The following is a 70,958-nucleotide window of genomic DNA, read 5'->3' on the forward strand; positions in this document are numbered from 1 at the left end:
TAATCTTATCACGAGCTGAATCCGTTTCCGTGGACAATAATTGTTTATCAACATTTTAGCTTCTTTTCTTTTTCTCCTCCGAAAAATTATTTACTTAGAGGCTTTTAAAATGGCGCCGAGCAGGCTGGTTTCTCCGGTAATAATGAACACTTTTTGATAATTCTCACAAGAATTCAAAACAAAAGAGATTGCTTATCATATGTTTTGGTTTCACAATAGGCCAGCAGAAGCTTTTTAATTAGTTTCATTTCTACAAGAATTTTACTCCTTCATTAACTTTGCTTATCTGGAAGTTAAATGGTGATGAATCTGCTGAACGGTCTTGTTACAATGTTTACTCACTGAAAGTTTTGCCAAGCCTTAAACTTCAAAATAAAAGGGGAACTCAGCCTCTTTACTTAAAGCTGCATATTCAGGCAATAGAGTTTTATTAACTGCAGGCAGATAAATTTTGAAATGGCTTCAAAACCAAATATTAACTTGAAGTTGTAAATTTTTTTCTTATTACTATTCAAAATACCAGCTTCAATTTTGTAAAAGGCTTTCTTATCCAGCTGTGTTACAAGATGGCGATTTTATAGCTTCTGCGTTTGATATATGACACACTCAATCAGCTCTATTCTCCTGAAGACTTCTCCTTATTAACTGTTAAAAGTCTATAAATAGTATCCCATTTAAAACCGAGGGGAGCAGAGACTTTGTTTGTTTGTGCGTTTTTTATAATGGCTCCCAAATCGAAGCAGTCTAAGTGTTTCCTTAATAATACATCTCAAGAAATTGTTACAAAATCGCTGCCCTTGTCTCCCACGCCCTCTACTGGAGATCTCTTAACGCAAGAATTTCTTTTTGAAACCCTTAAAGAGTTCAGACAGGAAATTAAACAACTTTTATCGGACTTATATGATAAACTGGATGCCAAGATTGCTCAAACAAGGGAAGATATGATCGGAGTTATGACTGTTATGACAGACTATGTTTCTGAAATGGAGGACAAATTGGAACTTTTGGAAAAAGCTAATTCTAATTTGACATCTAAAATTCAAACGTTACAACAGGAAGTTGAAAATGCTCAAAAACAACTTGTTATGATAAATTACAATAAGACTGCGTTTGCAATAAGAGTCAGAGGATTGCGTGAAAAGGAACAGGAGAATTTGAAACAGACCTTTTTTGAGGCTTTCAGACGTTCGGTGGGAAGTCCGGGATTTAACTTTGATTGGCAGATTCAAAAAATTTATCGCCAGAACTCGTGTGTAGCAAAACAACGACAGCTTCAGAGGGACATAATTATATATTTCACCACAAGAGAATCCAGAAATGCGATAATACAGAAGTTCTACAATAACAGGCTGCGAATCGATGGACAGGACTTGATTGTTTTTAAAGAAATACCATCTCAAATATTAAGAGCAAGGAGAGACTACACTTTCTTAACTGAAAAACTCAGAGATTCTCAGATACAATATAAATGGGAAGTGCCATCTGGTATCACAGTCACATTTGAGAACCAAAAATATCGTCTCAATTCTATTTGCGAAGCCCGAGATTTTTACTACAAAACTCTGAAGGCGGGACTTCCTGATTCACCCGGACTTGGAGAAAGACAAGGAGAAGGAGAAGATGAGCAGCGGGACACGTGGCTACAAGGCGGATGGTGTTGCTTTCCCCTTCCGGAAGGGCAGAAGTGTAAAGAATAAAGATCCAGCTATGCCTTTAAAATACTTCTTAAATTTTTAATCTGAATAAAATTTCAGGACTCCTGTCTGGTATAAAATGACAAAGCTGTATACCGATGAAGAGATATTGAGACTGAAAGAAGCGGTGCTGAATTTGGACATATATTGTATGGGACTTATATAAGACTTGTTTGAATCTTAATTTAAACTGCGCATGATCTATTCTTTGGGGCGAGGAGAGCGGAGATCGTAGTTTTCTTGGATTGTGGTTTGGGATGAATGGAGTCGGGTGGCGTGGGGTAGATGGAAGGGTAGTGAAAGTTCAATTAGATTACCTTGATCCAGAATGTAAGCTGATTTTTGTATAAATTGTTATTTGAATACAAGGTTAAGAAAGATTATCTGGAGAGTCTACACGAGGGTGGGGTAAATATGAGAGGAGCAATGGATGAGGATAAAATATATATGCGGACACGGGTAAAGGCAGGATGGGAGGTATAAAATTTATATGCGGAAGCAGGTAAAGACATTGTTTAAAATCTTAAAAATAATGAGAAGCTGAGATTAATGTTAGAGAGTATATTGACTTCTCTTTCTTGGGGGGGGGGGTTTCCCCCCTTTTTTTTCTTTTTATTATTCTTTTCTTTTTTGTTCTTTATTTTTTTTATTTTTTAGTATTTTGTAACTTCTAATCTATTTGGTTTCAATATACTCCAGACTGTGCTTGATAAAGAACGATGCCGGGAATGGGATCTGGGAAGTCGGAAGGGGGTCAGGGAGGGGGGTTCAGGGGGTGGGTGGGGGGGAGGGTGGAAGTATAGACTCAATTTTCAGAACAATGAATGCACTTGGATACTGTTGCTTTTTTTTTCTTTTTTTTCTTTTCTTCTTTCTTTTCCTTTTATTTTTATTTTGTTTTAGTACAAAACAAATAGACCAATGAATACTAGAAATACACCGAAGCGAGGTGTAGAGGGAAAGAAGAGGGGGGAATTAAGAGGGAGTGAGAAGGGAATGTAAGGAGGGTGAGATGGTGGGAAGGGGAGAAAGGAATGGCTGAGGGGGAGGGGAAGTAGAAGAGGGGATTGTTGGAAGGGAGAAATGAAAGTTGGAGGGGTAGAAGGAAGGGTGTATGTAGGATAGAAGTGTTATGAGTTGTTTATTGCTTCTTTTTTTTAACTGCACAGTATTTAAGTGATTGTATAAAGGAAAATGAAAATGTAATAAAAGATTAATCTTGGGGAAAAAAATCGGAATTTTTTTTTCTTAAATTAAAAAAAAATCAGATTTTTAAAAATTTAAACCGGAATTTTTGTATTTAAATCAGATTTTTTTTTTGTTTTTATCAAATTTATTTTTAAAAAATGCTGTTGGTGTAAAAATAAAAAAAAAAATGAAGAAGAAACAACATTACAAAATTTGTGGGATACAACAAAAGAATACATTCGAGGACTGACAATAGCATATTTGGCAAGAAAAAACAAGAAACAGAAACAAGAACAAGAACTATTAGAGGAAGAACTTAAAAAAATGGAGGCAGATCTGCAAAAAAATCCAGTAAAAAAATCAAAATAAAGGAAAAGAAGGATTTGATAAAACATAAACTTAATTTGATGACAAAAGGAGAAATGGTTCAGAAAATTAAAAAAGTTAAACATTTTTTTTTGAAAATGCAAAGAAGCCGGGGAGATGGTTAGCCCACAAACTGAAAAAAAGAAAAAGAGAAGAGAATAATACATCCATCGCAAGATGAAAAGGGAAACATACAACACCAAAGGGAAGAAAAAACATATAATACAAAGTTTCTTTGAAAGATTACACAGTCACGAAAACAATACTTAAATAAGATGGATTTTTTAAAAATTGGGGAGATGAAGGGGAATGTTCAATGGAAAAATGACAATGATGGAATTATTGGAGACAGTGAAGAGACACAAAAATAACAAGACTCCGGGCCCAGATGGAAAATACCTGTTGAACTCCACAGGAACACACAGGAACCCATAGAAACAATCATGCTGGATTTGTACAATGAAGCCCTTACAGAGGCTAAATTACCGAAACATGGATGGAAGCATACATAACTCTTATACCCAAAGAAGATCCAGACCACTAACAAATAAAAAATTACAGACCCATTTCATTATTGAATACAGACTACAAAATATTTACATCCATAATTGCAGAATTATTACAAAATCAACCAGAACTTGGGTACTCCCCAGTTATGGGAATCATCTCTACAAACCCATCAATTTTGATGGCACCACTGGAGTCGGAGCGGATGCAGCTTACGCCGGCTACTCTACCCCCTGGGGATACTTTGACTTCAACCGATTCCACTGTCATTTTTCACCAAGAGACTGGCAACGACTCGTCAACAACCACATTGGAATCAGACCCAAAGCTCTCAAATTCAAGCTCTTCAACGTGCAAGTTAAGGAGGTCACGACGGTCGACAGCAACAAGACCATCGCCAATAACCTTACCAATAGCAATAGCAATAGCAGTAGACTTATATACCGCTTCATAGGGCTTTCAGCCCTCTCTAAGCGGTTTACAGAGAGTCAGCATATTGCCCCCAACAATCTGGGTCCTCATTTTACCCACCTCGGAAGGATGGAAGGCTGAGTCAACCCTGAGCCGGTGAGATTTGAACCGCTGAACTGCTGATCTAGCAGTAGCCTGCAGTGCTGCATTTAACCACTGTGCCACCTCGGCTCGGTCCAGGTCTTTGCGGACCAGAACTATGAACTCTCTTATATCTTAGGTGGAGCGACTCAAGGCACTTTTCCACCTTTTCCCAATGATGTATTTATGTTGCCTCAGTACGGTTATTGTACTTTACAAGGCACTCAGGAAAAGTTTACAGACAGAAGTGTTTTTTACTGTTTAGAGTATTTTCCCAGTAAGATGTTGAGAACAGGTAACAACTTTGAATTTCAGTACAAGTTTGAAGAAGTTCCTTTCCATTCTGGTTGGGCTCAAAGTCAGGCTCTAGATAGATTAATGAATCCTCTCATTGATCAATATTTATTGAGTGATTATGGAACTCAAAGTAATAGCGGAGATATTATTTATGAAAGACCAACCCCAGTGAGTTTAAATATTTATGCCAAAAATTGGTCAGCCGCTCCTTACAATAGGATACAGAGATGGGATACAACAGGGACAAATAATAAAAGTGGTCAAAGTGGTTATTCTGTTTCTAACAAATGGGAACTACAAAGTAGATACACGTTAGATTTTCCAGGTTTTGTACAATCTACTACTAGACCAGAAGCACCAGCAGGAGATAGTCTTGTAAACTCAGTTCTTACTTTTGATAAAACCACCTCTAATACTAAAGCGCCAGCTAATACTACAGTTAATAGAACTATTGAAGATGAAATTCAAGGTACAAAACATTATGGCAATTCTCCTGGGAGTATCATTTGTAACAATACCATGACTTCCACTGCATCACCTACAACTGGATATGTTTATTCTCAAGGATTACTTCCAGGTATGGTCTGGGCAGACAGAGATATTTATTTACAGGGTCCAATCTGGGCTAAAATCCCAGAGACGGATGGACATTTCCATCCTAGTCCTCTAATGGGAGGTTTTGGCTTAAAAAATCCTCCACCTTTGATTCTTATTAAAAATACACAGGTTCCAGCAGATCCACCATCGGAATTTAGTCCTATACCTCAAAAAAGCTTTATTACAGAATACAGCACAGGTCAAGTAACAGTAGAAATGCTATGGGAAGTTAGAAAAGAATGTTCCAAAAGATGGAATCCAGAGTTACAATATACCTCTAACTTTGGACAGTCTGATCCTAAACAAGATGGCATTCCTTTTGGTATTAACAAAGATGGTGTGTATAGCGAGCCTAGAGCTATTGGATCTAGGTGGATTTCAAAGCACTTGTAAATACAAACTTTCAATAAAAATTGTCAAATTTTGTACAAATTCCCGTCTTCTGACATCATTGGGGAGGGGCTACACCGGGGAGGGGTTGCTGCCTCCGGCGGTGATTGCTTACATACCGTCCTCCAAAATACAGGTTTGGCTATTAGCCTTCCTCCTATCATACACCACCCAACACCCACCTGCGCCTGGGGGCCAAAGGTCAGCCGGGTAAAAGGAAGCACTTTAGTCAGTGGGATACCGGGGGAGAGGAGAGAATGCCTGAGCATTCTCTCCTCCCTTGTGGCACCCCACTGATTAAAGCGCCGGGGCTCCAAAAGCCTCTTTCTTGAAAGTGCCTTTTGCCCGCTGTCAAGAAAGAGGCTTTTGGGCACTCCGGCACGATGTCCGCCATTAGAGGCGGGAAGCGTCCCGCCTCTAATGGCGGACACAGAGCCGGGGCGTTTGGATGTCCAAAAGCCCTGGCGCTGTGTCCACCATAGAGGAAAAACTTCCTTAGACCAACGGAAGACTTTAAAAGCAGAGAGGACCTATGGAAAGCTTCAAAGAATCAATGCTGGATGGAACCAAAGTCGCCCTGTCGCCCCGGCGCTAGAGGCAAAAGCCGCACTGCTGCTATGTCCAAAAGCCGTGCCGCTATATCCAACATAAAAAAAAGTTCCAGCCCGCGCGCCAGCAGAGGTGGGTAAAACACACACACACACACAAATTACTTACAATTCGTTACAAATTACATTAATTTTGAATTCTTCCCCCTCCCTCCGACCCACATACCTTTTCCAGCTGTTTCACAGAGGATTTCAACTCTGCTGTTGCCTGCCATGATGAAAATGTAAAAATGTAAAAGGAAAAAGGAAAAAGCTGCTGAGGTCAGGCTGGGCTAGCTGCTGCCAGAGTCTCTAATGGATGACTCTGCTTAACTGTTTAAAAAAGCCTGTAAAAAAGTCTTCTACAGGAGGAGGCGAGAGAACCCTGTGCCTCATCTACATAAGGAATTTTTCGGCTTTTAACCCTTGCTTAACTCTGCTCGAGTGATCATAAAATGTCAGACTAAATGAGGCACATTGTTCTCCTGCCTCCTCCTGTGGAGGGCACTTTTTAGAGGCTTTTTTAAACAGTTAAGCACTAAGCAGAGTCATCCACTGTGACTCTGGCAGCAACTACCTCAGCCTTTTTCCTTTTATATATATTTTTTCTTTTCATGATGACAGTGGTGAGGCTCTGCCTCCCCTGACTGCACGTCACTGACTGAAACATGTAAAGAATGGTTGCAGAATTTGGTTAAGGTTAGTCTAGGGAAAAGGAGGACTAGGGGTGACATGATAGCCATCTTCCAGTGCTTGAGGGGCTGCCCCAAAGAAGAGGGGGTCCACTTATTTTGAAAGCACCAGAAGACAGGACGAGAAACAACAGTGCAAAGAAGAGCAACTAGGATGACTCCAAGATTACTTTTGGGGAGGGGGAGAAAAGCCCACTTGAAATCCCCAATACGGAAAGGTCCCCACATTACAAAAAAGATGTTGAGTTTTTGGAAAAAGTGCAAAGAAGAGCAACTAGGATGACTAAAAGCCTGGAGACAGAAAAATGAAGAACAGCCGAAAAAGCTAACGGAATCCTTTTAACATCCATCAGCGTCTTGGATGAGAAGCAAATCTTCTTCTAAGGAAAACCTGAAAGTCCAGTTGCCTCTTGAAAAAAGCACCTTTGGGATGAAGAGCAACTAAGTTGGGTAAAGGCCTGGAGAACAAAACATCTGGAGAACGGTTGCAGGATTTGGGCTTGGCTAGTCGAGATAAAAGAAGGACCAGAGAGGACGTAATAGCTGGATTCCAGTATCGGAGGGAGGGCCGAGGTGGCGTAGTGGTTAGGGTGCAGTACTGCAGGCCACTTCAGCTGACTGTTATCTGCAGTTCAGCGGTTCAAATCTCACCGGCTCAAGGTTGACTCAGCCTTCCATCCTTCCGAGGTGGCTGAAATGAGGACCCGGATTGTTGGGGGCGATATGCTGACTCTGTAAACCGCTTAGAGAGGGCTGAAAGACCTATGAAGCGGTATATAAGTCTAACTGCTATTGCTATTGCTATTGCCTTCCCCATGGAAGAGGTGGGGGGAGGGTTTCCACCTATTCTCCAAAGCACCAGAAGGCAGGACAAGAAACAATGGATGGAAATTTATCAAGGAGAGAAACAGTGAGGACAATTAACCAGTGGAACACCTTGCCACCAGAGGTTGTGGGTGCCCCATTCTTATAACAGGAAGTTTTTAAAGAAGAGATTCTGAAGCTAATTGTCTGGGATGGAAATGGGGTCCTCTGCTTGAGCAGGGGGTTCGATTAGAAGTCCCTTCCAGCTCTATTCTGATTGATTGATTGAGTGATTGATTGAGTGATTGAGAAGAAGGACACAACATGGACATGACTTCCCACTTCCTCCCCCCTCCTCCTCCTGGAAGGAGCTCCTTGACTTTGGGGCTTCAGCCAAGCTCCCCCTGCACTCTGCCCACAAGAGGATTTCAGCGAAGGAGGAAGGAAAACAAAGTGGTTTCTCTCCAGCTCCTCCCATCCTCCCCCTCCCCCACAGCACAGAGAGCAAAATCTGATCCTCCAGCAGGATCCGAGTTGGAATCTTACTTGAAAAAATCAGAGTTTGGAGGGGGGATCGAGAGTCATAATGGTGTGGGTGCTTTGGAAGAAGGTGTCGCTTCTCCCCCCCCCCCAATTCCCTTACCTTGTTTGGCTGCTTGCACAGAATTCAGCAGTCTTCCAAAAACTAGCAAGCCCTCTCCCCACATTTCCTGGAATATCCCCCCACTTCCATGTCAGATCTGTAGCTAAATTCCTTGCTTTTCTGTCCTGTGGAAACCGCCCAACATTGAGGGACTCTGGTGTCCTATCCACCCCTGAGCATATCTGAGAGTGGAGGGAACACTTGCTCTTGTGTAAAAACACCGAGTAGCTCAGTCCAAGGCACACCTGCTTTCCACCAGATACCCAGGAACAGCCCTGCCCTCACCCCACTCCACTCCGCTGGCCCAGCAAGTGCCAACTCCGGGGTCACGGCGCTTCTGGGGGTCCTACCTGGTTGGAATCAGGAATCCATGGTGGCAGGTGGATCTCCTGCTCTCCGCGGCCGCTCCCCTGTTCAATCTCTCCGTCCTTTGAACTGCTGACGGGGTTTATGATGGGAGCAGAGGGCAGAGATTGTAAAACCCTTGCAAGCCATCAATAAATGTGACTGCATCTCACAGCAGCCAAAAAAGCTAACATAATCCTCAGTTGTGTAAACAGAGACATTGGCTCAAAATCACATAAAGCCTTAATACAGCTTTGTAAACCCTTAGTAAGGTTGAACCTGGAATACAGCACCCAGTTTTGGTCACCACGTTACAAAAAAGATGTTGAGACTTTGGAAAAGTGCAGAGAAGAGCAACTAAGGTGATTAAAGGCCTGGAGGACTGAAACATATAAAGAATGGTTGCAGAATTTGGTTAAGGTTAGTCTAGGGAAAAGGAGGACTAGGGGTGACATGATAGCCATCTTACAGTGCTTGAGGGGCTGCCCCAAAGAAGAGGGGGTCCACTTATTTTGAAAGCACCAGAAGACAGGACAAGAAACAACAGATGTAAACTAACTAAGGAGAGAAGCAACCTGGAATGAAGGGGAAACTTCCTATCAGTGAGAAATTTGTAATTTAATAAACTTACATGCCACCCAATCCCGTAGGACTCCAGGCGGCTTACAAATACGAGAATAAAACAAAAAATAAAAAAAATAGGGAAAAGACAAGGACAGGTTTAAAAGGAACACAACATACACTCAACTTAGATGGGGGCTGCACCTTATACATGGGTCAACAGCCCCAGGCCTGCCGGAACAGCCAGGTTTTGGTGGCTTTTTGGAACGCCGAAAGAGTAGGAAGGGTCCGGATCTCTGCGGGTAGATCGTTCCACAGGGCCGGAGCAGCTACAGAGAAGGCCCTCCCCTGAGGTGCCGCCAGCCGGCATTGTCCGGTCGACCCCACCCGGAGGAGGCCCAGCCTGTGAGTCCTTATGGGCCGTTGGGAGGTATATGGCAGGAGGCGGTCTCGCAGATATCCAGGTCCTAGGCCATGTAGGGCTTTAAAGGTAATAACCAGCACCTTGAAGCGCGTCCGGAGACCAATAGGGAGCCAGTGCAGCTCGCGGAGGATAGGTGTAACATGGGTGTATCTAGGTACACCCAATATCGCTCGCGCGGCTGCATTCTGGACCAACTGTAGTCTCCGAACACTCTTCAGGGGCAGCCTCATGTAGAGCACGTTACAGTAGTCGAGCCTTGAGGTGACGAGGGCATGAGTGACCATTCGAAGTGCCTCCCGGTCCAGGGAGGGCCGCAACTGGTGCACCAGGCGAACCTGGGCAAAAGCCCCCCTGGTCACAGCCAGCAAATGGTGTTCTAATGTCAGCTGCGAATCCAGGAGGAGACCCAAGTTACGGACCCTCTCTGAGGGGTGTAGACTTTCACCCCCCAGGCTGATGGATGGCAAATCTGGACCATCCTTGGGGGGCAACATCAGTAGCCACTCGGTCTTGTGCCAGCTTGTTTACTCCCATCCAGACTCTAACAGCCTCCAGGCACTGGCACATCACTTCCACCGCTTCGCTGAGTTGGCACAGGGCAGACAGATACAACTGGGTATCGTCCGAATATTGATGGTATTTAATCCCGTGCCGGCGAATGATCTTCCCCAGCAGCTTCATGTAGATGTTAAATAGGAGGGGGAACAGGGCTGAGCCTGGCGGCATCCCGTATTTAAGGGGCCTAGGGGTCGACCTCTGTCCTCCAACCAACACCGGCTGCAACCTGTCTGAGAGGTAAGAGGAGAACCACCGTAAAACGGTGCCTCCCACTCACCTCCCCCAGTTGTCGCAGAAGGATACCATGGTCGATGGTATCGAAGGCCGCTGAGAGGTCAAGAAGCATCAGGATAGAGGAATGTTCTCTATCCCTGGCCCACCAGAGATCATCGGTCAGCGCGACCAAAGTAGTTTTGGTGGAGCAACCAGGCCTGAAACCCGACTGAAAGGAATCTAGATAATCTGCTTCATCCAAGGTCCGTCGGAGTTGAAAGGCCACCACCTTCTCAAGAAACCTTCCCGACAAAGGGGAGGTTGGAGACTGGATGGTAGTTTTTAAGAATAGCTGGATCCAGAGAAGGTTTCTTAAGGAGGGGTCTTACCACCGCATCATTTAAAGGCTGCAGGAAAGATCCCTCCTGTAGAGAGGTGTTAACAATCCTCTGGAGCCAGCCTCATGTAACCTCCCAACTGGCCGAAACCAGTCAGGAGGGACACGGGTCCAGTAAGCAGGTGGAGGCACTCACCGCTCCCATGGCCTTGTCCACTTCCTCAGGAGTGACAAGCTGGAACTTGTTCCAAGAAATCCGATCAAGGCCCACCCTCGGCATCTCGGCTGGTACTGTCCAAGTGAAGTCCAGGTCCATCCAAATCTGAGCGATTTTGTCTGACAGAAACTGAATAAATTCCTCAGCTCTTCCCTGCAGGGGTTCCTCTGCATCCCTCCCTTTCAGGAGGGAGCGAGTTATCCTAAACAGGGCGGCCGGGCAAGATTCTGTGGACGCAATAAGAGCAGAAAAATGAGCACATTTTGCCACCCGTATCGCCACTAAGTAAGTCCTAATAAAGGCTCTTAGCTGTGTTCGGTCAGATTCGGAGTTACTGGCCCTCCAGCATCGCTCTAGGCATCTCTTCTGGCGCTTCATCTCCCGGAGTTACTCAGTAAACCAAGGGGCCCTCCTGGATCCACTGCCACGGAGAGGCCGCAAAGGCGCAATCCGGTCAAGTGCCCCAGTCGCCGCTATATTCCAAGCAGTGGCCAAGGATTCTGTCGGATTGTGGGCAAGGGAGTTGGGTATCTCTCCAAGCTCCGTCTGAAATCCCAATGGGTCCATCAGGCACCTGGGGTGGAACCATTTAATCGTCTCCACCTCCCTGCAGTGGAGGAGTAGTTCCTGAAAATCCAGCCTCAGTAGGAAGTGATCTGACCATGACAGGGGCGAGATCTCAATGCCCTTCAATTCCAGATCACGTCTCCACTGCCCCGAGAGAAACACAAGGTCAAGTGTGTGTCCCGCTGTATGAGTCAGACCCTGAATTACTTGTGTCAAGTCCATGGTTGTCATGGAAGCCATGAACTCCTGCGCCCCATCAGACCGTTCGCCAAGAGATGGCAGGTTGAAATCCCCCAATACTATCAGTTTGGGGAATTCAACCGCCAGTCCGGCTACTGACTCTTGGATCGCAGGCAGGGCTGTTGTAACACAGCTGGGAGGTAGGCATGTTAGAAACAAGCCCTCTTGACCCCCTAGGTCCAGCTTCACCAGAAGGGACTTGCACCCGACAATCTCCAGGGCAGGGATCCCATGAGGAACTAATGATTTTTGGATGATAGCAGCCACTCCCCCACCCCTTTCTTGCTGTCGTGGTTGGTGGAGCACCTGAAACCCTTCTGGGCACATTTCTGTGAGGGGGACTCCTCCCTCATGGCCCAGCCAGGTTTCAGTAATATATGCCAGGTCTGCCCCCTCGTCTAATATTAAGTCCCGGACAAGGGGAGCTTTATGAATCACAGACCTGGCATTTAGCAACAGCAACCTGAGACCAGGGCCCTGACATCTCTTGCCACTTGGTCCTTGAGATGAGCTATCAGGGCTGGAACGAGGGATCGCTGTGACGTAGCAAACCCTCCTTCCCTGGTAATGGCCAGCCCTGAAGCTCCCATCGTACCTGCCCCTCCCAAATGTAACCGGGATGCTCCAGCCTGTCCCAACCCGCATAGACCCCTCCTCCCCTCCCATGGCCCCCGCTCTCCTCGGCAGGCCATTCACCCCATGCACTCCGGGATGAGAGGCGGCTCCGGGCCCCCATCCACTTCTGCTTCTGCACTCAGTGGAGGGGGCTCCAGGCCGCACTCTCGATCCCCTCATATATACCAAGCAGTTATTCTCAACATGTACACACCACAATAACCTTAAAAACATATAGGTACAATAAAAACAGGGTATAAAAGTTACAATTAATAAAAAGTGGGATCATTCACTAGCATACATACACAAACACTCCACATACAAAGACAATAAGCGCAGATCTTAGTAGATTGTGCAGATAATTCTTAAAAGTCCAGAATGGTTGAGAACCAGCAGTGGGCTATAAGTGGTATGCAGGAGAATGTCTGTCTTTCCCCTCTCCTGTATGCCTGAAAGAGGTCCAAAAGTCCAGGGGTGGCTGAAGCAGGTCGGAGAAAAGGGGGGAGGATGCATCAGTTGATAAAACGTTAAGGCCCCATCCGTGTTTCTGCCATCCTCTGTAACTCCTTCCACAGAACACATGCACCACAAATAAATACACCACGGGGCAAACTGTGGGTATTCCCAACATGTCAAAAGGCCTCCTCGCACACTGTGAGTGCCCCCATTCGACCACAGTCCATGGCGCCGTCACAAGATGAATTAGATGGGTTAGATGGGTGCTATCCGAGTTGGTAGTCCAGGGGCCGTGGTGGGTGGCAATGATGAAAACAAATGGGGCTAAGGTGGGGAGTCCAAGAGCCCCAAGATTGCAGTTGGAGGAGGTCAGGTATTCAAAGACCGAGATAGCAGGAGACCAGATGCTAAGCAGGGGAAACAAGAGGAGACTCCGCAGCAGTGAGGGCAGGCGGAGGGAAAGGCTCGCCAAAAAAACCACCAATCACGTAGAAAGCAGTGGAGAGAGGAGGCAGCATTGGCAAAGAGGCCAAGCCAGCTGGAGAGGGGAAAGGGGGCATCCAGGGAGGGCAATTAACCAGTGGAACAGCTTGCCACCAGAGGCTGTGGGCACTCCATCACTGGAGATTTTGAAGAACAGCTGGACAAGCATTTGTCTGAAATGGAATAGGGTCTTCTACTTGAGCAGGGGTTGGACTAGATTTCCTCCAAGGTACCTTCTAACTCTATGATTCTGTAATTCTGTAAGGGTCTCCTACTCAAGCAGGGGGTTGGATTAGATGACCTTCAAGGTCCCTTGCAGCTCTATTCAGATTTATTGATTGTAGAAGAAATGGCGTAAGGTCTCCTGCTTTGGTGGGAGGTTGGACTAGATGACCTACAAGGTCCCTTCCAATTCTGTTAATCTGTTAAGTTCCCTCAGTTCTGAAGAAAAAGCCCAACCACGGAAGAACTTAGAACTGAAGAAGTGGACTCCGCTTAGGCCAAAGAGGAAATTGGCACAGATGGTGGAATCCTGGATGTATCCGGATTCTGGCGGCTATTAATAAGGGGGCTGTTTTTACTCCCATCCCAAAAATTTTAGGCAGCTGCCTTTCAACTCTGGCTGTTGGACGTGGAAGGGCGGGAGCCCTGCAAATTGTCTTGCAAAGATCACAGGAAATGAGGCGCTTATTGTGGCTCCTTTCAACCCTTTTCCTCAATCACGTGGTTTCCAGGCAGCGCAGGCGCCCCGAGCACTTTCGCTTTAGTAATAGCACTTAGACTTATATATTGCTTCACAGTGCTTCATAGCCCTCTCCAAGCAGTTTTACAGAGTTGGCCTATTGTCCCCAACAATCTGGGTCCTCGTTTTACAGACTTCAGAAGGATGGAAGGCTGAGTCAACCTTGAGCCTGGTGAGATTCGAACTGCCGGACTGGGGGCAGTAGTCAGTCCGCAGAAGTAGCCTAAGCTGCAGTATTGCATTCTAACCACCATGCCGTGGCGGCTCTTTGCCACTGCTTAGCGGCAGGATATTTAATTTCGTAGCTAGAATGGCAAAATGTCCAATAGGACGCACAGTTGCAATTGATTGGAGAGTGCTGACTCGGGCATGAGGCGACCTACATTGTGATTGGTTGCTGCAAGTACGAAGGGGGCCTTTCCCTGTTTTCCCGCCTTTTTCTTCTGTGTCTTCATTTTACCTCAGGATGTTCCTGGGTTCCTGACTCTCTCATGTTCTTTCTTTCGGGGTGACAACAAGGTAAGCTTGAATGTTAAATGAGTGTGTGTGTGTGTGTGTGTGTGTGTGTGTGTGCGCGCGCGCACGCGCACGTGCGTGTGCATGTGTGTTTATGTGTACAGATCAGTGATGGCTAACCTTTTTCTACTCATGTGCTGAAATCAGTCTTCGCTTACTGTCAGCACTCCTTCATTGGATAATCAGGAAAGAAAACCACAAGACTCCATTGATAGAAATCAAGTGTACTTTTATTAATTATATTAATTATAAATGAACAGAAGCGTAGCAAAGCGAAGACTGATTATATAGGTGCGAAAGCAAATGATATATAGAATAACCCATTCCCCACCCCTTGGCATCCCAGTCACAGTCCAATCATAATTCTCCCAAGTGTCAGGTGCGAGATAACTTCAAAAGGCATCACCAAGATGGAATGTCGGTGCCGTTGGCCTTGGCGGGAAACCTCCTCTGCATGCGCAGTAAGACGGGCAGTAGAAACTCCAGAATCTTCCTCCAGCACAATTAGTAGTGCCCTCCCAAATACCATGCCCCCCCTCCCCGTTTCAATGGCAGCCGAAGCAGCAGCAAAGCAGAGGCTGACATCCGGCCCTCCTCCGGAAAAAGGCGGTCAGATCTGGAAAATGGCAAAACACACACAGACGAACAGCAAAAAAATGGAAAAAGAAAAACAGGGGGCGGGAGCGAGAAAAAGTCAGGAAGGAGGAACAACTAGGGCTTGTCAGGATAAGCAGAATAGAACTGGTGGAGCAGCTGGGGGGCCCGGAGATGGGACTTATCCACCCACTCGGCATGAGACGGGGGGAAATGCTTCTAAGCCACCAGGTACTGAATACGATTCCACCATTTGCGAGAGTCCAAAATTTCTCGAACCTCAAAATACTGTTCACCATCAATCAATAGGGGGGCAGGTGGTGGATCCACCGGCAGACGTAAAGATGAAAAACGAACAGGTTTAATGAGATTAACGTGGAAAACAGGATACACACGGTTGAGGTGCTTGGGCAGCTGCAAGCAAACCGAAACAGGATTGATGACTTTGATGATGGGAAACGGGCCTACGTATTTAGGCCCCAACTTCTTGGATTTCTGTGTAGTTTGAAGGAACTTTGTGGATAGATAAACCTGATCACCCACCTTGTACTCATAAGGTTGGGCACGTTTCCTATCAGCCTGTTTCTTATGCGCGCGATGCGCAGCGTCCAAAATATGAAGTGCCAAAGGCCAAATATGCCGCAACCGCTCACTCCACTCAGAGATGGATGAAACCTGCGGCTGCTCAAGAGGAACTTCGGGAATAGGAACAAAGTCTTGGCCAAACACAACTCGGAAAGGGGTGAATCCAGTGCTGCTATGTACAGAATTATTATAAGCCACCTCTGCATGCGGCAACAAGTCCACCCAATCATCTTGCTGGTAGTTGATGAAACAATGTAAATATTGCTCCAGAACAGAATTAGTCCTCTCGCAAGCCCCATTAGTCTGAGGGTGGTGGGCGGAGCTTAAGCCTTGGGCGGAGCCAATGCGCTTAAGAAATTCTTTCCAGAAGACCGAAGTGAATTGCATGCCCCTATCAGAAATGATGTGATCAGGCACTCCGTGCAAACGGTAAATGTGAGAAATGAATAGTTTAGTGAGGGATTTCGCAGAAGGAATCCTTGGGCAAGGTATAAAATGAACTTGCTTGGAGAACAAGTCAGTAACCACTCATATGACTGTGTGCCCCTGGCTCTCAGGAAGTTCGACAATGAAGTCCATAGAAATCTCCTTCCACGGGGCGACAGGGCGAGCTACAGTCTGGAGCAAACCTTGTGGTTTCCCCGGCAGGCATTTAGTGGCAGCATAAACAGGACATCTGGCGACATAAAGCTCAATGTCCTTCTTCAAAGAGGGCCACCAAAACTGCGGTTTCACAAGATGCAGCGTCTTCACAAATCCAAAGTGCCCCGCCAATTTGGAATCATGAGCCCGTTGGAGGACAACTAGATGAAGAGAGGCAGGGATGTAAAGCTTCACCCCAATCCATGGCAAATCATCCCTCATGGTGCATTCACCTTGATGCTGCTGGAACCAATCATCCTGAGGAAGGGCTTTCTTGAGGTCGGAAAGGAAATCTTGAGACACGTTCACTTTAGAGCGTGTCTGTTGTCTAGTAACCACAGGAGCAGCGAGGCTTGATGTGGGAACAACGGGCTGGACAATGCTGAGCTTAGAGCAGTTGTATTGAGGGAGTCTAGACAAAGCATCAGCCATGAAGTTCTTCCCCCCTGGAATGTACTTCAGTGTGAAATTAAAACGATTGAAATGTTGGGCCCAGCGCATCTGCTTAGGGGAGAGCCACCTGGGAGTCCTCAAAGCCTCCAAGTTCTTATGGTCAGTCCACACCTCAAACGGGTGCTTAGCGCCCTTCAGGAAGTGGCGCCATGTGGCCAAAGCCCAACGTACAGCAAATGCTTCTTTCTCCCAGATCACCCAATGTCTCTCTGTGTCTGTGAGTTTACGAGAGGTGTAGGCACAAGGTTGTAAATTACCTTGGTCGTTAGTCTGAAGCAAGACGGCCCCACCTGCCACGTCGCTGGCATCAACTTGAACGACAAAGGGCTTGTCCATCTCCGGATGCTTCAGAACCAGCTCCTCAGCAAAGAGTCGTTTCAACTTTTCAAAAGCAGCTTGACACTCCATGGTCCAATTCAACGGCTTGCTAGGCTTGGGTTTCGGCCCACCTTTGGACTTCAACAAATTAGTGATGGGAAGTGCAATTTTGGCAAAAGAAGGGATGAACTGACGATAGAAATTGGCAAAACCCAAAAATTTCTGTAATTGTCTACGTGTACGGGGCGCCTCCCACTCAGTGACCGCCTTGACTTTAGCGGGGCCCATCTCCACACCTGCGGGGGAGATACGATACCCAAGGTAGTCTATCTTCTCCTGGTGAAATTCACATTTGGACAACTTGGCATAAAGCTCCGCGACTCTGAGTTTCTTTAGGACAGTGCAGACCAACTTGACATGTTCGTCATGTCTTTGCATGTAAATAAGGATATCATCCAAATATACAATAACGCCTTTGTAGAGGTGGTCATGCAAAAACTCATTAATTAATTGCATGAAAACTGCAGGCGCCCCATGCAGGCCAAAGGGCATTACACGGAACTGGAAGCAACGTAGGGGGCAGTTGAAAGCAGTCTTCCACTCGTCCCCCTCCTTAATCCGGACCCTATAGTATGCCTCCCGTAAGTCCAGTTTAGTAAAAATGCGGCCTTTCCCCAGTTGGGGCCAGCATGTCCTTCATCAGAGGCAAAGGGTAGAGATTGTGGGAAGAGATTGAATTAAGGTTCTTAAAGTTCACATAGAACCAAAGAGAGCCATCTTTCTTCTCTCTGAATAGTACAGGGGCAGCCACCTTGGGTCTGGCTGGTTCAATGAAACCCCTTTGCAAGTTCTTGTCAATAAACTTCCTCATTTCCTCCATCTCCCTGGGCGACATAGAATATATTTGGGGTTTTGGAAGCGGTACCCCAGGCAAAATTTCGATGGAGCAATCAGTGGGTCTGTGGGGCGGAAACTTATCTGAAGATTTTTCACTAAAAACACCCCTTAGGTCCCAATACTCTTTCAGACTCTTTTCTTCCCCCTCAATTCTCTCCTGGACCCTGGAGGCCAAAGCAGGGCTGGAGCTAGCAGGCTCAGAGGCGTCAGCCTCCCCACCTGGGGCTGTGCTGGTCCGAATATGCAGCCATCCCTCCCTCCAGTTAATGCGAGGGTTCCATTTACGAAGCCAGGGGAGTCCCAAAATAAGGGGTCTGTCCATCCCAGGTGCCACAATAAAAGAGATTAATTCTAAATGAGTGCCCATTTTCATTTCTAGAGGTTCAGTGTAAAAATGGGCTGCCCCCCCCCCTTGCAATGGATCCATCGATTTGGCAAAAAACAATAGGGGTTTTCAAAGTCCTCAATTTCAAGCCGTTTTTCAACCATTGCTGGATTTATCATACATCTAGAGCAGCCTGAGTCGAGGAGAGCAGAAAGCCGCTCCATCTCACCAGCAGGTGGCACCCTTAATTCAATTGGGATCAACATGGGGCCTTTATTTGAACTCACCCAACGAGGCGAGGCGTCGTCATCGGAGTCATCAGAGGAACTGGTGGTCATGTCCGCTTCCTCCTCCAACTCCGGCTGGAAATGCTGGGGGGTATTTTCAGCAGAGAACGCAGCCTCCTTCTTCTTCCCTGGGGCCTTGCTTGTCTTCCCTTCCCTCTTGGCAGGGGGTGGGGCAGTCGGGGGAATTTTAACGTGGCAATCCATGGCACGATGGCCTCCTTTCCCACAATGGAAGCATGTGAAAGGCTTGGTCTTGCTGGCGGAGCTTCCCTTCCCTTCACCCCTGATGCAGAATGGGGCCCTTTGAGCTGGGGGGGAGATCTCTCTGCTTTTTCCTCTTTCACACGTTGAAGTCTAATGAAATCTAGCTCAACGTCTGCTGCATTTTCATACCAAGCAACAACTCGCTTGGGAAGGTGTCTGTTAACACATTGTTGGTAAATGTCCTCATTTAATCCCAATGCAAACTGATCCAGAAGAGCCTCTTCTGACCACCCCCTCATATACGATGAAAGCTGTTGAAACTCCTGAACATATTCAGCCACTGGTCTATTTCCCTGCTTTAGGGCCATAAAATTCACCTTCCCTCGTTTCTCAATCAACAGATCATCAAATCTCCTCTTTAGTGCAGTAATAAAGTCATCAAAATTCCTCAGGAGAGGGGAGTTACATTGGTGTAAGCTCACCATCCAATCGGCCGCTTTTTCTTCCAAAGAAAGTAAAACCATTCGCACCTTCATCTCATCTGATTCTAAATCGGGCCCATAAATTTCCATGTAGTTCCAAATCTGAATAACGAAAAGACCTAACCTCCTGGCATCACCGTTATATTTTACTGGTAAGAGAGGGACTTTTGCCATTCTGCGTCTTCTGGGGGGGGGGGGCTACTCTGGCAGCAGCCCTGGCTGGGGGGGGGAGGCTGTTTCTGGGTTTGTTTGCTCCCATCCCCCCTTGGCCTCTTCACCCTCCCTAAATTTATGCATGGAGTACCTTTGTTCAAATTCTTCCGTTTGCTCCCTTTCCATCGCTCTCCCTCGGGTCTTCCGCTCGGTCATAGCTTCTTCCCAGTCTGCTGGTTTTTTCTTTTGTCTCCTTCTGGTAACTCCGGCATCCACATTCTCAGAATCCTCTTTTTGCCCCACTCCCAAAGTCCATCGGGGCCGAACCACAGGTTCCTCTACCCTTAGGCAGCTAGCCTTTCAGGTAAAGATGGTTCTGCAATTTCCCTTTCAGTCTCCTCATCATCGCTCACTTGCAATGACATTTTCTCCGTTCCTTCTTGTGAGTACACCCCCCCATGGTAGGTTGAAAACTCCTGGTGGGGTGTGAGTGAGTCTTCGCTTACTGTCAGCACTCCTCCATTGGATAATCAGGAAAGAAAACCACGAAACTCCATTGATAGAAATCAAGTGTACTTTTACTGATTATAAATGATCAGAAGCGTAGCAAAGCGAAGACTGATTATTTAGGCGCGAAAGCAAACGATATATAGAATAACCCATTCCCCACCTCTTGGCATCCCAGTTACAGTCCAATCATAATTCTCCCAAGTGTCAGGTGCGAGATAACTTCGAAAGGCATCACCAAGATGGAATGTCAGTGCCGTTGGCCTTGGCGGGAAACGTCCTCCGCATGCGCAGTAAGACAGGCAGCAGAAACTCCAGAATCTTCCTCCAGCACAGGTAGTAGTCCCCTCCCAAATACCATGCCCCCCTCTCCGTTTCAATGGCAGCCGAAGCAGCAGCAAAGCAGAGGCTGACATCAGTCTTTCCATATTCAGCTGGCTGAAACTTCAGCTGAATGCTCTCATGTCTCAGTTCACTGACCAGGAAAGGGAGAGATTTTGAGGTCATCTCAGAGTTCTTGCTGACCAGCTCTCCATCTTCATAAAGGTATACTGAGGCTCCTGGGTTGTCTGCATCTGGCAGTGAGGTCACAACAAAGCAGGCCTTCTTCTTGGATTGGTTGACGCTGAAAAAGTCTCAGATGGATTTGGCAGCTTGGCAAGCATTGTGGGTCCTCTCCTAATCCTCAAACCAAGCCAGGCCTTTTTTAACCCCGGAGGGGATCTTGTTGACTTAAGTGATCCTGGCAAGAATTGTTCCTGAAGCCAACTTTGAAAGCTCAACTGAAATGGCTCCTCTTCATGTAAAGAAGTGAATATGAAAGAAACCACGTATGCTTTCTGGCCATCAAGTACGATTTCCTCCAACTTGTTTTGAGATGAGATAACTTGTCCAAATATGATTTGGCAAAATTAATTTCTCTTTTCTTGGTGTCTAGAAATTCATGGAGTCTTTAGCTGTTGAAGGGTGACTGTTTGACAGACAGTAACAGATCCATCAGAGTCCCTTCCTCTTGCCCTCCTCCCCAGATGGCAGGCAACACTCTGGCCAGCTGTTTCTGGAAAGTCTCCCTGTGTTGCTTGCACAGATCTTTGAACTGCATGATCTTCCTCTGGATCTCAGGGAAGGTCTCAGCAATGGGATCAATGGCTAAATCATTGCTTTGCATCTCAATGTCATTGAGTTCCTCCAAGATCTTTTCAGCATCAAAGATCAACTTTAGGCTGATCTCACGGACCATCTTAGCTGCTCTGGAGTCCAGCTTGCTCAGTGGGTAGAGCCAGACCCGCACTGGCACAGCCTTCTCTCCATCTTTCCCTAACATTTTTGGTAGAGTTGTGTAAACCTGCATGGCATCTTGGAAAGTCACTGGATTTTTGCCCAAAGAAAAGTCTCCATGGAACTTGCAATTGAAATTGAGAACATTCTCTTTCTCCTCCTCATTTAGCTTCATATCTGCTTCTCCCATGATTGATATTTCCTTCTTGATTGTAAGCTGGAGACTTTCTTCTATATCTTTCACCGTCTCCATTGAAGAAACTTCTCGGTCAAAGACAAAGAAAGCCTGGGCTCCATAGAGGATGGCGGTGACCACATGGGTGGCTGTGCCATGCTCAAAGATGGCTGGGTAAGAGACATTCTGGATTCCCAGGTGGCTCATTGTCAGCTGTTCATACTTGGTGGTGGTTTTGTACTGAAGGGTGACTCTGGCCTGTTGCTTGGACTTCTTGGTGTCATGAAGATACTTGGCTGACCCTCCCACTTCAACCAGCCCTCCCAGGAAACTGGCCTTGAGGGAGGCTGAGATGTCCAGGGCGGAGGCCTTATCCTCTATGCTGTCAGATGCAATGATTTCAGATTCTGTCTTGGGCTGAGGCTTGATGGTCAGGTCCTTCTGAAGAGAACTGTAGTCCCAAAGGTGACTCCTGCATGGGGCACAATAAAATAGGAGGATGAATTGAAACTAGACCTCCAAAAGATCAGTTACTGGATTGAGAAGGTCGAGAGATACTATATAAATTCTATAAAGTATGGAATAAAATGTATAAGTGGCTAGAAATCAGAAGCCAAAACAGAAAATAGTGAATATAAATATATAGGTATAGGTATAGGTATAGATATAGTTGAGAATTTATAATTGTTTGGTCAGAGGTCTTCTAGTCCAACCTCCTGTTGAACAGAAGATCTTCAAGGGACTTTGATGATGCTGTCAGAAATTGCACTAACTTTCATGACAGAAGTTGAGATGGTGCCACCATGGAGCAATTGAACCTCTCTCCCTCTTGTAGGCATCTCAGTTACTTCATTGTCTTTGGCCCAGCCTCTCCTTCCAGCATTAAACATGGATTTCACACCAGAACACTGAGAAGGTCTCAGACTTCCATTTTCTTTGGACATTCTTTGGTTTGAGAAGCTCCACACAATCTCCACACAATCAATACATTTTTAATGTAACTTTATTAGTAAATGGTGGGAATGCAGTGAACATAATATGTCACATTTTGTGATAAGGAAACTTTATTAGTATATGGTGGGTATCCAGTGAACATAATATATCACTTAAAGCCTGGACATCTTTGTTGTAATGTGGCGACCAAAACTGGATGCAGGAATCCAGGTGTGTTCCTACATTTTGTTTCTTTCTGATTTTAGGAACAAGAATCAGAGGGCTGGAAGGGACCTCAAGAAGTCTAGTCCAACCTTATGCTTCTACATTATTTGGTTCTATCTTTTCATCTGAATAGGGATGAAGGAATGGTGAAGATCTAATTGTCTTCTCTGTTGGCCTTGCTGGGATGGCTGAGTCTTCAGAGGATGTCTTGACTCTTGATTGGCATTGAACAGCTGTTTTTTTCTTCTTCACTTCCTCTTTGCAGTGAACGGCAAATTAAAAATATAAAAAAAGCAATCGACTGTGTCTTTTGATACATCGTCTCTCTCGCTTTCTTCCTGCTTCATTTGATAGATGGTCCCTTCTTCCCTCAGCCCAGGTGTTTCCTCCATTTTCAAACCATGAGGAGGGGTCCCAATGAGAATTGCCTGCTTGTTCCCTCCTTGAGCCTCCTCCCATCAATTTCCTTCCTGGATGGTACCCATCCTGCCCCAATGGCATTGCCCAGATTGCTCCTCTCTTTACAAGACAAATGTAGATAGATTACTTTATCACATTTTTGATAGTGTAACTTTATTAGGTGGGTATGCAGAGAACATAATATATCACATTTTTTTGTTGGGGAACTTTATTAGTAAATGCTGGGTATGCAATGAACATAATATATTATATTTTTTTATATGGAAACTTTATTGATGGTGGATATGCAATAATCACTTAAGGCCTCAACATGTTTTTTTTTTTAATGTGGCGATCAAAACTGGATGCAGGAATCCAGAAGTATTCTTACATTTGGTTTCTTTCTGATTTCAGGAAGATAGAATCATAGGGCTGGAAGGGACCTCAAGAGGTAATCTAGTCCAACCCTGTGCTTCTACATTCTTGGTTCTATCTTCTATTCTGAACAGGGAGGAAGGGAAGGTGAAGTTTTAATTGTCTTCTCTGCTGGCCTTGCTGAGATGGCTGAGTCTTCAGAGGATGTCTTGACTCTTGATTGGCATCAAAGAGCTGGGCCTCCTTCTTCACTTCCTCTTTCCACAGTGAACGACAAATTAAAAATATATAAAAAAAGCAATCGACTCTGTGAGTTTTGATGCATTCTTCCTCTGTTTTTCTTTCTGCTTCGTGTGACTTGTGGGCCCTTCTCCCCTCAGCTCAGGAGTTTCCTCTCTATTTTCAGACCACGGGGAGGGTTCCCAACGAGAATGGTTCGCTTGCTCCATCCTCCTCGTGCCCCCTCATCAATTTTCTTCTCAGAGTGCCCGCCTTGCCCCAGTGACATCACCCCGGTGGCTCCTCAACCATTGGCCGCAACTCAGCCATGGAGAGGCATCTCAAACACCTCTTTGCCCTGCAAGGTGACCACAATCCTGCAGAGGCCAAGAGAATTGCACAACGTTCAACTCAACATCACCACCAAATCGTAAGTTGGGAGCCTGGGAGGGTTCAGCTGAAATGCACCAAATTTATCAATTTTGACTCTGATTTTTAAAATCTATGCTTTTATTTGGGAGGTTTCTATGGTTTTATTCCATTGTTGCGAATGACCCAGGGCCATGTAGGTGAGATGGAGGGTGCAGAAATGTAACAAATAAGTCATGAATCAAATGGGGGAAGTCTCAGCCTCCCGTTGGTTCAAGATGGGGGTGAAAACTCAGAAGTGGGAAGGAAGCGGAGAGAGCCTCGGTATCCACCTTGGGGTTCATCAAGACTTGTGTGAAGGCTGCTCTTTCCTGAAAGACAAAGTGTGAGGGATGGAAGCTTAACGAAGAGCAATCCAAGATAGAAATAAGGAGAAATTTCCTAACAGGGAGGGCAACGAACCAGTGTGCCACCAGAAGTTGTGGGTTCTCCACCACTGGTGAAGATTTGAAGAAGAGATTGGACAGCCATTTCTTTTAGGCTTTCCTGTCTGAGCAGGGGGTTAGACTAGAAGATCTCCGAGATCCCTTCTGCCTCTGTTATTCTATAATCCCAGATCAATGAATCAGTGGAAGGACTTGCTTCCAGAAGTTGCGGGTGCTTCCATCACTGGAGATTTTCAAGAAGAGATTGGACAACCTTTTGTCCAGAATGGTATAGGGTCTCCTGCTTGAGCAGGGGGCTGGATTAGAAGACCTCCAAGGTCCCTTCCAACTCGGTTGTTTTTTAATTCTGTAATTCTCCCTCTATGCACGGGGATCCTTCAGAGGAAACTGAGCCACGGAGGAGAAGACGTGTCTCCTCTACTAAACACCAGCCTCTCTTCGTTTGTAAGACAGCAATGCTTTGAATTTTCAGACCGATCTCCTGAAATGGTCCAGGACAGCCATTTATCTGAAATGGCTTCAGCAGGGGGTTAGACTAGAAGACCTCCAGGGTTCCTTCCAACTCTGTTATATCTTTATTCCCATTGGGTTTTATTTTCATGCTACGTAACCATGAAGTTCTTATCTTGTTCACCATCACTAGAATTGGGTGTGTCAGTCACTTTTTTCTCTTTTGGGTTTTCCTGGAAACTTCTAAAGAAGCCGTAGCGATTAGAAGCAGGAAACGCTTATAGAATTTCAGAATGACAGAGTTGGAAGGGACCTTGGAGGTCTTCTAGTCCAACCCTCTTCTCAAGGAGGAGACCCTATACCATTTCAGACAAGTGGCTGTCGAGTCTTTTCTTTAAAAACCTCCAGTGATGAAGCACCTACAACCCCACCGTATTATTCATCCTCATCCTCCTCTCCACAACCCCCCATCCCTTCTAGCACTGCTGATATTACCTAGTTGGATCATGAAATGTCTGCAAGAAAACCACCAAGCTCAGAGAGCACCAAGAACCTCCTTCTCCTCCTTTTCCTCCTCCTCCTCTCCACAACCCCCCATCCCTTCTAGCACTGATGACGTTCCCTAGTTGGGTCATGAAACATCTGCAAGAAAACCACTCAGCTCAGAGAGCACCAAGGACCCATAATCCCTCCTCCTCCTCCTCCTCCTCCTCTTCTTCCTCCTCTTCCTTGTAGCAGATGATATTACCTAGTTGGGTCATGAAACATATGCAAGAAAACCACCAAGCTCAGAGACCACCAAGGACCCCACAGTCCTCCCCCTCCTTCTCCTCCTTCTCCTCCTTCTCCTCCTCCCCCTCCTCTTCCTCCCTTCTAGCACTGATGACGTTCCCTAGTTGGGTCATGAAACCTCTGCAAGAAAATCACCCAGCTCAGAGAGCACCAAAGACCCCACAGTCCCTCCTCCTCTTCTTCCTCCTTCTCCCACACCTCCAATTCTTCCTACTACTCCTTCTCCTTCTCTCCCCCACAAATCCCACTCCCTTCTAGCACTGTTGACGTTCCCTAGTTGGGTCATGAAACGCCTGCAAGAAAACCACCCAGCTCAGGGAGCCTGCAAAAACCCTTCATTTCAACCCTGAGCTCCATGGATTCTCCCTTATAGGTTGCACTTAAATTGTCCAATGTTTTCTGGATGGGTTTCGCATGCCACGCTGGCTCCTTCTTGGTCTTCTTTTCCCAGGAGAAGCCATGAAGGCCCTCTGGATGGTCCAGGGCTCCTGTCTGATCGGACTCTTCACGGGACCTTTGCAGGTAGGAAGGGAGCAGCAATGGGACTTTCCACCTCTTTAAATGCAGAGGGGTTGACGGAACAGGCGGGCTCCACACCTCCCTCCCCTGCTCTCTTCTTGACACAAAAGTTTTGCCACTTTGCCACTTTGTGACAAAACCCACTTCCTGTTGTTAAGATTGCGGCTGGGTCTAAAAAACGTAGAGATGTAGAAGGAGAAAATCTCCTTAAAAGCTGCCACAAAGAAAGGGGGGGGGGTGTCACCCTATTCCCCAGAGCCCCAGAAGGCAGGACAAGAAACAACAGATGGAAACTAATCAAGGGGAGAAGCGAACTAGAATTAAGGAGAAACTTCCTAATAGGGAGGACAGTTAACCAGTGGAACAGATTGCCACCAGAAATTGTGGGTGCTCCATCACTGGAAGTTCTTAAGAAGAGATTGGACAGCCAATCTCTTGAGGAGGGGAAAGAGGAGGAGGAGGAGGAGGAGGAGGAGGAGGAGGAGGAAGGGGAGGAGGAAGGAGGAGGGGCAGGGGAAGAGGAGGAGGGGCAGGGGAAGAGGGGGAGGGGCAGGGTTAGGTGGAGGAGGAGGAGAGAAGGGAGGAGGAGAGGCAGTGGGAAGAGAAGGAGGGGAGGGGAGGAGGGAGAAGGAGGTGGGGGAGGGGGAAGGGGAAGGGGAGCAGGAGGAGGTGAGAAGGGAGGAAGAGGAGGGGAAAGAGGAGGAGGAAGGGGAGAAGGAAGGAGAAGGTGGGGAGGGGGAGGAAGATAAGAGGAGGAGGAGGGGGAAAGGAGGAGGAGGAGGAGGAGGGGAAAGAGGAGGAGGGGAAAGAGGAGAAGGAGGAGGAACATCTTGCCTTCATACTACCATTTCCTCCCTCCCATCTTTGACAGGCCTCTTTCTCCACTCAGTTCATTCACTACATAACAGATTCATTTTTATTTTTTTCTTTCCATCTTAAATTTTAAAGACGTTCACTTAATCCTATTGGCTTCACAGAGCCTTGTAGCACCCTCTAAGTGGTTTACCAACATCAGCATATTTCCCACCATAATCTGGGTTCTCATTAAGAGCCGAGGTGGCGCAGTGGTTAAGGTGCAGTACTGCAGGCCACTTCAGCTGACTGTGATCTGCAGTTCAGCGGTTCAAATCTCACCGGCTCAAGGTCGACTCAGCCTTCCATCCTTCCGAGGTGGGTGAAATGAGGACCCAGACTGTGGGGGCAAGTTGCTGACTCAATTTGCTAAAAAATTTGTAAACCGCTTAGAGAGGGCTGAAAGCCCTATGAAGCGGTATATAAGTCAAATAAATAAATAAATAAATAAATAAATAAATAAATAAATAAATAAATAAATAAATAATAAATAAATAAATTTTACTGTCCTCAAAAGGACGGGAGTCTGAGTCAGTCTCGAGCTGGTCAGGATTGAACTCCTGACAGCAGGCAGAATTTGCCTGCAATGTTGCGTTCTAACCACTGCACCACCGGGATGTCCTAATAATGATTTTCTTCCTTCCTTCATGTGTGATGATGGCTCAGCGGTTGAGACACTGGGCTTGTCGGCTGGAACGCCAGCAGCCCAGGTTCAAGACCCGAGCGCCACAAAATGGGATGAGCTCCCATCCCGACCTCAGCTCCTACCAACTTAAGAGTTCAAAAGCAGGAAAATGTGAGTAGATAAATAGGTGCCACTTAGATGGAAAGGTAACAGTGCTCCATGAGCTAAGTTGATTTCTGAAGGGGCACCACTTAGATGGGAAGGTAACGGCGTTCCCTGATGTCATGCTGTCCACATGACCACAGAAACATCTTGGGACAGCGCTGGTTCAATGGTCTCAAAATAGAGATGAGCACCATCGGACATAACTAATGGAGTAAAATCCATAGGGACGCTGTTACTGTACCTTCCCTCGTGCGCTCCTTTGGCGGCTCAAACAGAAAACTGGATTCAGGTTGGCTTTCCCAACCGTCAGACTCCTTCCTTACTGTCCTTGCTCACCTTCTCTTTTGTCGGACAGGTGTTGTGTCTCGTAGAGATCCCCCTCAACATGTTCAGCAACTCCATGGATGACCAGTATATCGATTGCAGCTCCACCAGAGAATTCAAGCTGCAGGAGTCAGGAAATATTCCTCTGGAGGAAAAGTATCAGAAGACCTGGGAAACGGCCAAGAGCCACTGGGACAGCCTTGGCCAAACAGTCGGAAGCTTCAGTGCAATTTACGGCACTGCGATTGTGGCCTACACAGTCGGAGATAGCCTGTACCGTGATTTCAATACCGCTGCAAGAGAAGCTGGGAAATCCCAGGATTCCTACGAGCAATATGCCTTCAAGGACTTCCACCTCCTCCTCACCAAAGCTCTTCAGGCCAAGAAGAAGACGTCCGATTGCTATGAGGTCTTCCGCGGGATAAACGGCATCCATTTCACCACCTCCAACAAGGCGGTAGTCCGCTTCGGACAGTTTGCTTCCTCCTCATTGGACAAAAAGGTGGCCCAAGGATTTGGTGAGGACACCTTCTTCTCTATCAAGACTTGTTACGGAGTGCCCATTCATGACTTCTCATTCCACGAAAAGCAAAAGGAAATTCTCATCCCACCCTATGAGACCTTCACCGTGACCAACTACACAAAGACCCAAAATGGGATCTTCATCCGGCTGGAGTCCCTGAAGGTTTACAGCCACTTCAACTGCGAAGTCCTGAAAGGTAAGAGGCTGGCAGAAGGGAGAACGTGGGATTCAGGGGTCTCCAGGGAGCATCGTGGCAATATCTGTGGTGGCTGCAAAAGCGAATCGGTTCCAGATGGACCAAATGTCTATGGAGATGATTGATCATCCAGTTCAGCGGTGTCAAACTCACAGCCCACGGGCCAGATGTGTCAGGTGTCCACCACGGCCACCGGTTTAGTTGAGCGGGGGGAGTCGTGATATGTCACGTGACGACAACATGACGACGCGAGTTTGACACCCGTGATCCAGGCCACCATTGTCTGAAAGCTGTTTTTTTCTTTGAAAGTGTTTCACTTCTCATCCAAGAAGCTTCTTCTATTCTCTCTGCTGAGAAGCAAAACATTTTCCCCAAGAAAGTCCAGTTGCCTTTTTTTGGGGGGGGAATACAACTTTTGAGTCTTCCAGATAGACCAGGGGTCCCCAACTCATGGGGCATGGCCCACTACTGAGCTGCAGGAAAAATGGGCAAGGGCAGTGGTGAAATCTAATTTTTTTTTGCCACTGGTTCTATGGGCATCACATGGGGGGGGGGGCAACGTTTTTTCACTTTTTAAAGTATTCTTCTCCTGCTGGTTCACAGCTGAGCTGCGCAATCCTCAGACGCTTTTTGTTTTTTTACTACTGGTTCACAGAACCAACAAAAATTGTTCCTACAGGTTCGGCCGAACTGGGAGAATTTCACCCCTGAGCAAATGCATGGATGTGAAGCTCCTGTTGTGTGAACGGAAGGCACTTGCGCTCACTCATATCAGTGGAGTTTCTTGTGTAAGTGGAGTGTCACACACGAGCGCAAGTACTCCACCTTCAAGCATGAAGCTCCTTTTGCATGAGTGAGCAGCACTCACACAAATGGAGCTGCACGCACGTGTGCCTACCTGCCACTCAGGGGTGGGTTCCGTCAGCCGCTACTGCCAGTTTGCTCAGGGGTGCACCCCCTGCACATGCGCAGTACAACTACAATTGCTCTGCACATGTGCAGAAGCAAAAACAAGGTGGCGGCACCTACAGCGCTGCCGGGAGGACCGGTTTGGGGGCGTGGCAGGCCTGGGTTGCTGCCAGTTCCAGTCACCCAGGCTGTCAAGCTACTACCGCTTTTGCTGAACCGGTCCGAACTGGTAGGAACCCACCACTGCTGCCACTCACTCACACACCCTCGCACCAGTTAAGGTGGAAAAGTTGAGGACCGCTGAGATAAACCATGTGTCTCTATGGCATGCCGAGCCCGCACCCCAATACTCTACCTGAAAGGTTGAACCCAGGGCCGGCGAGGGTCAGGAGCCAGATAGTTCTACAGGGTCCACAGCCTGAGAGTCGATGGGAGCATTTTGCCCTAGAGGAGTAAACAAGGAGAAGCACATTGATGTTTTGAGGCCTCTCTGACAAAATGCAATTTGGTGGTGAGGAAAGTAAGATCTTAGATTTAGGCAGGGAAAAACCTAGATTTGCTTCATGACCACTGGAAGCCTCTGACACTCCTGATCCTCGTCAACCTTAGAATAACTTTATTGTCACTTTGAATGTACACTAATTATCATACATTAAAATAAAATCTCATTGCATACAGCTCTCAAAGGGTCTCCACCTCTAATACACACTGCATAAACATGGCAAGATGATAAATAGATAAATAGATAAATAGATAAATAGATAAATAGATAAATAGATAAATAGATAAATAGATAAATAGATAAATAGATAAATAGATAAATAGATAAATAGATAAATAGATAAATAGATAAATAGATAAATAGATAAATAGATAAATAGATAAATAGATAAATAGATAAATAGATAAATAGATAAATAGATAAATAGAAAATTATGCATATACCTACATATATTACATGACACAGAGAAACAACACAGTCTAGGTCACATGTATTCATGCACATGGCGAGAGAAACGAAACTTGTGAGTTTCCCACATGGATGGCCAAGCAAAAAAAGCTGTTACAGAATCGGGAAGTCCTGCTAGAAATACTTTGAAACCTACTCCCAGAGGGGAACAACAGAAACAGACCGTGAAGTGGTTGTTTGGGGTCACTAACAATGCTTTGTGGTCTAAGCACATAGCACTTACAAGCAGCATCCTGAATGGCACTTCCTATCATCTTCTCCGCTGCAGTCACCACTCTCTGTAGGGACTTTCTATCTGAGGCACTGCATCCACCAAAACAAACAGTGATGCAGTGTGTTAAAACACTCTCCATTGTGCCTCTCTAAAAAGTGCCCAGGACAGAAGAAGAAAAGTGGTTAAACCCTGGGTTTAACCTTTCAACTGCAGTGATTCATTTAACAAATATGACAAGGAAAATAGTAAAACGGGGCAAAACTCACTTAACCCATTTCTCCCGTAGAAACTGAAATTCTGGCTTCAATTGTGGTCATAAGTCAAGGATTTCCTGTATTTGCTGACAAAAGCATTCTGGTCACAAACGAAGCATCTCAGCAAAGGAGAGAAGATAATGTGGTTCCCCCGCCTAAATTATCTAGTTTAGAAAATATATTTTTTTGGCGATAGGAAGGGCATCTGGCAACTAAAAACTCAGCTCCATTCAATTGCGGCGACTCCACTTTGCAATAGCAATAGCAGTAGACTTATATACCGCTTCATAGGCCTATCAGGCCTCTCTAAGCGGTTTACAGAGAGTCAGCATATTGCCCCCAACAATCTGGGTCCTCATTTTACCCACCTCGGAAGGATGGAAGGCTGAGTCAACCCTGAGCCGGTGAGATTTGAACCGCTGACCTGCTGATCTAGCAGTAGCCTGCAGTGCTGCATTTAACCACTGCGCCACCTTGGCTCTTGTCAAGGGATTACAGGGTTATTAAACAACAATAACAACATCTGACCTGAAAATGATTTTATTTAGTTTTAAGCGTAATGCAGTGTGTGCGAACAACGGCTTTACATACAATTTAAAACATTTTAAACATGATTGTAACCCCCCCCCCTCTCGAGTTTTGTAACAAAGCTGTCACAGTCTCGAAAATCTTACATGATTCAGTTGTCTCAGCTACTAACTATCACAATTTTAATTCTAGTTTAACTTCCGGGGATCTCATCCCTTACTTAAAAAATTTCCAAGGAGGGGGGCATGCGTAAGCACACCAACGTGCCTATTATTAATTTTTTTCTCTCATTTTGCTTGTTCGAATGTGTAATTTTCGTTGGATGGATTAATAAATCAATCAAATAAAAATGAATCAATATTGTGCTCACTGCCACATTAATCTGTCCATCTCTGACCCTGTTTTTGTCTCCACAGATGCAGGTCTCTCAACTGCTATGGGGATGCCCTTCTTTCTGTGGGGTCTCCTTCTGACCTGGACCACCCTCGGGTCTCTAGGAAGCCTCTGACACCTGGGCCATCAAGGGAGAGAGCCTCCCCTGGGAAGGAGGCCAGGTGCAACATGCAAAATACCTTTGCAAGAAAGTAGCTTGTTTGCCCCACTGAAAAGACGAAGCACGAGGATTTCAGGCAACAAAAAAAAAGTGTTTATTCAGGGAGGATGCAGAGACCAAGGAGATGTCTATTGGATAGTGGATGATTGTATCAGAAATCGACAACTCGAGCAATAAAGGTCTTTGACGTACAACGAAAGCTTTGTTTTATTAGACTGCAGAAAACACAGACCTTCCCCCATTCCCCACCCTGACCCACTGTAGGTTGAAACTGCTCCTCCCCCCCCCCCCCATCAGCTTTGCTTCTTTATGGATGCTTTTGCTGCTTTAATTGGGGAGTTTGAAAGGCAGCCCTATTGTTTGGTTGATCAAAAGGCTAGTTTTGGCTCACTGAAGTAAATGATTCTGGCTTCAATTCTGCTCTGCTCTGCTCTGCTCTGCTCTGCTCTGCTCTGCTCTGCTCTGCTCTGCTCTGCTCTGGTCTGCTCTATGAATTCCAATTCTAATTCTGCTATTCTATTTAATTCTAAGTAGTCTAGTCTAATTCTACTATTGTACTCTGTTCTGTTCTGTTTGTTTCTGTTCTGTTCTATTCTAATTTTCTACAATGCTCTACTCATTCCAATTCTAATTCTGCTATGCTATTTAATTCTAGCCTAGCCTATTCTATTCTAATTCTACTATTGTGTTTGTTGTGCTGTGTTTGTTCTGTTCTATTCTATTCTGCTCTATTCTACTCTACTCATTCCAATTCTAATTCTGCTATTCTATTTAATTCTAGCCTAGTCTATTCTATTCTAATTCTACTATTGTATTGTGTTGTGTTCTGTTGTGCTCTATTCTATTCTATTCTATTCTATCTATTCTATTCTTTCCAATTCTAATTCTGCTATTCCATTTAATTCTAGACTAACCTATTCGAATTCTACTATTGTATTTTATAGTATTGTATAGCATTGTGTTGCATTGCAATCTACTCTACTCTACTCTACTCTACTCTGCTATACACTATTCTACTCTATTCTATTAATTGTTCTTCCTGCTTGGTTTGAAAAGTGCTCCCTTCGTCCCCCAGCTGAGGACTTTCTCACCAGAGTTGGACAGATGCCAGCAGAATTGCTTCCTTGCTCCAACTTCCTGATGCTTCCCTCTCCCATCACTTTTCTTCTTGGACTGTGCCCATCCTGCCCCCATGGCATCGCCCAGGCATCCTCCTTAACCATTGGCAGCCACTCAGCCAGGGAGGGCCCCCCCCAAAAAAAAACACCTCTTAGCAAGCCACTTTGCACAATGCTTCCGATCTCCAGGGATTCATGTAAGGATCAGATTGGCATCGCCACCACGTCATAAGTTGGAGACCTGGGTGGGTTAGGGTGGAACGTACATGAGGTTTTGTCCATTTGAACTCTGTTTTTTTTTTTTTAATCTACGCTTTGAATCGGCTGTTTCTATTGTTTTATGATGCGATCGCAAACTGCTCAGAGCATCTTAGGCGAGATGGGTGTGAGATTAGGAAGAAAACATACTTTGCCAATAACCGCTAGGAATCCTGACTCTTCCGACACTCCCTATCCCCAGCGGCTGCTTAAGGAGGAACAGTCCATGCCTATAGTGCAGGTGGAGAGATTCTGTCCTGGGGATCCATCGCAAACAAGTGTCTTCTCCACCATAGCGATGTTATACAACAATTGTTGCAAAGGCTTTGCACTGCTTAATCCCTTCTCTTTTAGCCTTGAACCTACAACAGGCCACACGGTTTAGGGATTGCAAGTATCCCATAGTGAGACCATGTCTAATTGACCCTGGATTTTGTTATAGATTTCAGTTGTTATTTATTATTTTATACTAGAAGTTTTAAGTGTATATATATACGGAGTGCTTTTTCCCCCCAAAGTTTTTTAATTTTTTAATACAAATGTACACATATTATAGAAATAAAGCATTGACTGGAGTTTCCCTTTTACCTCCTCTCCTTTATATGATCCATTTCACATCATAACTTGGTTTTCACTTTCAGACAAATTATTTTCTTCCATTATTTTCCATTTTTTACACTCATTTTTTCTTAGTACGTAAACAATATCTTCAACTGCCTCTTCATTTCATACTTCTCTATTGGTTTACTTTGCTATAAACAATATATAAGCCCTAGTTGCGTTTCGACATAGAAAGCATTTCTTTCTATTTTTTTCTACAATTAACAATATACTATACTATATTTCTTAATTAGCTGCATAACAATACCAATCATACTACTATTCTCTTTAATCTACTAATACTACTCTTTTTCCCCTTCCTCTTTTATGCATTTTCTCTTGGGCTCTCATGGATTCCACTTTTAATCACTTTTCTTCCTCCCCCCCTTTCTCCTAACTTCTTCTTTTTCCTTTTCCTGTTTTTATGGTTGTAGGATCTTTTCTTCAGAGCACTTGATCGATGTAATTCTCATCAATCAGTTAAAAAGCTTTCCAAAAGGGAAAAAAAAGGTTTTGCACTCTGCAAACCTCCCAAAAATGGCCCGTTTTTCACGGAAACGGGGCTGGTTTTTTCCCCCAAAAAAAGGCATGAATATCTGGGGGGGGGGGAGCTTGCAGAGTGCTCCTGGGGGGGGGACAAAAACAAGGAAAAAACAGCCCATTTTTCACAAAAACGGGCCCATTTGTGTAAAAGAAATTGTATGCATAGCCTTATGGAGGCTTATAGAGTGCTGCTGGGGGCTGGGAGGGCAAAAAACAGTGCATTTTTTGCTCATTTCTGCCTTCCCCAGCCCCCAGGAGTTCTCTGAAAGCCTTCATAAGGGTATGCATGGCCATTTTGGTGTAGGGGCGGGGCTTTGGGAGGTAAAAAATGCTGTATTCGGTGTATAAGACGCACCCAGATTTTCAGCCTCCTTTTTGAGGAAAAAAGGTGCGTCTTATACTACGGAAAATAGGGTAATTACATGTTTAGGGTCGTCCAAATTCTATTGTTCAGTTTTAGGATTAATCCAATCTGGTCCAAATTGAAGTTTTTTTCTCTTCCACAACTATAAACAGTTGCTGCCAAACCATGTTACAATAACAGATACTCCTTAACAATTCTTACAGTTTCAAAGTATGTTTCCCTGTAGCCAAGGTCACAGCTTACTGTTATTGTTGCACTCTTACTGTTATTGTTGTTGTTATACTTTATTCATTAAACATGAAATTCAGTCAACTGAACATTCAAAAAATGCATCACAAATATCATTGACTGGTGCTAATGGTTGATACGGGTTGCTGCCAGCATCCTAGGTATCAAACAAGGACCTTCTTAAAAAAATACAATATTCCAAGTAGTGCAGTTTTTTTGCAGTTCCGCTGGTGTTATTGCAGGAAGTTGCAGTTTGTTCATATATCGTATAAAATTCTTGAACATGGTGCCAAGTGCCCCAATGACAATGGGTATCACTGTTACATGCTTCATCCATAATTGGGTAGTTTCGATGGCCCGGTCGCGGTATTTCGTGATTTTTCCCAGTTCTTTTTCTTCGACTCTGGCATCTCCTAGTACCGCAATGTCAATAAATTGTACTTTTCGGCCCTCTACAACTGTGATATCTGGCGTGTTGTGTCCCAAATGATGATCCGTCTGTATTTGAAGATCTTCACCATCTCATTTTTGGTAACTTTTTCCACTTTGTGCTCCCATGACTTTTTGGATACAGGTAAATCATATTTTTTACATAATGACCGGTGGATTAATTTAGCAATTCAGTCATGACTAGCTTTGTAATCAATCTGTCTAATTTTGCTGCATTCACATATTAAATGTGAAACAGATTCAATTGTGTTGTTGCAAAGTCAACAGTTTGTCAGTGGATTTTTGTATTTTTGCTTTCATGGCATTACTGTTGTTGTTGTTGTTGTTGTCATGTGGTTAATCTTTGGTGTGATTCACAGCCTTTGGGGCTGGTTGGTAGCTCAACAGCTCAAGTCCTAACCGAGGACCTAGGAATTGTTAAGGTAACATCAGAGGATGTAAGCTGTTCCAGTGGCTTTTCCCCTCCATCTGACAAGACAAAGCACAGGAATTTCAGGCAATTCAAAAAAAAAAGTGTTTATCCAGAGAAAGTGAAGTTTTTCTCTGAGGTGCTGAGATCAAGGATGAAGTATACATAGGATGGTTGTACCAGAAATCAAGAAACCAAGCAATGGCTTCCTGGGGGCGGAGCCTGTCGCCGAAGAGGGCTCAACGGAGCTCCTCTCAGAGATCTGGTCTGTATATCTAAATAAGATCATAGATATCACCCCTTTTTGGCTAAGAAAGGGGCAGGGAGTAGCTCTGTGGCTAGGGTCTATTCGTAATTCACAGCCTTTTTCTTTTTTTGGCTGTGGACAGAGATTAGATCCAGCGTAAGCGGAGCCTTTATCTCCAGCCAGTTCTTCTCAGCTGCTTTTTTTTGCAGCCCTAGACAGGCGACCCCCCCCCCAGGACAAAGCAAAGTTGTTTGAAGCTAGGATTAATACGGGCGGGTCCCACCCCTGTGAGATTTATGCTTTTATTACTATCTTAAATACCAGCACCATTTGTCTTAGAGGCTTCTTTGTTTAAACGGACTTCAAAATGGCGATTTCTCCCCGTTGGTGACTGATAGGGGATGTACTTAGCCGGTTTTACCTTCCTGCAGACTGCTCCTTAACAAAATAATTTTTTTTTTTTTTTGGAAACAGAGGGGAGCGAAAGCGCTGTTTATTTGTTTATTTATAATGGCACCCAGGTCAAAATCGAAGCGTCTCTCTACAAATGTGCCTAAAGAATTTAAAGAATCTATACTGGAATCGCAGCCCTTGTCTCCTACGCCCTCTACTGGAGAATTTTTAACACAGGAATTTTTCTTTCAAATGCTTAATGATTTTAAACAAGAAATTAAGGAATTTGTATTGGAGCTATATGATGATTTAAAGTCTAAAATTGACCAAATGAAGGCGAATACGTTTGCAGCCGTGTCTGCCCTGTCAGATTATTCTGCTGAAATAGAGAATAAATTGGAAAGCTTGGAGGAGGCTAATTTTAATTTGACTACTAATATTCAAATATTACAACAAAAAATTAGAGACACTCAAGAACAGCTCGTGATGATAAACTTTAACAAGAAGGCATTCGCAATAAGAGTCAGAGGATTCCGCGAAACGGAGCGAGAGAATCTGAAACAGACCTTTGTCGAAGCCTTCAGCCATGCGGTGGGAAGTCCGGGACTTAACTTTGATTGGCAGATTTGGAAAATCTATCACCAGAATTCGTTGGTAGCGGAACAGCGACAGCTCCCGAGGGACATAATTATATATTTTTCCACAAAAGAATCCAGAAACGCGATTATGCAAAAGTTTCATAATAATAGTCTGCGAGTTAATGACCAGGACTTGATTGTCTTCAAAGAAATACCTTTCCAGATGTTGAGAGCAAGAAGAGACTATGCGTTTTTAACTAAAGAGCTTAGAAATCAACAGATTCAATATAGATGGGAGGCCCCAGCCGGCATTACGGTCACATTTGAGAATCAAAGATTTCGTCTTAACTCTGTTTCGGAGGCTCGAGATTTCTATTACAAGACTTTGAAGGCGGGACTTCCTGACTCACTTGGAAAAGAGGAGAGACAAGCTGAAGGAGAAGGCAAGCAACAGACCACATGGCTGCAAGATGGAGGGGGTAGCCTTTCCTCCCTCGGAGAAGCAGAAAAGCGGAGATCGAGGATTTAGACATTTTAAAATATTTGCTAAAGTTGTGGACTGAATGGGGGTTTGCGACCTCTCTCCGGTAGAAAAAGCGGAACTTATTGGTGGGGTGATACTGATTGTATATATGTAAAATGAATGCGGAATGATTTATGTTGTTTAAATTCTGTTAGAAGGGATTACTTTAAAACAGAAGGTAAACTGATTCTTGTTGAAAGTATTATTTGAATATGTGGAATGATGCATGCTATTTAATTTTTATTAGAATGGAAAGCTTGGTGAAATTATTTTGAGTTAGATTTTAAATTAATGTCTGCATAAATTTGATAGTGGTAAATATCAGAGAAGCAAGGGATGAGGGTAAAATGCATGCGGAATGATTTACGTATATTGGTGGGGTGATATTGAATGTATATATGTAAAAGGATGCAAAATGATTTATGTTGTTTAAATTCTGTTAGAAGGGAAAGCTGGACGAGATTATTTTTTAAAATAGAAGGTTAACTGTTTCTTGTTGAAAGTATTATTTGAATATGTGGAATGATCTATGTTATTTAATTTTTATTAGAGGGGAAAATTTGGTGAAATTATTTTGAGCTAGATCTTAAACTAATGTTTGCATAAATTTGATAGTGGTAAATATCAGACAAGCAAGGGATGAGGGTAAAATGCATGCGGAATGATTTACGTTGTTTAAATCCTATTAGAAGGGAAAGCCGGTCGGGATCATCTTAAGATAGAATGTAAACTGATTTTTGTGTAAAGTAATACTTGATCCACGCTGCTTAAATTTTACTAAGAAGGGAAAGTTTGGTTAGATTATTTTGAATTACTGTTTGAAAATAAGGTTAAGAAAGATTATTTACGCTGTTTAAATTCTATTAGAAGGGAAAGCTTGATTATTCTTCTGTAAAGTAATATTTGAATATGTGGAATGATCCACGCTGCTTCTATACAAATTTGTATAAATGTTTATCTGAATACAAGGTTAAGGAAGAGGAACGGGAGAGTCTACAGGAGGTTGGGGTAAATAACAAAGAAGTAAGAGACGAGAATAAAATATAGATAGAATGACTTACACTATTTAAGCATAGATAAAGATGGGGGGCTGAGCTTAACACAAAGAGTTCTTTTTCTTTTCTTTTTCCTTTTTCTTTTTTCTTTTTTCTTTTTTCCTTTCTTTCTTTCTTCTTGTTTTTCTTTCCTTTAATATATTACTTTTATTTTTAATTCATATGTACACAAGATACTTTAGATAGAAGGCAGTGCCAGGTGTGGGCCCTGGGAAGTCGGGAGAATTAGGGATGGGGATTTATGGGGGGTGGGTGGGTGGGTGTTAACATAGTCTCAATAAGAACAAGAATGCACTTATATACGGTTGTTTTTTTTTTTCCTTTTTTTTTCTTTTTTCTTTCTTTATATTTTTTTTCCTTGGTTTATTTTAGATTAAACAACACTTGAATAAAGGCATACACCAAGGAGGGAGGTAGAGGGAAAGAAGAGGGAGGAGTAAGGAAGGAGTAAGGGGAATGTAAGGAGGGCGTGTTGGGAGTAAGGGGAGAAGGAAGGTTTGAGGGGAAAGGGAAGTAGGAGGGGAGTGTTAGAGGGAGGAAAGGAAAGTTGGAGGGGGTAGATGGGGTGTATGGAGGATGGAAGTGTCAGCTGGGGTTGTGAATGATGAGTTGTGTTTTCTTTTTTATTTTGTTTTATTTTTTTTTATTTTTCTTTTTTTTATTTTCTTATAGCAAATACCCTGTATATAAGTGATTGTAAAATGGAATGTGAAAATGAATAAAATATATTTTTTTAAAAAAAGAAAAAAAAAGAAACCAAGCAATGAAAGTCTTTGATTTGCAACGAAAGGTTTATTTTGTTACACGGGAGAAAAGGTAAGCTGATACCCCCTCGGCATACTTTACAGCTGCTCCTTTCCACCCAGCTTTGCTTCTTTGTGGACAATTTGCAGCTTTAATCAGGGACTTTGGATGGTTTGGTTCAGTGGTGGGTTTCAAAAATTGTTCGAACCTACTCTGTGGGTGTGGCCTCCTTTGTGGGAGTGGCTTGCTGCCCATGTGACCAGATGGGAGTGGCTTGCCGCCCATGTGACCGGATATGAAGATGCTGACTACACTTGTCAGAACCACCTTAAATTACCTCACACACAGCACTGGCATGCATAAGAATGTGATGTAAACTTGTTTTTTAAAAGGCATCTTTGGTTTGCGTTACAACAACTTCAACACACGCAATGTTCTGATTGCACCACAAATGCAGTAGTCACCCTTACCTTTCACAGAGGCACGGAGTTTTATAAATATGAGCATGATAGTGTAGAATAATCGTATCCAAGGACCAGTGGTGGGTTTCAAAAAAATTTGGAACCTCTTCTGTAGGTGTGGCCTGCTTTCCGGGTCCACTGGTGGAACCTCTTCTAACCGGCTCGGTAGATTTGACGAACCGGTTCTACCGAATAGGTGCAAACTGGTAGGAACCTACTTCTGGTTTGGTTGATCAAAAGTGTCGAGTTTGAACCACATTTTTGCTGCTGCAACTGTCATCACTTCTCAGTGTGCCAACGAACCCAGGAGGAAGGGAAGAGCTAGATGGAATGTAGGCTCTAGACATCAAGAAGATATGGTGTGAGAGCCAAGGATGCGTTGGCAGGTGTTTGCCAAAACCAACAACTTTTTCTCATAACAATACAATGACATTCAAAGGGAGAACGTGAGCAGCACTAATAGAGGGGAAGGAGAATTCTATACTTTGATTATGTGGGTTTCCGTGGGAATTGGCTAGGTCTGGTTTTGCCTTCATCAGTGCTGAAATAATGTACTCAATAAAGTTTTGCATTAGGAGATTGGATCTGGGTCGTGCTTGCTCTGGTTTGGGTTCGTCAGTTGGGATGTTGAGAGCTGGTTTTTGCCCACTGAAGTAAATGATTCTGACCCAAAGGGAAAAAAAATACAGTATAAAGAGAACCCCCTCCCCAGAATAACATATTTCCCTAAGGATGGTCTCCCAAAAGAGAAGAAAAGATCAACCCCTTAAGAATAGATGAGAAACCTCACTTTTCTCCCCCAAGACAGCTCACAGGCCTAATTTGAAGAATTCAAAAGATACAATGCCACCCATTCAAAAAACTCCCATTCAGAAAACACTGCACAGCAAAGCAATCTCTGAAAAGGCAGACTGAGTAGATAAAGGACTGAAATTGATTACATAGGTTAGGGCCAATTTAGAAGAACAAAAACACTCATACTTAGATTCCTCTTAGCCCCAAGGATCAGCCACAAGATCATACACAACAAAAACATAACTATAACTATAACTATAACTATAACTATAACTATAACTATAACTATAACTATAACTATAACTATAACTAACAACTATAACTATAGCAAATTAGAGTATTGTCTCCAGCCCAAAGAACATATAAAAACTCACTCACCAACAAACCCAATATCAGACCTGCCATTATATTCCTTTTAGAATTCTGGCCTGCCACACTTTCTCTTATTTCATTATGCTGTTTCTTTAGTATAGTTGATGGGAGGGGGGAATAGACAGGAGTGAGATTGTGGAATGTATTGTTTTCATTCTTTACTAGAAGCCAAGGTCATCCTTTGTCTCCGCACCAGAACACCTGACCGGAAGAAGCTGGGTGTGGATGCCAGCATGGAAGAAGAAGATTGGACCATGTGATGGATTGTGGTTGTGGGGACAAGATCATGAACTTTTAACTGGGTGGAATTCTGATGTCATTTCCAGTATTGGGATTAACACAGATGTGCCTAAGATGTCTGCTTTATTAAATTGGAACCAAAAGGATAGTTTTGCCTTGGACTCTGATTTAATTCTACATGATACTTGGAACGCTGACACCCAACTTCTGGAGGCAAATTCTGTTCCACTGATCAATTGTTCTCCCTGTCAGGAAATTTCTCCTTAGTTCTAAGTTGCTTCTTTCCTTCATTAGTTTCCACCCATTGTTTTTTGTCCTCCCCTCAGGTGCTTTGGAGAATAGCTTGACTCCCTTTTCTTTGGGGCAGCCCCTGAGAGCTCGGAACACTGCTATGTTGTCACTCCTCATCCTTATTCCATTAATAAGGGTGGATGATGCCCCTCCTGCCTCAATTGGCATCGCCCAGATTGTCCTTCAACCATGGGCAGTCACTCAGACAGGGAGGGGCCAGCGAAACGCCACTGAGCAAGCTGCTTTCTGCGAGGTAGCCATAAACCGGCACAAGTGGAACGGAGTCACACAAGGTTCAACTCAACCACACCACCACATTGTAAGTTGGAGACCTGGGTGGGATGGGGTGGGAGACTCAGACCTCAAATATCGGTTTGAACTCTGCTTTTTAATCTATGTTTTGATTCTGATATTTCTATTGTTTTATTACTCTATTGCAAACTGCCCAAGCCGCGTGGGTAAGATGGGTGCTGTAGTTACAACATCATCAATAAAATCGGGGACTTTGCCCCCTTCCCTTTGTTCGAGACAGAGATGAAAGCTCAGAATGAAATGGAAGCAGAATTCCAAATAAGTTGAAATTAGGGGTTTACTTAGACTTATAGGAATTCCTTTCCTGAGGACAGAACAAGAAACAATGGGTGGACATTAATCAAGGAGAGAAGCAAGCTAGAATTAAGGAGAAATTTCTTGACTGGGAGAACAATTAACCAGTGGAATAATATTTCTCCAGAAGTTGTGGCTGCTCCACTGCTAGAGGTTTCTAAGAAGAGATTGGACGACCATTTCACTGAATTGGTATAGGGTTTTCCTGCTCGAGCAGAGGGGTTGGACTAGAAGACCTCCAAGGTCCCTTCCAACTTGGATATTCTGTTATTCATTAGAATTAGAATTAGAATTAGAATTAGAATTAGAATTAGAATAATTAGAATAATTAGAATAATTAGAATAATTAGAATAATTAGAATAATTAGAATAATTAGAATTAGAATTAGAATTAGAATTAGAATTAGAATTAGAATAATCAGAATAATTAGAATAATTAGAATTAGAATTAGAATAATTAGAATTAGAATAATTAGAATAATTAGAATAATTAGAATAATTAGAATAATTAGAATAATTAGAATAATTAGAATAAGAATTAGAATTACAGAGTTGAAAGGGACCTTGAAGGTCTTCTAGTCCAACTCCCTGCTCAGGCAAAAAAACCCTACATCACTTCAGACAAAAGGATCTCCAATCTCTTTTTTAAAAGTTCCAGCGTTGGAGCATTTACAACTTCTGGAGGCAAGTTGTTCCACGGGTTAATTGTTCTCCCTGGCAGGAAATTTCTCCTTACTTCCAGGGCTCCTTCAGAGGAAAGTAAGGCAGGGAAATGCCATCTTCTCTTCTTTTCTGAGTCAATAACTGTTTCAATGGATTTTCAGACTAATCTCCCATTTTATTTTATGTACGTGTTTCTCACAGACAAGTACTAGAAACAGGTGTATCGTTCTCTCTTCCTGTTTACTTCCTGGGGACTTGTATTTAGCAAATAATTAACAAAGCACAGGGAAAGGGCAGAGAGATAGAAGTGCAAGGAAGTGCACAAGAAGCCACAAAATGAGCACAAAATATTCACATCAATCAACACGAGGCCACAAATACACACAAATACAAGCCACAAATAGAAGCTTAAAGGGTTCACATTCCCTCCACTTGCCTGTTGTCTGTTCCCACCATCCCACGGACCACTTTCATGTTTTTCAGGAGCCTTTCAGCTGGCTCTGCCCACTTCAACCTTGCTTCCCTGTTGAATGCCTCTTCTGGCTTAAAGTAATTCAGTATGGATGCCCACAAAATTCATTTCTATAGACATGCCTTAGGGGATAACCTTTGGAGGTCAGGATTGAACTGTGGGGGGGGGGGTCCCTCGTGCTCTTGGAGCTGGGTGGTTTTCTTGCAAACGTTTCATGAACCAACTAAGGAACATCATCAGTGCTAGGAGGGAGTGGGGTTTGTGGGGAGGAGTAGAGGAGCAGAAAATAGAGGAGAAAGAGGAGGAGGACGAAGAGGAAGAGGAAGAGGAGGAGGACTGTGGGGTCCTTGGTGCTCTCTGAGCTGGGTGGTTTCCTTGCAGGCATTTCATGACCCATCTTGGGAACAGCATCAGTGCTAGGAGGGAGTGAAGTTTGTGGAGAGGAGCAGGGAATAGAGGAGGAGGAGGAGGAGGAGGAGGAGGAGGAGGAGGAGGAGGAGGAGGAGGAGGAGGAGGAGGAGGAGGAGGAAGGAAGGAAGGAAGGAAGGAAGGACTGTGGGTCCTTGCTGCTCTCTGAGCTGGGTGGTTTTCCTTGCAGATGTTTCATGTCCCAAGTAGGGAATATTATCCCTGCCAGATGTGTGTGCGTTTGTGGTGTAACAGATTTGCAAACAGGAGGAGGAGGAGGAGGAAGACACCCCCTCCAATCTCTCTTCTAGCACTGAGGAACTTCTGTGCTTGGGTCATGAAATATCTGCAAGGAAACCCCCAGCCCACAGAGCCCCAGAGACCCCCTCATTTCAATACTGAGCTACAAAGATTGCCCTTTATTGGTAGGACTTAAACTGATCAACGTTTTGTTAAGATCGTGGGTGAGGTTTTACACGCAACTGCGGTTCCTTCTTGCTTTTCTTTCTCAGGAGTCACCATGAAGACGCCATCCATCCAGATGGTTCAGGCGTTGTGCCTGATCGGACTCTTCACAGGACCTTTCCAGGTACAAACAGAGCAGCTTCAGGAGAGGGAGTGTCCACCTCTGTAAATTTATGCTCCTTGCAGTCATCTGGTCATTAGCATTCTCTCTGAGGGTCATTGAAGCCAACTGGAGGTTTATCTGTGCCCTCCAGGTCACCTGGGTAGTACAAATGGTTTAAGGTTTAAGGTTTAATTTGATTTATAGGCCGCCCAATCCTGAAGGACTCCGGGCGGCTTACAGAAGAGAAAAGAAAGAAAATAAAATAAAATAAAAATAAAAATAAGACAAGTTAAAACAGCACAAATACATTCATTTCAGTCGGGGGTGGACCTCAACAATGAGGTCAACAGCCCCAGGCCTGCTGGAAAAGCCAGATCTTGAAATGGGTGTGGGATCTTCTTGGAACTGTGGAAAGGACCATCTTGTCGATTGGGGATAGATGGTGTCACATCCCTCCCCCTCTCTTGAGAGGGGGCTGTTCAGTCTTAATGGAGATGGCCTCTTTGACCCTTCTTTCAAACCAGGGTTAGGGTTAGGGTTAGGGTTAGGGTTAGGGTTAGGGTTAGGGTTAGGGTTAGGGTTAGGGTTAGGGTTAGGGTTAGGGTTAGGGTTAGGGTTAGGGTTAGGGTTAGGGTTAGGATTAGTCTTCTCTCTTCAGAATGGGGACTTTGCTCTCTTCAAAAGAGGGCCTTTCAAATGCAGATGAACTGCTCAATCTTCTCCTGCTGGGTTTTATTCTCCTATGCTGTGCCCCTATGGCCCCGAAACAGAGATGAGTACCGTCCCCAAGAGCTGGGCCTGGGTTGTGGAGTAAAATCCACAGGGACCCCTTTACTTTACTTTCCTCCATGTGTTTTTTGGGAGGCTCAATAAGACAACCGGGGCCAACTGTTGGCTTCATCAACCGATGGATTCTTTGCTTTTCTTTGTGTCCTTCCTCAACTTCTCTTTTCTCGGACAGGTTTTGTGTCTCCGAGAGATTCCCCTCACCATGTTCTACAACTCTGTGGATGACCAGTATGTTAACTGCAGCCTCGAGACAGAGCTTGAGCTGACGAAATCAGGAAAGATTCCCCTGCCAGAACAATATAATGCAACCTGGAAAAAGGCCACACAGCACTGGGACAGCCTTAGCCAAACAGTCAGAAGCTTCAGTGCAATTTACGGCACTGCAATTGTGGCCTACACAGTCGGAGATAGCCTGTACCGTGATTTCAATACCGCTGCAAGAGAAGCTGGGAAATCCCAGGATTCCTACGAGCAATATGCCTTCAAGGACTTCCACCTCCTCCTCACCAAAGCTCTTCAGGCCAAGAAGACGTCCAATTGCTGTGAGGTCTTCCGTGGGATAAACGGCATCCATTTCGCCACCTCGAACAAGGCGGTAGTCCGCTTCGGACAGTTTGCTTCCTCCTCATTGGACAAAAAGGTGGCCCAAGGATATGGTGAGGACACCTTCTTCTCTATCAAGACTTGTTACGGAGTGCCCATTCGTGACTTCGCATTAAATAAAACGGAAAAGGAAGTTCTCATCCCACCCTATGAGACCTTCACCGTGACCAACTACACAAAGACCCAAAAGGGGATCTTCATCCGGCTGGAGTCCCTGAGTGTTTTCAGCCGCTTCAACTGTGAAGAACTGAAAGGTAAGAGGCTGGAAGAAGGGAGAACGTGGGGTTCAGGGGTCTGAGGGAATTTCTCAGTCCCATCTACTGGAGAACCGAGTCAGTTCCAGTAGACCAAATGTCTCAATCATCCAGATCCTGGTTGTCCCGTAGATGTTCTTTTTCTAAAAGGCAACTGGATTTTCTTGGTGTTTTCCCTGCTTGTCATCCAAGAAGCTTCCTCAGTTTCATTGGATGAGAAGCAAAACATTTTCAAAGAAAACTCCAAGACCTCCCTGAGGTTGTTCACTGATCATGTTCCCTAGTTGGGTCATGAAATGTCTGCAAGAAAACCACCAAGCTCAGAGAGCAGCAAGGATCCCACAGCCCTTCCTCCTCCTTCTCCTCTTTGCTAACCCACACTGTCTTCTAGCCCTGATAATGTTCCCTAGTTGGATTGTGAAATGTCACCAAGGAAACCACTAAGCTCAGAGAGCACCAAGGAGCCCAGAATCCACCCTCCCCCTCCCCATCCTTTCAAACCCCTCCCTTCTAGCATTGATAATGTTCTCTAGCTGGGTCATGAAACACCTCCCAAAAAACCCACCAAGCTCAGAGAGCCCCAAAGACCCCTCATGTCAACCCTAAGCTACAAAGATTCCCCTTTATTGGGTAGTACTTAAGCTGACCGATGTTTTATAAGATCGTTGCGTGCGGCTTCTCCTTTTTTTTCTTTTCCCAGGAGTCAACACGAAGAAGGCCATCATCACGGGGGCCGTGGTCTTGGGTGTGATCGTATCGGTCGGATTGATCATAGGACTTGTCGTGGTACAAACCAGGAAGCTTCGGCAGCGGCGGAGTGTGCCTATTTAAATCGGTGGCCAGACAGGCAGGTATGTTCCCACCCACCCACTCCCACTTGACAAAAAAGCCACTTCCTGCCGTGAAAATCTTGGTCGTGTCTAAAAAAGGAGAGCTGGTGAAGAACCACATGTGCCATTGACTAGGCCTGTCAGCCTCTGCTTCGCTCCTTGCTTTCAGCTGTCATTGAAACGGGGAAGGGGAGGCATGGTATGTGGGAGGGGACGTCTTAAGTACAGGAGTGATTGTAAAAAGGAAGTTTTGTTCTCACCATCTACTGCGCATGGTGAAGATAGTGGATTTGCCCACCAAGACCAACTGTCCAGCATACCAACCTGATGATGCTTTTCAAAGATGGAACCCACATTACGCCTGTTGTGCGAATTGGACTATGGGATGGGGTTACCAAGAGGAGGGGGTTGGGTCACATATTGATATCTATGATTACGCGCGTTTTTGCCTCAGATCTTGCTTTGCTTAGCTGCTATCTACTCATAACCAGTAAAAGTACTCTTAATTCTGCCAAATGGAGTTAAGTGGTTTCTTTCTTGGTTGCTGAGGGAGGCTGGCTTGGCAAGGCCGAGGACAGGGAGAGGGTCCCTCCAGGCCACGGAAGCCACAGGATCATCTGCCTTGGGGTCCTTTTCCCCCTCCTTCTCCTTCCCAACAGGCCCATCTCTCCCCTAGGACTGAGATAGCCCTTGCCATCAAATTATTTCCAAAGGGAGAGGAGGTTGCATGAACCGAGGGATAGAATCCAGGCTTAGGGTTAGTAACAGCAACTCCACTTAGGCCCAGGGTGTCAAACTGGATTTCATTGAGAGCTGCATCAGGGTTGTGCTTGACCCAGGAGGGCTGGGCATGTGGGGGTGGGGGTGGCTGTGGTGGGCGCAGCCATGGTGGGCATTTGACACATTTGTGGCTGGCAGATTGCTGCTGGAGGTTGGGGAGGCCCAAAACGGGCCATGCGGGGACTCCTGAGAGCCTCTGCGCAATCCACTTTTGGCCAGCAGAGTGCTGCTAGAGGCAGGGGGGATTCCCCCCAACAATCTGGATCCTCATTTAACCCACCTCGGAAGGATGGAAGGCTGAGTCAACCTGGAGCCTAGTGAGATTCAAAATTGCAGTCAGCAATTTTTTATGTATATTGAAATGGAATTATAAATACCATCAACACAAAAGGGAGTTTGCTCAGAAGCTGAAATACACCAAGTGAATGAGAGGAAGAGTGGGAAGCAGAGGAGAGAAGAAAGATAGGAAGAGAGGGACAGGAGAGAGGGTGAGGGGGGTAGATGAGTTGTATAAGGAGGAGTGGTAAGGGAAGAGAGGGGAAGGAGAAAGGAAGGGGAAGTAGAGTAGAAAAGGATGATGGAGGGAAGAAAGGAGGTAGAGAGGGGGAGGAGAGAGGGGGAAGAAAGTGTCGGATAAGGTATAAATATGGTGTATGGAGAGCAGAAGAGCCAATAACTGGGTTTTTTTCCCCTTTGGTAGATGATGGTAAGATGAATTGTTGTAATTACTTAATAATACAACATGGTATTGACTATGTAATAGTATACATGTGATTATATACTATGAAAATGGAAAATAAAAAAAATTTCTATGCAAAAAAAAAATTGCAGTCAGCCGGCAATCAGCAGGCATAGCCTCCAGCACTGCACTCTAACCACTGCGACCAGTGGTGGGATTCAAATAATGTAACCGGCTCTCTGCCATAATAACTGCTGGCTGAGCGCGGTTGGGTGGTCTTGTGACTGGGTGGGCGCGGCCAACTCGATGTCACTTACATCAAGGGGCGCCTGGCCTGGCCTCTCCTCACCCCACCACCCTCCCCTCCCAGCTACGCCTCGTCTTGCATGTTATGGTGAGAGAGGAAGCTTTTTCAAAGTAATCTTCCCCTTGATACCAGCCAATCGTATCAGCTATCAGAAGACCTGATGTCCATTTCCAAATGTTGTTTATCACCATTCCCTTGGTAAGGCTGAGTGGAGAGATTTATAAAGAATAACAGAGTTGGAAGGGACCTTGGAGGTCTTCTAGTCCAAGCCTTGCTCAAGCATGAGACCCTATACTATAATGGACAAATGTCTTCTTAAAAACCTCCAGTGTTGGTACACACCCACAACTTCTGAAGGCCTCCCATTCCTCTGATTAATCGTTCTCACTGTCAGGAAATTTCTCCTTATTTATAGGTTGGATCTCTTTGATAAGTTTCCATTTCATAGATCCGTTTCACCATTACTTCCACTTGAGCCAGGAAACACCTATTCCTGGGATGGTGAACCTATGGCATACGTGCCAGAGGTGGCACACCACGTTCTCTCTGTTGGCACATGAGCCGTTGCCCCAGTTCAGCTCTGCTGCGCATGGGTGCACATCTCCCATCGGACACCTGGTCTTCAGGTCTTTGCCAGGCATGCGCGGAGGGACATGCCACATGTGGGTAGTACATAAGTGGGGTGCACGCATTTGGGGGGTTCACACGTGTTTGCGCACATTCACACGTGCACATACACACTTTTGGCACTTGGTCCAGAGAAGGTGAGCCATCACTGACCTATCCTGCACCTGTGCATTTGAGTTTTTCCTTGCCTAAGTGTAAAATCTTACTTTACTCTCCATTCAATTTCATTTTGGTGAGAAATGATGTTCCACAGTGGCGTCATAATGATTTTTGCAAAATGGACTAAAGCTTGAAGAACACACCTCTGCTTACACTGATAGATTTCGTTGTGTTTATTTTGTACAATCAAGACTATATGCTATACCATAGATTCTTCTTTTTGAACATTAAAGGATACAGTCAAGCAAACGTTTCCAATCCATTGTAAATGAAAACACATTTGAAAGGCATTTTCAAAGCAGTCGGCTAGTGGATGTCTTACCATCCTTTCTCTTCCGTTTTAATTCAGTCCTTCTGCTTTATTATTCCTTTTCTTGGGACTTCTTTCAATATTCCCAAACTTCCGCAGATCCTTCTTCCCAAAGAACCACTTCTAATCTAACTGGAATGCATTGTTTCCATTCTCAGTTTTTCTGGTTATGGAACTTCCCTTCTCCTTCACTCATCATTTCTCCCTTTAACGATGCTTGTACAGACTTGCAAGAAAAGGAAGCATTTAATTTTGGAGCCACCCGAGCGACAGCAGCCTGCAGCATCCATGCCCGGCTTCATCCAGAGCAGTGACTCCAGCACCAGTCCGGTGGCCACCACCGCCTCATGAACCAACCAGCCTGCCTGGCTCATGCCCGCCAGATGCTCCTGGCCAGTCTCCCAGGGACCAGGTGCAAAGGGACGATTGCTCCTGGCACCACATTGCCCTAAAAGGCAGGCAGTCAAGGCTCTGGGTCCACCAAAGGGGCCGAGGGTGGGACTTCCTCCCCTCTCTCTTTTGTGGAGATTTTAAAATAAAGGGCTGGGAACGTCAAGCAAGGCGCATGCTGCAACCTCCCCCACCACCACCAGCAGCTGTGGGCTAGGCAGCTATGGCCTTTGGCTGCCGCTGTGAGAATGGTGCAAGCCCCATGGGCTGGAAGATAAGGCTGACAACTTGGATGGAAGATCTGCTCTGGGCTTCCTGCGCTCAGCCGAAGAGTCGCCTCAGTTGAAGGAAGGGAACACGACAAGGCTTGACCACATTTTGGGCGCTGGGCTGCTGCCTGCTCCACCTCACTCCATGTTGGGTCCTGCATCTAGCCTGCGACAAGGGGACATTCTGCTTCTGGACCAGCATGGCCAGCAGATGGGCAAGCGGGCAGTCCTTGGGAGAAGAACTTTCTCTTAGGCCTCTCACCCGCAGGCCCTGTGGAAGCCGAAGGTGGGCCCAGAAGGTGGCTGTGTCCCACTCCCCCCCACAAGGTGGCCCTTCGGCTGATCATAGCAAGCCTGGAGCAGATCTTCCTTCCACACCATCAGCCTTACCTTCCAGCTCATGTTGAGGAGGAGGAAGAACAGCTGGGTCCAATGCCTGTGTCAGGTTTCTGAAAGATGCCCTAATTAACTTATGAACCTCAAGCCAAGTTTCAAAAGAAATCCAGTCATTTATTAGGAGCAACATCTCGGCAATAGCTGCATGGCATCAGATCTAATTTCAGTTTAATTATGGCTGAACTTTACCCTTGTTTCTCCCCTCCCCTCAGTCTGTGTCATAAATCACATTCACCAACGAAGTGCTGCAGCAGGTTGTAAAATTTCAGTCTCACAAGCCTGCTGTAGTAATCTGAGATCCAACTCTAGCTGAAGGCATGGGTGGAATTCTCACACACACACACCCCTTTCCTCCAATGTCAACTTGATAACAGACATGGAAATGATTTACAAGTTGACATCCTGATGCGGAGATGCACAGAAGGCAGAGGAGAGGAGAGCATTGGAACTCTATGGGCCGATCTTGGGGAAGAAAGAGCCATGGCTGCTAGTGAAGCCCCACCCTATCACTGGGGATAAAAGGCAGGGAGTGGAAATGAATAGATGTGGCAGGCAATTATTCATCTCCCAGCTGGTCAGCCACTGATAGCCTGCACTTCTGAATCCTGAATCCGAGTGTCTGTGTGTGTGTGTGTGTGTGTGCGTGTGTGTGTGAGTGTGTGTGTCTGCTGGAAGAAAGCAAGCACACCTTCCACACACTTCCTTTACAAGTACGGAGAGAGAGGGGGGGGAGAGAGAGATGAGGAAGAGACTCCTAGTGTGTTGGGCCAGTTCAGGGGGAAAGGGAGCAAGCATCTCTTTCCACAGGACTTAGAGACTTCCTAGCCTGCTGTGAGAGAGTGGCTGTTGGTGCTCCTAATGGCTTGTTATGTTTGGGAGCTGAGTCAGAACTGGTCCCGGTTGGGGTTATAAGTTGAGAACTACCTGTAACTTTGAGAGGGAACTAGTGTCAGAGTGAAACACCACTTCAGTATGAGTCAGCAGTGGGCTGCAGCTGTCAACAAAACCAATGTAATCCTAGCCAGTACCCACCCCCCCTTTCCTCCAATGTCAACTTGATAACAGACATGGAAATGATTTACAAGTTGACATCCTGATGCGGAGATGCACAGAAGGCAGAGGAGAGCACTGGAACTCTATGGGCCAATCTTGGGGAAGAAAGAGCCATGGCTGCTAGCGAAGCCCCACCCTATCACTGGGGATAAAAGGCAGGGAGTGGAAATGAATAGATGTGGTAGGCAACTATTCATCTACCAGCTGTTCAGCCACTGATAGCCTGCACTTCTGAATCCAAGTGTGTGTGTGTGCGTGCATGTGTGTCTGCTGGAAGAAAGCAAGCACACCTTCCACACACTTCCTTTGCAAGTATGGAGAGAGAGAGAGAGGGAGGGAGAAAGAGAGAGAGAGAGAGAGAGAGGAGAGAGAGAGAGAGAGAGAGGAGAGAGAGAGAGAGAGAGAGAGATGGGGAAGAGACGCCTAGTGTGTTGGGCCAGTTCAGGGGGAAAGGGAGTAAGCATCTCTTTCCATAGGACTTAGAGACTTCGTAGCCTGCTCTGAGAGAGCAGCTGTTGGTGCTCCTAATAAGGGAAAGTTTCGTTAACTACAAAGGGCTTGTTGTGTTTGGGAGCTGAGTCAGAAACAGGCCCCGGTTGGGGTTATAAGTGAGAACTACCTGTAACTTTGAGAGGGAACTAGTGTCAGAGTGAAACACCACTTCAGTATGAGTCAGCAGTGGGCTGCAGCTGTCAACAAAACCAATGTAATCCTAGCCAGTATCAACAGAAGGATAGTATCAAGACAACCAGAATCCCATTTTTCCCCAAGAGGCAACTGGACGGTCTGTTTTTTTTTCTTTGAAGACATTTCACTTCAGATCTAAAAAGTTTCTCCATCTCCAACTGGCGAGTGGAGAATGGAAGGATTTATATTCCTTGCAGACAGCTGGTCATTTGGATCCCTTTAGAGGGTTGCTGAGGCCTCTTGGAGGTTTGTCTGTGGTGCAAGTAGAGGTGGAGCCTTCTTGGAATAGTTGAAAGGACTGTGCTGTAGATTGGAGATAGACAATGTCCTATCCCTCCCCCTCCTCTGTCGAGAGAGGACTTTTCAATTTAGATGTAGATGACTTCTTTGACCCATCTTTCAAACCAGAAGTCTTCAAACAACGTCAGAAATAAAACCAGAAAGTCCAGTTGTCTTTTTTTGGAGGGGGGGAGCCTCTTTGGGACAACCATGACTTGGATGACAGAGAATCTCCAAAGACAACAAGAAGTGATAGTAGTGATTTACACTGTTCTGATAAGACTAGACGTGGAATAGTATGTCCCCTTCTGCTCACCATGATTCCAAAAAGATGACAAGGCCCTAGAAAGAGTGCAAAGAAGAGTGTCAGGTTTCCGAAAGATGCCCTAATTGATTAATGAGCCTCAAGCCAAGTTTCAAAAGAAAACCAGTCATTTATTAGGAGCACCATTTTGGCAATACCCTATTGCAGCCAGATATAAGCCTCATTTGAATTATGGCAGAACTTTACCCTCGTTCCTTCCCTCCCTTCAGTCTGTGTCATAAATCACATTCTCCAATAGGGTTCACCCCTCACAAGCCTCCTGTAGTAATGTGAGATCCATCCCAGGCTGAAGGTATGCGTGGAATGTGCTCCCCCACTTTCCTCCCCATGGAAATTTTATGAGTTGACAAGGAGCAGCAAAGGTGATCGGGGTCTGGAGGCTAAATTGTAAAGAACAGCTCAAGGAACTAGGTATGTTTAGCCTAATAAAGACCTTGTAGACATGATAAGAGCTTTCAAAAGATTGGATAGCCCTCTGTCTGAAAAAGAAAGGAAATTAAAGAGATTATTTCATTCGCTGCCACATTAACCTCTCTGCTCCTCACCCTGTTTTTGTCTCCACAGCTGCCGATTCTTAACTCCTATGGGGATGCCCTTCCTTCTGTGGGATCTCCGTCTGATCCGGAGCACCCTCGGGTCTCTAGGAAGCTTCTGACAACTTGTTCATCTAAGGACAGAGACTCTCCCAGGGGTCCAGGGGTTAGTTTCAGGTTGGTTCTCTCCTCATTTAGTTTCCATCCTTTGTTTCTTCTCCTGCCTTCAGCTGCTTTGGAGAAAAAGGTTGACCGCCTCCCCTAGGATAGCCCCACAGTGACTGGAAGACCCCTTAGTTAGCCGTTCTCCAGGATGGTAGATGGTCTCTTACTTGAGCAGTGGTTAGACTAGAAGACCTCCAAGATTCCTTACAACTATGCCGTTATTGTCAGCCTCTGCTTTGCTGCTGCTTCGGCTGCCATTGAAACGGGGATGGGGGGCATGGTATTTGGGAGGGATTACTAATTGTGCTGGAGGAAGATTCTGGAGTTTCTGCTGCCTGTCTTACTGCGCATGCGGAGGAGGTTCCCACCAAGGCCAACGGCACCGACATTCCATCTTGGTGATGCCTTTCGAAGTTATCTCACACCTGACACTTGGGAGAATTATGATTGGACTGTGACTGGGATGCCAAGGGGTGGGGAATGAATTATTCAACATATCATTTGCTTTCGCGCCTAAATAATCAGTCTTTGCTTTGCTATGCTTCTGTTCATTTATAATTAGTAAAAGGACACTTGATTTCTATCAATGGAGTCTTGTGGTTTTCTTTCCTGATTATCCAATGAAGGAGTGCTGACAGTTATCCTGTTATTCAGGGGTGCCTTCCGGCTTCTTTTACTGCCGCTTTGCTCATGGATGTGCTTCAGGAGTGCGTGCATGTGCAGAGTAAAAAAAAAAAAGATTTGGCCGAGTAGGTAGTACCAGTTGGCTGAACCGGTCCAAACCAGTAGAAACCCACCTCTGCTGTTACTCTGTCATTCTTTTACTCTTAATTTTGTTATTCTCTTTATCCTGTTACAGCTTCTCTGTGTTCACGTAGGTTTACCTAGTTTTTCACAAATGACAACTGCAGCAAGATTATTACATGCAGTGTGTGTGTGTGTGTGTGTGTGTGTGTGTGTGTGTGTGTGTAAGATTTGTCTTTATCTACCATTGAATGAATTGAATGTTTGAATTAATGAATGAAGAATGAATTAGCATGATGGGCCTCATGGCGATGTCTGAGTGTCTTCAGAGCACATCTTAACTTTTGATTTGTATTGAAAAGCTGTGCTTTTATTCTTCCCTTCCTCTTTTCACAGTGCATGAGAGAATTTTAAAAAAAGTCCACTGTGGTTTTGTATACATCCACTCTATATTTTTCTTCCTCCTTGATTTGAAAGGGGGGTCCCTTCCTCCCCCAGTCCAGGGGTTTCCCACCAGGCTTGGAGAGGTCCGAACAGAATTGTTGGCTTGCTCCATCCTCCTTCTGCCCCTTATCATTTTTCTTCTTGGATGGTGCTCATTCTGCCCCAATGGCCTTCCCTAAGTTGCTCCTCAACCATTGGCAGTCACTAAGACAGGGAGGGGCCACCGAAGCACCTCTTAGCAGACACTTTGTGGTAGGTGACCACAGTCGTGCAGAGCTCAAGGGACTCACACAAGTTCAAATCAAGATCATCCACACCTCGTAAGTCAGAGACCTGGGTGGGGTGGGGTGGAATTCACACTGAAAATGTCTGCTTGAACTCTGTTCTTTTATCTATGCTTAAATTCAGGTGTTTCTAGGGTTTTACTACGCAGTTGCAAACTGTGCAAAGCTGCTTAGGCGAGATGGGTGCTTTAGAAATTGAACAAAGCCATTTTGAAGAAGTCATACATTGTCTGTGTGTGTGTGTGTTTGTGTTTTCGTAGATTTTCACGGGTGTAGGTATGCTGGTCTTGTTGTACTTGGATCGTTTCCCATGTAAGATTGAGATTGTCTTGGCAACATTTCAGCGAGGCCTCTTCAGGCTGGGTTTGGGGCTTAAAGTGTGGTCGGAGCTGCTGTCTTTCTGTAAATCTTGGTGGGGGTGGGGTGGGGAGTGCTGGCTTTGTTTCAGTAAATGGAATGATTGGTTGTGCGGTTGTATTGTGATTGGTAACACCTCCACAACATGAATAAACATGATGATACCTCCCGCAGTGATGTGCAGTCAGGGGAGGCAGGTGAGGCAGAGCCTCACCACTGTCATCATGAAAAGGAAAAAAAAAATGTAAAAGGAAAAAGGCTGAGCTAGTTGCTGCCAGAGTCACAGTGGATGACTCTGCTTAGTGCTTAAATGTTTAAAAAAAAACCTCTAAAAAAGTGCCCTCTACAGGAGGAGGGAGGAGAACGATGTACCTCATCTAGTCTGGCGTTTTATGATCACTCGAGCAGAGTTAAGCAAGGGTTAAAAGTTGAAAGATTCCTTATGTAGATGAGGCACGTGGCTCTCTTGCCTCCTCCTGTAGAGGGCGTTTTTAAAGAGGCTTTTTAAACAGTTAAGCAGAGTCATCCATTGGGGACTCTGGCAGCAGCTAACCCAGCCTGACCTCAGCAGCTCTTGCCTTTTTCCTTTTACATTTTTACATTTTCATCATGGCAGGCAAGAGCAGAGTTGAAATCCTCTGTGATTGTGAAACAGCTGGAAAAGGTATGTGGGTCGGAGGGGAGGGGGAGGAATTCAAATTAATGTAATTTGTAAGTAACTGTAAGTAATTTGTGTGTGTGTGTGTGTGTGTGTGTGTGTGTGTGTGTGTGTGTTTGTTTCTTCACTTTTAGGGAAGGGGGTAGGAGAGGCAGGGAGGGCAGCCCACCAGCTTTCTTTCTCTGTGTCGGGGCAGCCAGCCAGAAGAGGCGGGTCTTTTACCCGCCTCTGCTGGCGGACTGGCCCTTTCTTTCTTTTGCCGCAAAAGAAAGAAAGCGGCTTTTGGCCACCCCAGTGCTATGTCCGACATAGAGGTGTCCCACGGCTGCACCTATTCCAAGCCCAGCCCTTTTCTCCACTCCTCTGCAGAGTGGTGGCCGGTTAGCGGCTCTGCTGGCGGAGTGTCCGGCCATGCCTGGATTTTGCTTCCCACCCGGAGGGAGGATGGCCAGCCTGATAGGCAGCCTCTTGGGCTCTCAACTCATGGCTTGGTTCCAGCACTACTGCGGGCTCTTCCCGCGAGGTGAGAAGGACCACTCAGGTGGTGGGGAACGGCAGCCAACCCCCGACTCTGCGGGGCGTCCGCAACAGGCAGCACCTGGGCTTCGGTCTGCCGGCCAACTGCGCCACCTACAACGGCAGTCCTGGGGATGGCTGGAAGGTACCGCGTTCAATGGGGGCAGGATGCGAGAGGAGCCGGAGCTCAATTTGCAGCCCTGAACCCAACAGGGGCTTGAAAGCAGCTTTTGGCCGCCCCGCTGCTATGTCCGACATAGAGGTGTCCCGCATGGCTCGCTTTTTACAGGCTGCCAACGCTTCCTGCTCGGTCACTGACCTGGTGCTTTGCCCCCTCCAGGAAATATCACCAGGTTATGAAGGCCCACCAGTTGGCAAAAGGTTCCTTTTCCCATATGGCCCATCTTCTTTCCATTTCTGTTAGCTTACGGGAGGTGTAGGCGCAAGGTTGTGGGTTTCCATCTGCATTTGTTTGGAGCAACACTGTCCCCACAGCAATGTCACTTGCATCTGCTTGGACCACAAACAGTGCGCCAATGTCCAGATCTTTTAAAACTGGTTCAGCTGTGAAATACACCAAGTAAATTAGAGGAAGAGTGGGAAGCAGAGGAGAGAAGAAAGATAGGAAGAGAGGGATAGGAGAGAAGGCAAGGGGGGAAGATGAGGAGAATAAGGAGGAGTGGAAAGGGGAGAGAGGAGAAGGAGAAAGAAAGGGGAAGTAGAGTAGAAAAGGATGATGGAGGGAAGAAAGGAGGTAGGGAGGGGAAGGAGAGAGGCAGAAGAAAGTTTTGGATAAGGCATAAATATGGTGTATGGAGATCAGAAGAGCCAATAATTGGGGTTTTTTGGGGGGAGTTGATGGCAAGATGAATTGATGTAATTATTTAATAACACAACATGATATTGGCTATGAAATAGTATACATGTGATTATATGTTATGAAAACGGAAAATAAAAAGGTTTTATGATTAAAAAAATTTAAAAAAATTTAAAAAATTTAAAAAAAACCTGGTTCAGCTGCAAACAGCTGCTTCAACTTCTCGAACGCTGCTTGACAGTCCATAATCCAGCTCAAGGGCTTACTAGGTCCAGGTTTAGTTTCTTCCTTTGATTTTAGGAGATTCGTGATGGGGATTGCACTGCTCGCAAATGAGGATATAAATTGGTGGTAGAAGTTAGCAAACCCAAAAAAAACTTTGTAGCTGCTGCTTGCTGGTGCGAGGAGCTGCCCATTCAGTAACAGCCCGGACTTTCTCCAGGTCCATCTCGATGCCCTCATGGGAAATACGGTACCCCAAATAATCAATTCTCTCCTGGTGAAATTCACACTTAGACAATTTGGCGTAAAGTTCAGTGGCCGAGAGTCTCTAGAGGACTGAGTGCACTAATGTCACATGTTCCTCACGTGTTTCCATGTAAACAAGGATGTCATCAAGGTAAAATACCACCCCCTTGTACAGGTGTTCATGCAGCACCTCGTTTATCAATTGCATGAAGACTGCTGGCGTCCCCTGAAGTCCAAATGGGAGTATTCTAAATTGGAAACATCCCAAATGGCAATTAAAAGCAGTTTTCCATTCATCTCCCTCATTTATTCTGATTCTGTAGTAGGCTTCTCTTAAATCTAATTTCGTGAAAAATTTTCCCTTGCCCAAATGAGCTAACATGTCCTTCATGAGGGACAATTGACACACGTTTTCCATGCAAATGGCATTCAGGTTCTTGTAATTGACACACAAACGATAAGTGTCACCTTTTTTCTCTCTGAACAAGACGGATGCGATCACTTGCAGCCCAGCAGGTTGTATGAAGTTTAAGTTTTTATCAACTGTCAAGTTACAAGATCCTTGCACCCCTAACCCTTTAGGGAAAAAAACCCCAGGGGTCTTCAAACCTGACAACTTTAAGATTTGTGGACTTCAACTCCCAGAATTCCTCCTCCAGTCATGTTGCGGTGATGTCATCTGCGTGGATCTGCTCCATCTTTGGTTTTTTTCACAGGGGGCAGGGCTGCCGCTGAAGATGCCAATGAGCCCCTGCTGCCACTAGAATAACTGCTGCCACCGCATCCACCTCCTCCAACAGCACCAACATATTTGCTGTCCAGCGCTGAAGCTGAGGGGAAGCCACCAAAGCTCCCGCTGGCGCCCCCGCCCATGGCAGCAGCGGCGGTCCCTCCCCCTCTGCTCAGAGCATCTCAGCTGGGCTCCGGGTTACCCCTGCCGCTGCCTCCACCTCCGCCACCTTCCTATTAGCTCCCGCGGCCTCATGGCTCCTCAAAAGCATGACAGAGGAGGAAGGGGGAGGGATAATGCGGGGGCCAGCTCAGGTGCTCCACGTGGAGGGAGAGGCACCACTGCCACGGGCGGGGGTGCTAACGGGAGCTTTGGGGCTTCACCTCAGCCGCAGCATCGGGTGGCAAATCCGGCAATGCTGTTGGAGGAGGAGGAGGCGGCAACAGATATTCTGGTGGCGGCAGGGGCTTTGGGGGTTCACTTCAGCCGCAGAGCAGGGTGCAAGCAGCTTGCTTTTCTGAACACGGGGTGACCGATGCCCAGGAGGTCCTAGGAGACCAGCTGTACTGCATAAGCTCCTGCTGCCATCCCCGCACCGGTGCTAACCCTAGATTTTTTGAGGCCCCTGCGCGGCAGTTAGAAACTGCTGCGTGGGGTTTTCTTGCCACCCGCGTACCTTAGAGGGAACAGTGGTGCATAGCAAGACTTGAAGATGTAGCCCCCGTTCACTTGTTGGCCATTGGGAGCGTTGCAAGACTTGAAGATATAGCCATAGTTCACTTGTTGGTCACTAGGCTGCATGGTAAGACTTGGAGATGCAGCCGCAATTCACTTCTCAGCCACCAGGGTGCGTTGCAAGACTTGAAGATGTAGCCGCAGTTCACCTGTCAGCCACTAGGGTGCATAGCAAGACTTGAAGATGCAGGCACAGCATACTTGTTGGCCAGTAGGGTGCATTGCAAGACTTGAAGATGGAGCCGCAATTCACTTCTCAGCCACTAGGGTGCGTTGCAAGACTTTGAAGATGTAGGTGCAGTTCACTTGTTGGCCATTAGGGTGCGTTGCTTAACTTGGCGATGTAGATGCAGTACACTTGTTGGCAACTAGTGTGCGTTGCAAGACTTTGAAGAGATAGATGCAGTTCACTTGTCAGCCACTAGGGTGCATTGCAAGACTTGAAGATGCAGGCGCAGTGTACTTGTTGGCCACTAGGGTGCATAGCAAGACTTTGAAGATGTAGGTGCAGTTCACTTGTTGGCCACTAGGGTGCGTTGCTTAACTTGGTGATGTAGACGCAGTACACTTGTTGGCCACTAGGCTGCGTTGCAAGACTTTGAAGAGATAGGTGCAGTTCACTTGTTGGCCACTAGGGTGTGTTGCTTAACTTGGTTATGTAGGTGCAGTACACTTGTGGGCCACTAGGGTACATTGCAAGACTTGAAGATGTAGCCACAATTCACTTCCTAGCCACTAGGGTGCGTTGCAAGACTTTGAAGATGTAGGTGCAGTTCACTTGTTGGCCACTAGGATGCGTTGCTTAACTTGGCAATGTAGGCACAGTACACTTGTTGGCCACTAGGATGCATTGCAAGACTTGAAGATGCAGGCGCAGTGTACTTGTTGACCACTATTGTGCATAGCAAGACTTGAAGATGTAGCCGCCATTCACTTGTTGGCCACTAGGGAGCATTGCAAGACTTGAAGATGTAGCCATAGTTCACTTGTTGGCCACTAGGGAGCGTTGCAAGACTTGAAGATGTAGCCATAGTTCACTTCTCTGTCACTAGGGTGCATTGCAAGACTTAAAAATGCATGCGCAGCGTACTTGTTGGCCATTAGGGTGCATTGCAAGACTTGGAGATGTAGCTGCAGTTCATTTGTCGGCCCCTAGGGTGCGTTGCAAGACTTGAAGATGCAGGCGCAGTTAACTTGTCGGCCACTAGAGTGCATTGCAGGGCTTGAAGATGTAGCCGCAGTTCACTTGTTGGCCACTAGGGTGCGTTGCTTAACTTGGTGCTGTAGACGCAGTACACTTGTCGGGTACTAGGATGGGTTGCAAGACTTTGAAGGGATAGGTGCAGTTCACTTGTCTGCCCCTAGGGTGCGTTGCAAGACTTGAAGATGCAGGCGCAGTTCACTTGTCGGCCACTAGTGTGCATTGCAAGGCTTGAAGATGTAGCCGCAGTTCACTTCTTGGCCACTAGGGTGCGTTGCTTAACTTGGTGATGTAGATGCAGTACACTTGTTGGCCACTAGGGTGCATTGCTTAACTTGGTGATGTAGATGCAGTACACTTGTTGTCCATTAGGCTGTGTTGCAAGACTTTGAAGAGATAGGTGCAGTTCACTTGTTGACCACTAGGGTGCGTTGCTTAACTTGGCGATGTAGGTGCAGTACACTTGTGGGCCACTAGGGTATGTTGCAAGACTTGAAGATGTAGCCGCAATTCACTTCTCAGCCACTAGGGTGCGTTGCAAGACTATGAAGATGTAGGTGCAGTTCACTTTTTGGCCACTAGGATGCGTTGCTTAACTTGGCAATGTAGGCGCAGTACACTTGTTGGCCACTAGGGTACATTGCAAGACTTGAAGATGTAGCCACAATTCACTTCCTAGCCACTAGGGTGCGTTGCAAGACTTGAAGATGCAGACGCAGTTCACTTGTTGGCCACTAGTGTGCATTGCAAGGCTTGAAAATGTAGCTGCAGTTCACTTTTTGGCCACTAGGGTGCGTTGCAAGACTTTGAAGAGATAGGTGCAGTTCACTTGTTGGCCACTAGGGTGTGTTGCTTAACTTGGCGGTGTAGGTGCAGTACACTTGTTGGCCACTAGGGTACGTTGCAAGACTTGGAGATGTAGCCGCAATTCACTTCTCAGCCACTAGGGTGCGTTGCAAGACTATGAAGATGTAGGTGCAGTTCACTTGTTGGCCACTAGGATGCATTGCAAGACTTGAAAATGCAGGCGCAGTGTACTTGTTGACCACTATTGTGCATAGCAAGACTTAAAGATGTAGCCACCATTCACTTGTTGGCCACTAGGGAGCGTTGCAAGACTTGAAGATGTAGCCGCAGGGAGGGCATAAAACCAGGGACTCAGCTTCTCTTCCTTCCTTGCCTTCCCTTCTCTTCTTCTCCACCAACATTGAAGCATGTGATCCCCCTTTTCTGTTCAGGGCTCAAGCCACGTGGCCCTGTCCACCAATAAACCATCTTTCCAAGCATCCTCCATGTCTCCAGTGTCTTTTCACCCACTTGTAGCCGAACCCAAGAGGACATTTCTTTCATCAGAAGGAAAGACGGAGAAAGGGAAAAAGGAATAGGAGGAAGGGAGGAATGAAGAAAAGAGAAATAAAGAGGGAGGTAGGAGGGAGGGAGGGAGGGTTGGAGGGAGAAAGGAATGAGAGGGAAGAAAGGAAGGAAGAAAGAGGAGGGAAAGGAAAAGGGGGACGTCGGGAACTTGTAGACCGGGTCGCATCATGCCGGCCTGGTGCTGCCTTCAAGCTGGTAGACCGGGGTGTGTCTTCACAAGTGGTAGACCGGGCCTCACCACACCAGGCACTTTTGCAGCTGGTAGACCAGGAGCTATCCGTGGTATCGGTAGACCGGGTTCTGCCCGCACGAGTGGTGGACCGCGTCCCTTATTTTTTCAATTAGTAGACCGGGTTCTGTCTGTGTGATTGGTAGACCGGGTCGTGTGTCCACAATTGCAAGATCAGATTTTTCACAATTGCCCTGTGGCCTTTCTCTTTTACATCCCTGCCTTACACCACTTTTGACACATGACAGTCCTGAGCAATGTTCCCTCTAATATTTTTCAGTCTGAGCGGAAAAGTATAGTGTTTGTCAAAAGTGGTGTAAGGCAGGGATGTAAAAGAGAAAGGCCACAGGGCAGTCCTGAAAAATGTAAGGAGCCAACGTGTGACGGGTTCGCCTGGGTATAAAGGGCACTTTTAAAAGTAGACCAATTTGAAGCAACCTGATCTTCAAATTGTGGAGACACGACCCGGTCTACCACTTAAACAGACAGGACCCGGTCTACCAATTGCAAAGAAGCGATCCGGTCTACCACTAGTGCAGATAGCACTCGGTCTACCAAATGCCACCGATGGCTCCCGGTCTACCAGCTGCGAAAGTGCCTGGTATAGTGAGGCCCGGTCTACTACTTGTGAAGACAGACCCCGGCCTACCAGCTTGAAGGCAGTACCGGGCCTGCATGATGCGACGCGACCCGGTCTACAAGCCTCCCGACGTCCCCCTTTTACTTCCTTCCGTCTTTCCCTCTTCTTCCATCCTTCCTTCCCTCCCTTTCCTTTTTCCCTCCCTCCTCCCTCCCTCTTTATTTATCTTTTCTTCATTCCTCCCTTCCTCCTATTTCTTTTTCCCTTTCTCCGTCTTTCCTTCTGATGAAAGAAATGTCCTCCTGGGTTCTGCTCCAAGTGGGGGAAAAGACACTGGAGACATGGAGGCTGCTTGGAAAGATGGTTTATTGGTGGACAGGACCACATGGCTTCAGCCCTGAACAGAAAAGGGGGATCAGATGCTTCAATGTTGGTGGAGAAGAAGAGAAGAAAGGACTGAGATGCTGAGTCCCTGGTTTTATGCCCTCCCTGCGGCTACATCTTCAAGACTTGCAATGCACCCTAGTGGCCGGTAGGTGAACTGCAGCTACATCTCCAAGTCTTGCAACCCATCCTAGTAGCCGACAAGTGTACTGTGTCTACAGCACCAAGTTAAGCAACGCACCCTAGTGGCCAACAAGTGAACTGCGGCTACATCTTCAAAGTCTTGCAATGCACTCTAGGGGCCGACAAGTGAACTGCAGTTACATCTCCAAGTCTTGCAATGCACCCTAATGGCCAACAAGTACGCTGCGCATGCATCTTTAAGTCTTGCAACGCACCCTAGTGACCGACAAGTGAACTATGGCTACATCTTCAAGTCTTGCAACGCTCCCTAGTGGCCAACAAGTGAATGGCGGCTACATCTTCAAGTCTTGCTATGCACAATAGTGGTCAACAAGTACACTGCGCCTGCATCTTCAAGTCTTGCAATGCATCCTAGTGGCCAACAAGTGTACTGCATCTACATCTTCAAAGTCTTGCAACGCACCCTAGTGGCTGAGAAGTGAATTGCGGCTACATCTTCAAGTCTTGCAAAGCACCCTAGTGGCCGACAAGTGAACTGCGGCTACATTTCCAAGTCTTGCAACGCACCCTAGTGGCCAACAAGTATGCTGTGCCTGCATCTTCAAGTCTTGCAATGCACCCTAGTGGCCAACAGGTGAACTGCGGCTACATCTTCAAGTCTTGCAACGCACCCTGGTGGCTGAGAAGTGAATTGTGGCTACATCTCCAAGTCTTGCAATGCACCCTAGTGACCGACAAGTGAACTATGGCTACATCTTCAAGTCTTGCAATGCTCCCAATGGCCAACAAGTGAACGGGGGCTACATCTTCAAGTCTTGCTATGCACCACTGTTCCCTCTAAGGTGCGCGGGTGGCAAGAAAACCCCGCGCAGCAGTTTCTAACTGCCGCGCAGGGGCCTCAGAAAATCTAGGGTTAGCACCGGTGCGGGGATGGCAGCAGGAGCTTATGCGGCACAGCTGGTCTCCTAGGACCTCCTGGGCATCAGCTGTGCCACTAATTACCCTCAGTTGTCCCGTGTTCAGCAAAGCAAACATGGGGAAGTCCTTTGCAGGCCCCTAGAACTGGCCGCCCGCAAAGGACCTCCCCAGACTTGTTTTGATGAGCTGCCCATGGCAGTGGTGACTCTCCCTCCACGTGGAGCACCTGAGCTGGCCCCCGCGTTATCCCTCCCCCTTCCTCCTCTGCCATGCTTTTGAGGAGCCATGAGGCCGCGGGAGCTAATAGGAAGGTGGCGGAGGTGGAGGCGGCGGCAGGGGTAACCCGGAGCCCAGCTGAGATGCTCCGAGCGGAGGGGGAGGCAGCGCCGCCACTGCCATGGGCGGGGGCACCAGCGGCAATGTTCCCTCTATTTTTTTTCAATGTGAGCGGAAAAGTACAGTGTTTGAGCTGCACAGTTTCATGCCTGAGCACCTAAGAGAGCAACAGTTTGAACTGCTGTCACATCTGCTGGACATTCGCGCAACATACCAAGCGGCAAGCGCCGATTGCTAGCGAGGTTTCAGCCTGATGAATGCCAGGCATGAAAAGTGCCACTCAAAGACTATACTTTTCTGCTCACCCTGAAAAAAAAAAGGCTCTCTGCTCAGCGTTTAGATTGTTAGACTGGCTAGAGAGAGACATGGCACCAACAGGGTCCTGGGTCCTGGCATTTTGCAGGCAACCTGGCCTCTCACATTCCTTTGGAGTGCAACCCATCACATTTGAATTAGATTTTGCCAATTATCCTATTAAAAGATAATCTTATTATTCTAAAATACGACTAACTCAATATTAAAAACTGTAAATATTTAATGCTGATAAATAATAGCAGTAATTGTTATTTAGTATGATTAAAATCAGTATTGATATATCAATATAATATCTATCAAAATTGCCAATAAACACTAAAATAACAATACAAATATATAATGTGGAATATAAATGTAATAAATATAATATATAAATGCAACATAAATGTAATAAAATAATTTATCATGAAACTCTCCCCCTTTAAAGTAGTAAGATCAATTAAATAGTCTAGCAAGTTTGGACTATATGCTATATGTTATGTTACTTAACAATATATATACCTCAGAATCACATACAACATCCACATCATTTCCAACTGAATCGATAAAACCATATGCCATGCCAAAACTATTTTAAATAAAGATATGAAATTAATCAAGTATTGCATTTATTTTTCAAAATGGATGTACTATTTTTTTGTTATTTAAGTTTCTACCCCATCTTTTCATCTCCAAGGTATTCAAAGCAGCTAAAAGATTTTTTTTTAAAAAAATTGAAATCTACTTAAAAAAAGGTATTAACATTACCATAATCTAATTCAAGAAGCCTGGCTAAAAAGCGAATTATCCTTTTCTAAAACCAAAAAAGAAAGAACTGCTTTTATTCCATAGTATTTAATCAATGCATAGCTTTCAAATGTAATCCAAATTATATATCTAAACAATATTATAAATCATTTAAATATCAGAAGATTCGAGCATTGTTTTTTCTGATCTCTTGGCAGAAAGGATGTGTACTGGCATTTTATGGAATTTAAAATGATTAAGTCCATGACACAAATTGCACAATAGGAAATCCAAGCCAGAATGCATTTAACTCATTGTATCACCAGGGACCAGAATTTAGCAGGCCCAGGAAAAAAAAAGTAGGTAAGGCCACTTTATAGCTAAATTTGATACCATTAAAAATTAAATAGGATTAAAATCTGTGGTTTATAATTTACCCAGTTGTGCCATGTAGTCCACCCCACTCCTTTCGCCAGCAGTAGCCCGCTGCACCAAGGGGGCATGTAAGAGGGAGGGGGAAAACAGGAGGAGATACAAGTCGGGGGAGCAGGTCGAAAGCCGCTGCACAGAGGGGGCGGCAGTGGAAAGGCAGCCAACCAGCCCGCCACCGCTGGCCACCGCCAGCCCCGCCACTCTTCCCGCCCCCTTCCCAGCCCCACAGTCCAGCGGTCGCAGCAGAAGCAGCCCCGGGTGTCCGCTGCCGCTCCCCGCATTTTCTGGACGGGGTCTCGCAGGAAGGCATCCCCTCTCCAAGGGATCCCCCGAACATGGACTTGAAGAGCCGTGCTCTTCAAAACAAGTCTGGGGAGGTCGTTTGCAGGTGGCTAGTTGTAGCCGCCTGCAAAGGACTTCCCCACGTTTGCTTTACAGAAATCTCTGCGTGGCAGATAGAAACTGCTGCTCGGGATTTTCTTGTGATGTGCGCGGCCGCGCAGGCGCGCACCTTAGAGGGAACAGTGGCCAGCGGGAGCTTTGGCGGCTTCTCCTCAGCTGCAGCGCTGGACAGCAAATATGTTGGTGCTGTTGGAGGAGGAGGAGGAGGAGGCAGCAGCAGTTATTCTAGTGGCGGCGGGGGCTCGTCAGCATCTTCAGCTGCAGCCCTGCCCCCTGTGAAAGAAACCAAAGATGGAGCAGATCCACGCTGATGACATCGCTGCAACATGACTGGAGGAGGAATTCTGGGAGTTGAAGTCCACAAGTCTTAAAGCTGTCAGGTTTGAAGACCCCTGGGGTTTTTTTCCCTAAAGGGTTAGGGGTGCAAGGATCTTGTAACCTGACAGCTTTAAGACTTGCGTGCTTCAAATGCCAGAGTTTCTGAGCGAACATTTTGGTTGCTAAGCAGGAGCGTTGTTAAGTGATACTGATATTATATAACATTTTTAATTAAGCGGGTACCTTGAATAAACAAAACTTTGAGTTTCAAATAATACTGATTTCATTAGGTGACATCTGTGAAAAAAATTCAGGTGCTCAGGCATGAAAATATGCCGCTCAAACACTATACTTTTCTGTTCACACTGAAAAAAAATTAGAGGGAACATTGACACACACACACACACACACACACATTCTTTGGGGGGTTGTGTTGAATTACTCCGCCTCACAGCAAAGACACGGCACAAAGTCGGTGCAGCATGTGTTCGGCCCCCGCTTACGCCGAATCAAATCCGCGGCCGGCGGGACCAGGGGGTTGCATTGCAAAGCTGCCAGTCCTCTTGCTTCTTCTACTTCTTTGCCGGTGAAGCCGGCAAGGCTCCCGCTGGCGCCCCCGCCCATGGTAGCGGTGGTGGTGCCTCCCCCTCCGCTCGGAGCACCTCAGCTGGGCTCTGGGTTACCCCTGCCGCCGCCTCCACCTCTGCCGCTTTCCTACTAGCTCCCGCGGCGTCAAAAGCATGGCAGAGGAGGAAGGAGGAGGGATAACGCGGGGGCCAGCTCAGGTGCTCCACGTGGAGGGAGAAGCACCACTGCCACTGGCGGCTCCTCAAAACAAGTCTGGAGAGGTCCTTTGCGGGCGGCCAGTTCTAGCCACCTGCAAAGGACTTCCCCACGTTTGCTTTGGTAGAAATCTCTGCACGGCAGTTAGAAACTGCTGCGCGGGGGTTTATTTCCACGTGCGTGGCCGTGCAGCCGCGCACCTTAGAGGGAACAGTGCATACAACATCATTCCATTGCCTCATGCTAGTCTATTTAACAACTGTGGTATCACATATACCATTCTACTCTTCTTAAATATATGAGAAGTTCTCCAACATTTTTCATTATCATAATTTTTTATCTAACCATTGATAAAAACAAATCCCATACCTTGTAAAATTGTTCATCTTCTTGTTCTCTGATTTCAAATGTCAATTTACTCATTTCAGCACATTGTTTTTCAAATAACTTCCTCCTGCGTTGGTATTTTCTCATTCTTCCAATTTTTTGGAAATACAATTCTAGCTACTGTTAAAACATTTACAATCAGATATTTCAAATCTCTGTGATATATTTCTGGTATAATTCCCAATTTAAAAAAATCTCTGGTTTAAAGTTGATGTGTTTTTGTGTCATTTTCTCCAACCGCATGTGGATCTTAGTCAAGTATCTTTTAGCTTCTGGGCAAGTCCACCACATGTGGTAATATGAACCTGGTGTCTGATGACATTTCCAACACTTTTCCGACTTGTTCTTGAACATTCTTGCTATTCTCGTTGGGGGTTGGTGCCACCTGTAAAACATCTTATACAAATTTTCTCTATATGCAGTAGACATTGTCATTTTATAGTTTTGAGACCACAATTTCTGCCACTTCTCTAATTCAATCCCATGCCCAAAATTTTCCCCCAAGCTATCATAGGTTCTTTGTCTAGTTTTTCTTCTAGCTTAACCTCTAGTAAGTGTCCATATAGGGTTTTTTTGAGAAACGTTTTTATAGGTTTTTGATTACTTTTTCATCAGTACCTCTCAAAACTTCATCTAACTCAGACATTTTATCATAAAAGCCTTCCTCTTTACAATCTTTGTCATATCTACATTGTATTTGCGCATATGAGAACCAATTCATCCTTATTACTTCCTGTTCCAACTCTTGCATAGATTTAAGTTCACCCTCTGCATTCAATATTTCACCATATTTGTTTGTTCCTTTTTGTATATTATTGGATGTGAAAAAGCTTCAATAGTTGATAGCCAGACTGGAATTTTTAAATAATATTGTCTTTTGATCTTTTCCCAGTTTAATAGCAACGCTTCCCTTAAATAATGTCTTCTAAAATACCCCTGCGTTTTAGTTCCCTTGTATCATAAAAAGCATGCCATCCCAACAATAAATCATGGCCTTTTGCAGTCAGTAATCTGGAGTTCCTTAGTGTTATCCATTCTTTAAGCCACATCAAACTTGCTGCCTGGTAATATAATTCCCAGTTAGGCAGGCCCATTCCTCCTCTTATTCTTGCATCCTGTAACAGTTTTAGTTTTATTCTTGCTTTTTCCCCCTGCCAAATGTACTTCAGAACTGTTTTATTTAAATCGTCAAAGTATTCCCTAATCTGATTGGAATTGTCTGGAACAAATATAAGATTCTGGGTAAAATGTTAATTTTAATTGTAGATATTCTCCCTATCATTGATAGTTGTAAATTTTCCCATTTTGTCAGATCCATCGCAATCTGTTGTTTAAGTTTATAGTAATTGTTCTCTTTAAGTGCACTGCATCTTGCTGTTAAATATATTCCTAAATATTTAACCTTATTTGTGACTTGCATCTCCAAGGTTTCCGCCAGTTCTTCCTTTTGTCTTGCAGATAGATTCTTTGTCAAAATATTCACTTTATCTTTATTTGTTTTCAATCCTGCTACTTTTCCATATTCCTCTATTTTTTTCTATCAGTTTAGGTGCTGTTTCAAATGGATCCTCTAGAATGAAAACCAAATCATCTGCAAATGCTTGTAATTTGTATTCTTCCTTTTTTAATTTTCATTCCTTTTATTTCCTTTTCTTCTCTAATATTTCTATTTAAAACTTCTAATGTTAAAACAAAAAGTAGAGGTGATAGTGGGCAACCTTGTCTCGTCCCTTTCTTTATTTCAATAGAATCATTCAATTCTCCATTTATCATTATCTTTGCAGTTTGCTTGTGGTATATAGTTTGTATGGTTTGGGTAAATTTCTTACCAAAACCCATCTGTTCCAATTGTAACAAGATAAAACGCCAGCTCACATTGTCAAATGCTTTCTGTGCATCTAAAAACATCAAAGCCATTTGTTTTTCAGGGTGTGCCTCATAATATTCCAAGGTGCCTAGGATTATTCTCATATTGTCTTTAATTTGTCTCTTTGGTAGAAACCCATTTTGATCAGAATGAATAAAACTATTTAAGTATTTTTTTTTTGAGTCGTTCCGTCAGTATTGAAGCAAACAATTTGTAATCTGAATTTAACAGGGAAATAGGTCTATAGTTCTTGATTTGTAGTAAATCAGCCTCCTCTTTTGGTAAGAATGTAATATATGCTTCTCACCATGATTTGGGTATCCTCCTCTCTGACATTACCTCATTCATAACTTCTAGTAATGGAAGAGACAACGATTCCTGCAGTGTCTTATAAAATTCAACTGGCAGCCCATCTGGTCCTATAGTAGGATGTAAAGTGAGATTTGGATATTAAGTGTGAAACCTACTGGGTCAGGCTGGCCAGCCTCTGGGGGCCCTTTTACTTCTATATTAAAAAAGCCACATAGGCAGAGATGCAGCTTGCAAAAGAACAGGAAGCAGATGCCTAACCGCAGAGTTCAATAGTCTCCCAAGACCACAAGAGTCAGCTAAAGTTCACTTAGAGACTCGTACTCAGTACCTATGACCCAAGACAAA

At 45.4% G+C, this 70,958-nt stretch overlaps 2 protein-coding genes across 5 annotated transcripts; both read left to right on the plus strand.

The window, feature by feature from the left end:
- The first annotated feature begins 23,786 nt into the window (after nt 1–23,786).
- Nucleotides 23,787–32,510, plus strand: LOC116520592 (erythroblast NAD(P)(+)--arginine ADP-ribosyltransferase-like). Of its 4 annotated transcripts, XM_032234861.1 has the most exons (4): nt 24,005–24,072; nt 26,151–26,221; nt 28,216–28,903; nt 32,195–32,510. In XM_032234861.1, the coding sequence occupies exons 2-4, from the start codon at nt 26,159–26,161 to the stop codon at nt 32,284–32,286; spliced, it is 843 nt and encodes a 280-aa protein (XP_032090752.1). In that variant the 5' UTR covers nt 24,005–24,072; nt 26,151–26,158; the 3' UTR covers nt 32,287–32,510. The 4 variants fall into 4 exon arrangements, with proteins under 4 accessions (XP_032090751.1, XP_032090752.1, XP_032090750.1 ...); XM_032234860.1 differs by lacking the exon at nt 26,151–26,221 and having other exon boundaries at nt 23,787–24,072; XM_032234859.1 differs by lacking the exon at nt 24,005–24,072 and having other exon boundaries at nt 25,999–26,221.
- Nucleotides 32,511–44,669: 12,159 nt separating this feature from the next.
- On the plus strand, nt 44,670–47,194 carry LOC116520544 (erythroblast NAD(P)(+)--arginine ADP-ribosyltransferase-like). Its single transcript, XM_032234785.1, has 3 exons — nt 44,670–44,738; nt 45,679–46,363; nt 47,064–47,194. Exons 1-3 carry the CDS (start codon nt 44,670–44,672, stop codon nt 47,192–47,194), a joined length of 885 nt encoding a protein of 294 aa, XP_032090676.1.
- Nucleotides 47,195–70,958: the final 23,764 nt, after the last annotated feature.

This window comes from Thamnophis elegans, chromosome Z, assembly GCF_009769535.1.
Source record: "Thamnophis elegans isolate rThaEle1 chromosome Z, rThaEle1.pri, whole genome shotgun sequence".
Classification (NCBI taxonomy): Eukaryota; Metazoa; Chordata; class Lepidosauria; order Squamata; family Colubridae; genus Thamnophis; species Thamnophis elegans.

What these genes read in the sequence shown, in the direction of transcription:
- LOC116520592 (XM_032234859.1), top strand. Translation starts at nt 26,114, where the DNA reads ATGCCACGCTGGCTCCTTCTTGGTCTTCTTTTCCCAGGAGAAGCCATG. An exon ending in TCTTCACGGGACCTTTGCAG is followed by an intron (nt 26,222 to 28,215) that starts GTAGGAAGGGAG and finishes TTTGTCGGACAG; the next exon opens with GTGTTGTGTCTCGTAGAGAT. An exon ending in CAACTGCGAAGTCCTGAAAG is followed by an intron (nt 28,904 to 32,194) that starts GTAAGAGGCTGG and finishes TTGTCTCCACAG; the next exon opens with ATGCAGGTCTCTCAACTGCT.
- LOC116520544 (XM_032234785.1), top strand. Translation starts at nt 44,670, where the DNA reads ATGAAGACGCCATCCATCCAGATGGTTCAGGCGTTGTGCCTGATCGGA. An exon ending in TCTTCACAGGACCTTTCCAG is followed by an intron (nt 44,739 to 45,678) that starts GTACAAACAGAG and finishes TTTCTCGGACAG; the next exon opens with GTTTTGTGTCTCCGAGAGAT. An exon ending in CAACTGTGAAGAACTGAAAG is followed by an intron (nt 46,364 to 47,063) that starts GTAAGAGGCTGG and finishes TTCTTTTCCCAG; the next exon opens with GAGTCAACACGAAGAAGGCC.